Source organism: Nuphar pumila, chromosome 12, assembly GCF_984573655.1.
Source record: "Nuphar pumila chromosome 12, dmNupPumi1.hap1.1, whole genome shotgun sequence".
Taxonomy (NCBI): Eukaryota; Viridiplantae; Streptophyta; class Magnoliopsida; order Nymphaeales; family Nymphaeaceae; genus Nuphar; species Nuphar pumila.
This window is the reverse complement of record NC_143260.1, coordinates 67,462,812-67,534,900: the sequence shown is the minus strand read 5'-3', so window position 1 is coordinate 67,534,900 and position 72,089 is coordinate 67,462,812.

Genomic DNA, 72,089 nt, shown 5'->3' with positions numbered 1-72,089 from the left:
TACTGCATTCTTCAGCCACTACTGGTTGCCTTCACCATGTCATTACTCACCTCTTTATAGTACAACCCTCCCATGAGTATCTGAAATGTTTTCTGCAAATCAGCTGTAGCTTCAGCCATTTTCAGCACGTACCCTTACTACCTTTTAACATCAAGCAGCCATCTGTAATTAGCCCTATTACAAGCTCCAGCCACCCCCTACATTTTCCACTTGTTTTTTTTTTTTTTTGTGTGTATTTGCTTCAGCATCCATATGCATTTAGCCCTTCCATTTAGTAGCCATCACACAACATCCAGTCATTTTATCTTTCCCCTACACTTCTATCCCCTGCTATAGTTCCCAGACCTCACTCACCAATCACACCGTTGCATCAATTTCATCACCTTAAACTACAACAATGCCTAGCATTGTTGTAGCACTCCAGGCATGTGTTTTCATCACCTTTGCTGCTCACCATCTGCAGCTTACAACACCGCTGCCATTGCTTTATGTACATATCTACTGCCCCTGCCTCTATTTTCCTCTGTTTAGCTGATTAGACATTACTTGCCACTTCCTCTCTATATCCCAGCATGATACCATTAACACTACCACACAACTTCACTTGTTATTTTTATCCCCTCTCACTTGTATATCAATTCAATATATATGACTGCTTTACATTAAATAATATATATGTGTTGTGTGTTGTTTAGGTATATACATTCCATCATGCTGTCTTAAGCTTCCATTAGGATATCTCTTGTGATGTATTGTCTCTTGTCTAGGCTAACTCTTGTTTTGCAAGATTTCTTCTTTGATTTAGAAAGCCTTGATATTTTCAGATTCAGTTCAAATAATGTAATAATTAGATATTAATGAGAATTTTATCTTTCCTATCTTAGATAGAATGAATGAACATTGTAAATATCATGAATTACTTGTTTTCATGCATTTTTGCCTTTATTTCTCAAATTCTCATAAATGGCAACACGAATGGCACATGCACCATTTCGTAAGAGGTAATTGATCCTAAGTTGATGATCCACATCAATGGCCATAGTCAGGATGTGGACAAAACTTAGTATTTTTATCTTTTACAAAAATAACAGTGGATCCACTGTAAGACCCGCAATTTTTCAGCTAACTCTGAATAAATTTTTGAGGCATTTTCCAGTGAAAAATAGTGTTTTTACCGTAAAGCGAATCGAACCGATTCCTGCGACCCAAATATACTTAGGATATTCGTATCTTCACGAATATATGCTCAAACGCTCTGGAAGCCATAACTTCCTACTTGAACGAAATCAAAGGATTCCTGCGAGCCAACTTTCTTAGTTATGTCAATACGAAGGGAATGGCGTACTCAGAATTTTTCGGAAAAAAAATGTCGAAAACTCAACTTTTTTGCGGGACCCGTGAAAATATTGGTGGGACCTACAGAAATATTTCTCAGAAAATATTCTAGAATATTCTAGCACCTTCTAGCATCTTCCAGGACCTTTCAGCTCCTTCCAGCACCTTCCATGGAAGGAATTTCTGAAAAGCCAAGGGATAAAAGGGTAAAAGTGAAACTTGGGGCCCAAGTTTCACTTCCTATAAATAGAGGAACCCCCCCTCTCTCTAAAAATTGCCACCCCCCCTCTCTCTCCTCCTTTTCCAAACCTCCCCTACCTAGCCTAGCCCACCTGAGCCCACCTGACCTGGTCTGAGCCTGCCTGACTTAGCCTGAGCCTGCCTGACCTGGTCCTAACCCACCTGACCTAGGTCTGAACCCACCTGACCTAGCTTAAACCCAGTTGACTTGAACCTAGTTGGGTTTGAAGTCAAAGTCAAAGTCCTTTTTGGTCCAGCTTTTTGGTTTGGATTTCTGAACCCAGACTTAGCCTACTTGGGTTAAGTTCGAACCTGCTGAACCCAGTTGACTTGGACCGAACCCAGTTTGGTTCAAACCACTTAGGTCAAGCAACTTGACCTGCTTTACCTCTTTCTCAACTAGGTCGACTTCATCTGACCTAGTCTGACCTCTTGACGGAAGGATCAAAGCTTTTTCAAAGCGTTGGATCATTCGGGAGTCGTTTCTTTCGCAATTTGAAGTAAGTCTGCTTCATTAATCCATCTCTCTCAAGTATTTGATTGTTTGTATATAGCATATACTTTCTGAAGTAGTATCTTGCTTTAGTTCTTGGTTGAGCCCTCTAGGACGCTTCGGTGTTCACGCGCTCGCCTCGTAACTATTGTCAGATATATATATGTTCGAATGCGTAGTATATACGTTGTTCAAAAATAGTATCTCACCCTAGTTCTTGGTTGAGCCCTCTAGGACACTTCGGTGTTCACTCGCTCGCCTCGTAACTATCGTTGGATACAGATCTAGGTGTATATCTGCTGATTCTGCCGACGCGTCCTTTATCGCACAGGCTATGTAATTTACCTTTGTCGTCGCGTCGTATGATGCCATGGCTCCCTGTTTTCTGCACTTCCGATTATACATTTACTTACGCCGTCGCGTCGAACGATGCCAAGGCTCCTGCTTTCTGCAATGTATTTACTTACGCCGTCGTGTTGAATGACACCAAGGCTCCTGTTTTGATATATATGTAGAATATTTCGTTCAGTTACACACCTTGAACAATAGTATATGCATTTCTTTACGCCGCCGCTGTATAAAGCATAGGCTTCTGCTTATACTACATATATGGCGCGTAAATGAGCGTTCAAATGGAGGTCAACTCCAAATCGCCCATGCGATTCTCTGACCGCTCCTCGTTCAAGATTCTGCTTGACGAATGAAGCCCCTATTGGAAAGGCTTCAGTTTTTTGGCAAAATGCTCTTTACGTAAAGACTAAGTCAATTACGTATGGCCTGGCTATGACCCAGGGTTCCTGCAACCTTGATGGATGCAAAGTACGCACAACGGTGCGCATCCATTTCCCCGAATTAAGCATGGCGATTTCTTACCAAAGAGGGGAGATGCCATTGAAATGGTTAAAAGAAACGCACGCTTTCTCCGTAAAAGAGAGGAAGTGCTGCAGAAATTTCTGAAGAAGCTAAGAATAGCTCAGAAAGAACGTCGCAGGATACTTTGACATATAGCAGAATGCTACCCAGTTCATGGTTTGCCTTCTACAACGTAGAAGGGTTTGTCGCACCACTGCCGGTAGAGCAGGGGAGGTGCTGACGAAATGGTTGGCAGAAGAGCTGCCGAAACCAGTTGAACGACATAATGATGTCTGTTGATGGAACGATGCCAGATCGGCTCGTATCACTGTGCCTGCAAGGGCACCTTCTCGTAAGGGCCGTCGAGCCAGAGTAGAGGTTGCGCCTTGACTAGGTTTGGACTCGTTGCGTAAAAATACGCCGAGTAGCCAATCTATTTAGATCGAGTCATATGCATGCTCATTGAGAACGGTTACGCAACCAGACTCGTAAGGGCCGAAGAGCCAGAGTGTGTTGTTTCCACCCAAAGTGGTGTGATGCTCATGGTGGCCGAAGTGCCAAGAGCGGTGTTCTGCATGCATATGAATAAGACTTAAGGTCGCACATGCCCCGCGGTTGAAAATCGTGTTAGGGGTACCCCCTCAGTAATGATTGTGTTGGGGCAGACTGAATGGGGTTGGATACATACTCCCGTAGTGCTAAGGCACGGGCTGCCTAAATGGCATGCAGATTCTGTCCAAGTAATTGTAAGACTGACAGACCCCTTCAGGAATTATGCTCACTGTGGAATGACAATGATGGTACAGCCTTGAGTGACACGTATTTTACTTTGGACCTGATAGAGTCCACGATGACCTCAGTCACTCATGGGTTTTGGGGTCGTGGTTATCCTTAAGATCTAAGGATTGAACCCAACTACTGCAAGTAGAGGATGCATCCGAATATGGGCCTAGTAGGGTTCTCCCAGTTGAAACACACTGCCCTACTATGGATAGGGTCAACAGGCCTCTGGGGTATCTAAAATACATAGAATAATCAACCCCCAGAATGTCGCGTTGATGCCCGGACAATAGCTCTACCTACGTACCAAAGGCGAAAGCGGTTAATTATCAAAACAATGCATTAGTTCTAGGTACAACGATGCTTTGAATGTATGCGTGGATGGCCGTTGTTGAGTCAGTCCTGCATAACCTTTGTGAAGGTGTCATGTTCGGTATACTACTGGACCGACTGGGCAAAGACACGTGTTGTATCCACACGACTAAGCGAAGCTCGAGGAGCTGTCCTTAGATGCGTGAGATACGAATGTGCCAAGTATGAAGACTTGAGCTAGACATCACTTTGAGACCCGAAAGAGGTCATGGCTAAGTCGTGGAGACTTAAGCGGTTATTCAAATCACAGCCCTAAAAAGGCTTGCTCTAAGTCATGAGGACTCGAGCGGATGCTCAACTCATAGCCCTGAGGAGGCTCTTGCGATATACGCTAAGTCTTGGAGGCTTGAGCGTCGTTATTATGAACTGCGACCCTAAGTGGTCATCGTATGTGCTTGATTTGAATGGACGCATGATTGCTTGCTTACCAGACCATCAGTGGTTCTGACCCCGTTTAATGGGAATTTCAGGTGTTGAACCTGCGTGGCGATATGTGGATCAAGGCGGCATCGAGTTCCAGGGTTTCTCTAGACAGAGTTGTACTGCTTCCTTTTATTGAACCTACACTGCTTTTCTAAGCAGTAGTGTTGTAATAAACATGTGGTTTTCGATAAAATGGAACACTTCGGTGGTCAATGAGTTGCTTGGCCACATACCTGCAATGTGCTCGGAGTTTTCTAAAACCGACGACTCATTATCGTCTTATTCCGCTGCTAAAAGCTTTTCTAAAGTTCCGCTGCAAAGAAAAAAAAAAGAAATCCGGGGCGTTACATCCACACTGGATTCTTTTCAAAAATCATCATATTTTTTTTAAATATTTTCTTCTTTTATCAGAATCTAATTTAAAATTAATTCAATATATATACCAATGGCCATAGTCAGGGTATATTGAGAGTTAATTTCATTTTAAATTCTATAAAAGCACCAAAAATGTATTTTATTCTTCACTTGAATTTAAATGTGGTTACTATATAATATATTCAATGACCATAGTGAGGGATATATTATATCTTTCAAACCTCATTCTTAATTAATTTAAAGAATGAAATAGCTCTTCAAAGTCCTATTTCAAAATTATTCAAACTCATTCATCATTTAGGATAGAATTGCATCATATTTTCAAAATTCTTTTTTTCAAAAACCCAAGTGATTTTGAAAATCTCTTCTTCAAATTCCTATTTTAATTTATCAATTCTATCTCATTTCTTAAATCCAAACTTTGAAATCAAATTCAAAGTTTAAATCCAACTTGATTCATTTTCTAAATTCCAAATTCAAGTTTTTAAATTCAAAGTCCAATTTGACTTCGAAATTCATTCTCAAATCAATTTTGAAAATTCCAAAATCCAAAGCTAGATCCTAATCTCAACTTGGATCCGAATTTTCCACTTATAAATCTCTACTTTTTGGATCTCAGACTTCAGATCCAATTCTATTTTAGGATCCAGAATCTAACTTCACTTTGGATCTCAGACTTCAGATTCAAATCTATTCTAGGATCCAGAATCCAATCTCATCTCGGATCTCAGATTTCAGATCCAAAATCCATTCTAGGATCCAGATCCCAATTCCACCTCGGATCTCAGACTTCAGATCCAATTCTATTTTAGGATCCAGAATCCAACTTCACTTTGGATCTCAGACTTCAGATCCAAATCTATTCTAGGATCCATAATCCAATCTCATCTCGGATCTCAGATTTCAGATCCAAAATCCATTCTAGGATCCAGATCTCAATTCCACCTCGGATCTCAGATTTCAAATCCAAAATCCATCTTAGGATTCAAAATCCAATTCCATTTTGGATCTCAGATTTCAGATCCAAATTCCATTCCAAATTTCAGATTCAACTCCACTTTTTGATCTCAGACTTCATATCCAATTTCATTTTAGGATTCAGGATTCAACTCCCACTTTGGATCTCAGACTTCAGATCCAAAATCCATCTTAGGATCCAGAGTCCAACTCTACCTTGGATCTCAGAGTTCAAATCCAAAATCTATCTTAGGATCTAGAGTCCAACTCTATCGTGGATCTCAGATTTCAGATCCTAAGACCCATTTTAAGATCCAAAATCCGTTTTAGGGTTCAGAATTTAATCCCATCTGGGTTGGATCCAATTCTATTCAGGATCCAGAATCCAATCCCATTCCCAATTCTAGATTTCAAATCTAATTCCATTTTTCAGATCTCATCTGAACTTCCTAAAATCCATTTCTATTTTTTTTATATACCATTTGGATTTCTCAAAACCATTATGATTTCGAATTTTAAATTCAATTCCATCTCAAATTTTATCTCTTTTCCTAAAATCTAAATTCAAAGTCCATTTTTGACTTTGAAGCTTCGTTCCTTATTCTTTTACCTCAGCTTTGAATCATTCTTTTCAAATTCAAAGATTTATTCTTCCAAATTCTGATTATTCCGAAAACTTAGAACTTTAAAATCTTAAGTTCTGAGTTAAAAACCATTTCTTCACTCTATCATCGGATTCATCTCAGAAGCACTTGGAAATTTTTCAAAAAAACATCTTTCAAAAAAACATCTTTCAAAAGAGCATACATCTTTGCATTGCACAAGCATGATTCTTTGTGCATTTAGACTTAGGATAAATTCTTAGATAATTTCTTAGCAAAACAAAAGGCATGAATTCGACCGTTGGTTCGATTACCATTGGTAAAGGCGCCAGGAATGGTCGAACCTCGTACCGACGAGCGAATCCTGTCTCCCAGTTTTTCCGCAAAATATCTCAAAACGGAGGTGAGTTATTTTCTCAAATGTTTTCAAATTAAGGTCAAGTGAGACCCCGCAAAAGAGTTCCTCTTTCTCTTCTTTTCTTTTCTTTTCTCTTCTCTTTTTCTTTTCCGTCTTTTATTTTCTCCCCTCAAAAAAGAGGAAATAGAGGTTGGAAAGGGAAAAGAGAAGGAAGAGAGAGAATATTACGAGAGAAAAAATTTTGTGATAATGACACTGGCGCAGTGAGATGCTATTGTAGAATTGGGTGGCAGCAATTGTAATTGCAAATACGGCTATAATGGGGTGCAGAGGTAGCAGTGACAGGGGTGTTGGGAGCCATTGGTTTTGATAACCAGCATATTAGAGGAGTTAAGATCAAAGAAGTCTCCAAAAGGGGATTGAGTTGCTTACAATAGTCTGAATCACACCTTTGTCAAGTGGCCTTGAACAAAATTATGGTACCACTGACATAACAACATAGGTTATAGCAATGCTTACATTGGCTATAGCTACCACTGATGCAACTACATGCTTTGGTCTAGCAGCAATTACTGATATCCTAATGCTGTCAATTAAAAATTCTAGCAATCTTCCTACTGTAGGAGATGGAGATGTAGAAAACTCTGTATGTGCAGGATTGTGGGTTGTAGTTGGCCCTACAATTTCAAACTGGAGCCTAATATCTATGTCAATTGTCAACCATCCTAAAAAAATTTTAGAATGGTTCCTGAAAGGAACAGAAACATGAGAGAGAAATGATTAAAACAGAATTCCTACAGCACCAGCAGTGGCACACATATTAACAATATATATATAGTGATTTATTCCAATGTATTCCTGCAATCAATCAAAGTAGAGAACCTAGATATAACTCAAATAAGAGTCATCTTTTAACCAACTGAAGAAAGATAGAATTGTTTAACACAAAATTCCAAGGAAAAGCTAAACAACAAAAGGCAAGAAGATGGGACTATCCACTGCAAAAATTTTCCTAAAATTTTTAAAGGAAATTTAAATGAGGTAAAAGAAAAGAAAAATTAGTGTTAGATAAAAAAAAAATGGAAAAGATGATGCTGGGCTTCCAGTTTAAAGGCAATTGGGAAAATCTCTGGGCTCTGGGCTCATGACCACGCGTGATGTCAGGAGTGTTTTATAATGATCACTTCATGTATTCAATTACAAGCTATGGGCATCAATTCCTAATAGCACCAGTTGCCTATTTATTGTGTACTACAAACATTTTGTCCTAAAATATCAGCACAAATACCTCAAAGAAAATGAAAGAATGAGTCCAATGTCAATTCTCTACCGGCCTGGGCATAGAAGGAACAAGCTGAAATTTTTTGTAAACACCCCAAATTTTTCTCCTCATTCAGTATTCATCCATTTCATGTGTCATTGCTTCTCATTGCATGAATTCAGCATATCATTTCATTGCATTGCATAGCATTGCATGTCATTACATCTCATTTTCGAGATCCATCACTCCTGTTTTCAAAATATTCAATCCAGATTTGAGTTTTAGAGCTCTTCTTTTAAAAAATCAATTTTAAAACCTGGGTTTTATACAATATTCTGTCATTTTCCAACCCCAAGACCTTGTATTTCGAAATGTTTCTCAGAAAACAATCTGGATTCACTTCAAATTCAAATCTCAACTGATTTCAATTCTCAGATGAGACCCATTTAGGTGGTGTCGCTTCTGAATTCCTTTGTTTATCAAATTTCTCAGAAATCTAGAGTTTTAGTCTGATCAGGATTCTGTCCCAGAGTCTTAGTCCAGTCAGGAGTCTGTTCTAAAGTCTGTTTTACTTCAATTTTCAATCCTTTCTTTTTGTTTTCAAAATTGAGGTCATTTTACAGAGTCCAGTTAGTTCAGGACTCTATTTTAGAGTTCAGTCGAGTTAGGAGTCTAACCCTGACTGTATTTTCCAACTTGTTTTACCAATTTTTGATGAAATCTTTCAAAGACTATTTCATTTGGCTTTTTAAATTTCAAAATCTCAGAGTCCTAAGAGTTCAGGACTCTACCTCGGAGTTCCAGTTCGCTTGAGACCCTATTTTCAAAAATCTTGAATTTCAGTTATTGATTTTAACCCATTTTTAAAGTGATTTTCAGTGTTTATTCCAAAATTTTCAAAATTCGATGTGAGCCCACTCAGTTGGCACCATATCCAGAGGATTTCTGACCCAGTTATAACCCTATGCTATTTCAAAATTTTCAATTTCAAATTTTCTTTCAAAAATCTTTTGAAAATGCTTTCGATTTCAAGCTTTAAAATCATGTTTTTTGAAAAACTCAAGTAGGGCCCACTCGGAGTGGCGCCATATTCGAGTAAGTCAGGGCTAGACTAGGGTTAGTCAGTGTCTTGGTTAGTGTTAGAGGTTTAGAGGAGTCAAAAACCATTTTGAAAACTCCTTTTGAAAGTTACTTTTTAAAACTAGTGTTGTTAAAGGTTTTTAAAGGTGTTTTAAAAACCCAAATGTGAAAAATGCCAAGTGGCATCACATTTGAGGGTTTTTTAGGATAGGCTAGGGGTTAATTAGGGATTATTTAGATAAATTAGGCTAGGGGTAGGAAAGTAACTTCACCAAAAAATTGCCCCCCCCCTTAGAGAGTCCAAAATTTTTAAAACACTTGGTTTTAAACCTAAACAATTTTTATAAATAGAGGAAAAGAGGGGGACGATTTTCATTATTCACCTTCTTCAAATCTTGGAGCTTCTCTGTCCTCTCCAGCCCTTCCTCCATTGCTGCAACTCCAAGGTATTAATTTCTTCTCTTTTTCTTATTTTATTTAATGTTTTTAAGAGTTTAAATCTAGATCTAGGCTTGGACACCCCTCATTATGAAGATTCAACCATGGTTCCACCTCAAGAATCATCAAGAACGGTTCAAGAAGGTGATCTAACACTGTTTTGTGTGTTTTACAGGGATTTTAATCCATTAGAATCAATTTTAGCATGTTCTTTTACATTATTAACCAATAAATCATGCGATTTACCCTTTTAATGGGTTAAATCCATGCTTTTAAAGGTAATATTAAATTTCAGCCATTGATTCCCAAATTTTTATTTATTTCTCTGTTTATTCATGTTTATTTTACGTTTTTCAGCATAGAAATAAATTTTATTTACTGTTTTATGGTTTATTTTATCGTTTTTCATTAGATAATGCATGATTTCTTAAGTTTCTTAGATTTCTGTGTGTTTTAAGTTTAAAACAGTAAAGATAATGTTATTTCGGATTGAAATACCTGCTGTTTATTTTGGATTTTTTATATGTGATGCATGCATACGTGATTGATTTACTATAAAAAAATCAGAGATTTTGGACTTCGGGAACTCTGTCAGAAAAATCAGACATCAAGTCGGGTTTTTAAAACTTGAAAATCGTTGTTAAAATCAAGAAGGTAACTTGTAATGGTGTGAGTTTTCTCATCCGATGTCCAATTTAAGATCTGTAAGGTGACATGGATTCACATTGATTAGATCTAGCTACTGTAAAATTTTGGGATTTTTTGATTACTGATTAATATTTTTTCTCTGTCAGAGAATCTGATTTTCAATTTAAAACTCGTTAGGGATTACCAAAACCCTAATCAGACTTGTGTTATTCATAAATCCCAAACCACAAATCAGATTCATGATCTGTAAAAAGTGAGTACTGTTATTTTTATAATCTCTGTTCACTTCTAAAATTTCAGATATTTTGGAATAGTACTGATATTTATCCCGGAATTCTTAATCTGCAGTGTCTGTTTTAACTCATGTTTGGTTTGCAATATTCAAGTCCGGATTGTCGGAAAGGGATCTCCGTGGTTCGAACTGATTTTTCAGATCTGTAAAAAGTAAAAGTTCTGTTTTCTTGTCTAATTTGCCTCTGTAAAAATTCAGAGATTTCCATGGAGGATTGACTCCTGGTTCGGGTCCTAGACTGAGACCGGCTGGTGAACTAGGTCAAAAATAGTATATTTTAAGGACTTAATGCAATTTTTGGATTAATTCAATGTCAAAAAAATTATTTTTATAATTCCAATCCGACATTAGAGTTATAACAAGTGCAGGTACCAAATTTGATAAATTTTGGAATCTGATTGATGGCTGAATTAAGCAAATTGCAAAATAGGGTACCCGAAGAATCCTGAAATACTGCCAAAATCACAGTTTTTGTGATATTCTTGGATTTTCGTGCATAAGCATGTATTTTTAGGGTTTAATCATGTTCATAATCATATTAGGATGCTTTAGGTTTAATTTGATGCTTATTTGACTTCATTTAGTGCATAAAACCTAAGTTTTACCAAAATATTTTTTGAAAAACCCTGATTTCAAGGCCATAGTCTTGTTATTAGAGGTAATTTGGTCATTTGACCTCAATTTCGAAATCCCTAACCCTAGTTTTCATATTTTTTAGCATGTCATATCATATTTAGCTTAGTTTATTTTCATTTAAATTTCAAAACTTGCATTTTTACCAAATATCTTTCTGAAAACCCTAATTTTAAGGCCATAGTCTTGTTATTAGCGGTATTTTGGTCATTTTGACCTCAATTTCGAAATTTCATATATTATCCTTGTTATTTATTAAATTTGATTTCATATTTTATCATTTTTATTTAAGAGAATCAAGGAAAAGGCTTATATCTAGCAAAATCCAGTAATTTCTAGATATTATTGGATAAACCTAGAAAAAGCCAATATATATTCACTAACAAAGTTTTCTAGTTTTGCAGGTACATTGAAGACTTTAATTTCTGTATTTTCAATTCAATTAGTGATGTAAATTAAATGTAAACTTTGGAATAAGAATTTAAATTCCTGCATAGATTAGGATTTGCATTGCATATAGTTTTAAACTTTGATATATAACTGCTATGTATGCCAATTCATGCACATCTTTGCAAATTCACCATGGTCTACACGAATGGCACATGCACTAGCTCTTATGGAGTTGACAAACTTGGTGGAATTCGTATTTATGGCCATAGTCAGAATACGAATGATACACAGATTTGTAATCTTCGTCTTAGCCACATTCAGCCTATACTCTTAGGCTAACTTCAAAATGCACTACATTTCTCAAAAATACAAAAAGATTTTCTCAATACCTCAAAATCAAGTCTTTCAAATCCATATTCATTCATTTCATTCAATTTGCAAGTTCAAATTCCAAATCAGAAAATCAATTTTCTCAAATTTTCCTAAGTCTTATTCAAAAATCATTTTTCTCAAAATATGGATTTGCCAATGATATTTCAAGTATTTCCCAAGTTCCAAATTCGATTTTCTAAGTTATATTTTCAATTTCAAAAATTTGAATTCAAAGAAATCAAGTTTTCCAAAGCTATTTCACATTTCTCAAAATCGATTTTCACAAAATCCTTATATTTCTTAAGAAATCGATTTTCACTTTCTCAAATACAGTATCTAAACATGATTCATGATTTTCAAAGAGTTTATTTTCCAAATATTTTCCAATATTCAAAGCAAACATCATGTTTTCAAATATGCATTTTCAGAAATTCATAGCACATGCCTGATTCTTTGTGCATTTAGGAAATAGAATATGATTTAGACAAGTTGAGCAAAGCTAAGCACACAACTGATCCTTGGTTCAATTACCCCTGGTAAAGGCGCCAGGAACGGTTGAACCTCGTACCGACAGGCGAGTCCCATTCTTCGAAATTATCCCGCATTTTAAAAAACAGAGGCGAGTTATTTTCAAAATCTTTTTCAAAGGTCAGTTTGACTCGCAAAAGTTAAAAATTTTGCGATGATAACAGGTTTGGCGACCGTGATGGGACTCGTCTTCGCCTGATCAATTGTGTGCTTAACTTAGTTCAAATTGTCAAAATCATGTTCCATGGAATGTCAACTTTTACTTTCTGTTATCATGTGAACCTAGGAACCTATATTTGAACCCAACTGACATGGATTGCATGTAGACTAGGCATGGTTTGGTAGGACCATATTGAGGAGAATTATTCATGCTCACATAGACTAGGTCTAATACAACCCTCCTCAATCTAGGTTTGATTGAAAACAATGTTTGTTTCTTCAAATATTTCAAAATTTCTATCTCTTTAGGACTTAGAGCCTTCTGATTTGATTGCATGTGATCATATTTTCAAAAACCACCCTACCTATATTGTCTCGGTCTTCACGTTGTTGGGCTCTCTTCCAGAACCATAGTTCGGGACAGAGCCTCACAACTGGGCCACCTATTTGGGTGAAAACCCCCTGCCACGTACCAAGGGCCATAGTTCAACGTATCGGCAGGTGCTCAAGGATGTTGGAAAACTTGAACCTAGAACCGAAGAAATTGAATTTATGCCACGTACATCGAGCCTTGGCTCGAGTATATAGGCATAGCATGATTGGACACAGATGATCTGAACCTTAGAGTTAGGATTAAGGTCCTACAGTTATTTCAAAACTTGTGCATCTAGAGTCAGCTTTTAGGGAATGCTGTATGTGCATACTTATTTGTGCATAATGTGTTATAGTCATTTCCTTGTTATTTTCCATATTTTCCCAATTTTTCAAAATACTGGATGATTTTTCAGAAATCCCCAATCCATTTCCATATACTGTTCATGCTTTAAACCTTGGACGATTTTTCAAATGCTTCATTTTTCATCTTATGAAGTGTTCCTTCATATTTCATCAAACCTTGGACGATTTTCCAAATTTCCCTTAATTTCCTTCAAAACTCCAGGTGATTTTTCATCCTTTCTCTCTTCTGGATCTCAAATTTCCTACTTCATTTTATCCTACCTGCATTTTTTCAAAATCTCTATATTTTCCCGTCTTATTCCAATTTTCTGTGTTTTCCAGTCTGATGGCATCCAGTCAGCTTGATTCAGTTTTCCCTGAGGGTCACATCTCCTACGAGGTGCGACAAAGTCTTCTCGAGCATCGAGTCCTCAGCACCGGATCCTTCTTTCCCCAGTGGTACTATTCATGGTTCAAGAACTTCTCTCGTATGTTTCCGGACCACATGGACGATTGTGGGTTAGAACTGGCGTCCGCAGTGGGAAAGCAGACAATCAACGGCAATTTGATTCATGCACTAGCAGAGCAGTGGAATTCGAGCACTTCTACTTTCTGGTTCCCATGGGGAGAAATGACGTTGCTGATAGATGATTTTTCAAAAATTATGGGATTACCCGAGCCAGTAGATCAGCCTGGAGATCCGTTGGAAAAACAGTTCTTAATCAATGTCAAGGGTCTAGACCCTAAAGATGCTTTAGCTCGCATGGCAGGACGCAAGTCTTGACCTTTGATAGAAGAGGATGGAAATGAATATGTGAGCTTGATCGAAATCTATAGACAATATGGGACATTTGTGGAAGTCAGTTCCTTATCCTGAACAGCTCGAGAAAGAATTCAACATGCGATGGTCCTGTGCACTGTGGGACTCACTCTCTTTCCAAACGGATGAAATTACATGGATATCAGGATAGTTTAACTTCTGCAAAGGTGGGGAAGTCGACAGACCAGCCGCCTCTCCATAGCCATGGCCGCACTCGCTTTTCTATACCGAGGGTTGACTCGTTTCACGCTCGGAGAATCTATTCTAGTCGAAGGGTGCACTTATGCATTGCAATCCTGGTTCCTCCGGCATGTGCCAGCCCGAGCCAGTTCATTCAGATATAATGGTGAAAAGCTTCTGCCAGTTGCGCTCTACCGGTTCTTGATCGATAACCTTCAGGAGGAAGAAGTCGTATGGGACTACTTTGATCGTCACGAATCACCACCCAAATACACATACGCTTATGGCAAGCGGTTCAGGCTACTTGGCCCCTTCTTCTGTGCCTACTACCATCCGGAGCGGTGTGTCAGGCAGTTCTCTCACAGACAGAAGTGTGTAGAGATTCATCCACTATCAGGGGTCTTGCCAGAGTTCGATCTCACATCAGATCAGTGGTCCGGAGCATACCATTCTGCCAGACATGGCTGGGATTCTTTTGTTACTCTCACTATTTTTCCTGGTCCTCGAATGTCTTCTGATTATCAGGAGTGGTGGAAAATTGTCTGTCTCCCTCCCCTTTGTTAAGTGTATTATTAAAATCATATTTTCAATAAAATTCCTTTAATCTTCAGTTCATCTTGGTTTGACGACCTCGCCTAGGTAACAAGGCATATTTTTAGTTGTTTATTTTGCAAGGAATAGCAGCGCAATTGTCGTAACTCCAGCAACGACTCAATCCCTAGTAATGGGATATTATTTCAATTGTCTACCAAAATTCTCAACAAATATCTTCCTCCAAACCAAATTTCTTTCAAAAGCCTAAACCATCAATTCTGCTCTGCAGAGAGCGTTAGCAACCTCCAGAGAGTTGTCGTGACATTCAATGGTTCATACAAGGTCCGGAAAGAAAACCACATCAGTTGAAGGCATCACGTACTCAGTCGCGTCAGAAGAGGAAATAGACTCGCGCCGTAGTCAGGGTCAGCAAGCATAGGATGACGTGGATCCCCAGATGTACGTCATGTTCAAGAAAATGATGACGAAGATGCTGGCAGAGCAAACTGAAGCCAGTGCTGAACAGACTCAGATCAAACAGAAGGATAGGGGCCACACGGCCAGGAATGTGAAAATCAGTAAAAAGCAGAATCCTCATGAGGAAATGCCTGATGAGTCAGAATCAGCAGATGATACTGACAAAGAGTATGAAAACAAGCAAGAATTCAAAAGGTCGACTCAGGGGCAGGGGTCGGCCTACAAATCCAAGAATCAGTCTGTTGACGACCCTACGCAGTCACAACTCAAAGATGTGATGAATATGGTTAAGGATCTTCAAGCTCGCGACAAGGGCAAAAGAGTCTTTACAAGTGAAGACTTCTATGATGGACTGGATGAGGATGATGATCTTGAAAATCTCCCCAAGAAATTTATCAAGTTTGACGGTTCAGGTGATCCAAAAGCATATCTCTCCCTATTCTTCGCAGAATGTTCCAGGTTCAAGAGGAACAATTGTGCCTTATTTCTCTGCTTTCCTCGCAGTTTGGAAGGTGTCGCAGCAAAGTGGTACTCAGAGCACATTAATCCGATAGAACTGAAAGAGTTCGACAAAGTGGTCAATTTATTTATTGAGCGCTTTTTATTCAATGCTGAAGCACTCCCGACTTTCAGTCATCTCTGCAGTGTGAGGCAGAACGAAAACGAGAAGGCCAGGGATTTCATTCATAGGTGGAGATCCTCTTGCAACAAGATGCGTGAGCCGATAGCAGAGGGACACGCACTATCTTTAATCCTGAGCAACTTCTCGCAACCCCTAAGGGGACTGATTTCTACATCTCTATCGAAGAGCTTCATAGAACTAACAGAACGAGCCAAATGGCTCGAGTTGAGTATGGAGAACGGATCTTATGAAGGTTTTATGTTTACAAAGAATAACAGTCAACAAGAATCAAAGAAGAAAACCCATTTTACCTACTCTGCCAGTAACAGCAAGAATCAGAACAAAGGAAATGGGAAAAATCACAGTTATGCTTCAGGAGGGTCAAATCCCAACAAAAGTGATCAGAAAGGCAAGTCGATTATTCAATATGATAGGCAGCCACAGCAGACCCTCAAACAGAGATCAAGACCACAGGAAAAGCCAAAGCAGGAAGGATGGAGTTATAACCGCAAGTTTACTCCTCTAGACCAGTCCCTCGAGACAGTATTAGAATATATGCTCGACAGTGATATGATTAAGCTTCCAAGGGTAGCTGACCTGCCAGTGGTTATGGGAAAAATGAAGGACAGATTCTGCAAGTTCCACCGAACTGTGGGACATGATACCGAGAACTGTTTCATTCTCAAAAACATCATACAAGATTATATTGACAAAAATCTGTTGGTAGAAGGGGCTGAAGATGAGAAAATGGGAATTCTAAATCAGCCTTTCTTGTAGCACTCAACAACAATGATATTTGATCATCCCTTTTAGCCACAAGATCATATCCAGCCATGCCCTAGCAGCGATATCAAGGTACAACATCAGGTATTAGTGTTGCTAAAGGCCCAGTCCAGTTCTCAAAAGATGGACCTCGTTTCAGCATTTAGTAAGCTGAAAGTTTCGAGAGAGCCCGCTGGAGTATCTCCAGAGGTAGCCAAAAGAATGCCGTGGTTACCCAAGAGCTTTGTCAAATCTACTTCGGAAAAAGGGAGAACATCAAAAGAAAAGGTCGATACAGTGCAAAGACCAATCACTGCCCTCTCTAATATCCCTATCCTTGAGTTGGCACGTGCCTCTCCTAAGCATCAGCAAGTCCTGGACGATTTACTGTGAAAAATCAAGGTCAAGCCAAGCACCACACCTGAAGACATGGCTCAGATCGTTAATCAGGCCATGACCAATGCTCCCATAACCTTCTCAGATGAGGATCTGCCAAAACCTCACGCATTTCATAACAATGCCCTGTACATTGTAGTGCAAACCCGGGGAATGATTGTACCCCACGTGCTTGTAGATGGAGGCAGTAGCCTCAACATTTGTCCTGAAATGACTGCCAAGGCTCTGGGTATAAAAGAAGAAGAGTATACACCGGATCCGATCACCATTTATGGGTTCGATAATCATGGATAGACAGCAAAGGGAAAGATCTTCTTGGAAATATTTATCAACTACTTTGTTCACACAGTGCTTTTCTATGTCGTCAACGTGCCACCAACGTATAATCTTCTGCTGGGAAGAACATGGATTCATAATGCCAACGCCGTACCATCCACTCTGCATCAGTGCATCAAATGGTCTAAAGGTGGCATAATAACTACTATTTTGGGGGAAGATCTTGAAGAGAGGCTACCTCAGCCTATGATCCCTAGGCCAAGTTATACTGCTGATATCCCCAGCATTAGGAAAAGTGAAGAGGTTGTTCTCAGTGAAAGCCTTGAAATGCTAAAGTTAGAAGCAGCATCAAAGACAAACCACACAGCAGCGATGGTCCAATGGCAAGGACCACATTTCTTTAAGATCGGAGGTCGTCTCGATTACAGTACTTTCAAGGACCATCCTCTTTTCCTGCAGTTTGTTAGAACCAAGAAAGGGTTTGACCTGTTACTGAAGCATGGTTATCAGCCTTTCAAAGGATTGGGCAAGAACGGAGATGGCCGACTAGAGCCAGTGGTCCCTGATCATCATCCGTACAGGGCAGGATTGGGATTCATGGGCAAAAGATCTCACAAAAATACTGTCTTCATTAAAGGGATCCATTAAAAATTTTCTACCATTTGTCTTTTCTATTTCATTCATTTGATTTCTGCAGTTTGCAGGGACAATGTCCCATTTCAGTTCATTTAAAATGTCTTTATTTCATTTCAAGTCTTTAATAAAGTTATCAATTTTCTCGTCTATCTGGATGTCATCCTTCTCTTATTCCTCTGCAATTTGTCTTCAAAATTCATTGTTCTTATCTTTTTTATTCTCATGCAATTTATGTCATAGTGAATGAACTTTTTCTAAAATCTATTTCTTTTCAAAATTTCAGAATGTCTTCTCAACCGATAAAAAGATTAGTCATCAATCCTATCGAAACTGGCAAAGATACATTGGGTCCGGGCAAAAGCAGAGGACAGTAAGGTCATAAAGCAGTCAGAAGAAATGGCAGAATTTGATTCGTCGCTTTCAGAGTTGCCAGAATTTGCAGCGATTCAGAAACAAGATGAACCATCGACCCTAGTCCAGGATCCGACTGAGGACATCAATATTGGTTCAGAAGATAGTCCAAAAATTCTCAAAATCGGCACTAGCCTAAGTACAGATGAGAAGGAAAGGCTCATCGACTTTCTCAAGCAGTACCAAGAAGTATTCGCATGGACTTATGAAGATATGACAGGTTTAGATCCTAAATTGGTGGAACATCGACTCGTTCTGAAGCCTGATGCGAAACCTGTTAAGCAAAAGTTAAGAAAAATAGATCCTCGAATCGAGCAATAGGTCAAGGAAGGACTTGAGGACTTGCTTAAAGCAGGATTCATTTGAGCAATAGATTATCTGGACTGGTTGGCGAATATCGTTGCAGTTCCCAAGAAAAATGGCAAAGTGCGAATTTGTATTGACTTTCGCGATCTCAATAAAGCTACTCCGAAGGATGACTATCCACTCCCAAATATTGATCTCCTAGTTGATAGCATGGCTGGGCATGCCATGTTCTCCTTCATGGATGGATACTCCGAATATAATCAGATCAAGTTGGCCGCTCGTGACCAATCCAAAACATCCTTCACTACGCCATGGGGCACTTTCTGTTATACAGTCATGCCGTTTGGGCTCAAGAATGCTGGGGCAACCTATCAGCGTGCAATGACTGCCATTTTCCATGATCAGATGCACAAGACTATGGATGCATACGTTGATGACATCCTGGTCAAATCCAAAGAATAAGAAGATCATATTGATGCTTTAAGTCAAGTCTTCAAGCGACTCATTCTTTACAAAATGAGACTCAATCCTCAGAAATGTGTCTTCGGGGTTGAATCAGGCAAATTGCTAGGCTTCTTGGTCAGCAAAAAGGGGATAAAAATGGATCCCGCTAAAGCAAAGGCCATCATTGACATGCCACCTCCAACTACTCTTAAGGAATTGCGTAGTCTTCAGGGACATATGCAATTAATTCGGAGATTCATATCCAACCTTGCCATGAGATGTGAACCTTTCAATCACCTACTCAGAAAAGGAGTGAAATTTGAATGGGGACCAGAGTGTCAGCAATCGTTTGAACGTATCAAAAAATATCTTCTTAATCCGCCCGTTCTGAAGCCACCAGAATTGGGAAAGCCTCTTTTGCTATATGTTTCAGTTAACCAAGCCGCTTGTGGCGGATTCTTGGCACAATATGAGGAAAGCAGTTTGATTGAACATGCCATCTATTATGTAAGCAAGACTTTCATTGATTACGAGAAGAAATATTCTCAGATAGAGAAGACATGCCTAGCATTGGTATGGATGTGTCAGAAGTTGAGACATTACTTGTTAGCATCAGAAGTCAAGATTCTCTCAAAACTTAATCCTCTCAAGTATATTCTCGAATAACCATTTCTCAGTGGACAGATTGCTAAGTGGAAAGTCCTGTTAATGCAGTGTGATCTGGGGTATGTTTCTCAGCAATCTATCAAAGGTCAAGCAATTGCGGACCAATTGGCAGATTTTCCTTTGGCAGAAGATGTTAAAATTGAGGATAGTTTTCCCGATGAACGGATCTGTAATGTCCAACAATCCCCAGTTTGGAATCTATTTTTTGATGGATCCAAGAACATGGTCGGCATAGGGATCGAAATCTTGCTGATCACACCAGAGAAAGAGATGATCCCCTTTTCTCTGAAACTGGATTTTCAATGTACCCATAATATGGCTGAGTATGAAGCTTTAATACAAGGTATGAGAATTTTGCAAGACTTCAATGTTAAGAGGGTACACGCTTTCGGCGATTCATTGCTCGTAGTCAGCCAAGTCAAAGTTGAATGGCAGGTAAAAGATCAGAAGTTTCTCCCTTACCAAAAGATCATTTTAGCCTTTATCAACAATTTCGATGAATTTTAGCTTTTCCATATCAAAAGAGAGTTTAATCAAATAGCTGATGGTTTGGCCAGCTTGGGCTCCATTATTTCTTTCAGAAATGGAGAGTCTTGTCGCTCTTTTGAAATCGGTAGACTTGACCAACATGCCTTCGTTTCGGTAATGCAAATCAACCAGGAGGAACAGAAAAAGAAGCCTTGGTACCAAGATATTAAAAACTTTATTGAAACTGGTGAGCTTCCACCAGAACTATCAAAGAAGGAGAAAAAAGCAATCCAGCATATGTCTGCCCGCTATTTTATTCTTTCCAATGTTCTTTATCGTCGTGGGTTCAGTTCTGAGTATTCCAGGTGCTTAGACGAAAAAGAAGCCAAAGAAATCATGCGAGAAACGCATGAAGGTATTTGCGGTGGTCATGTCGGCTACCAAACCCTTGTTAAACAAATCATTCGGGTAGGATACTATTGGAGAACCATGCAGCAGAACTGCTATCGTTTTGTGAAGAAGTGCGTTCAGTGTCAGATGCACGCACCTTCCATTCATGCGCCAGCCACGTACTTGCAATCAATCGTGTCTCCATGGCCATTTTCTATGTGGGCCTTCGACGTTGTAGGACCCATCACTCCTTCAGCTTCCAATGGTCATAAATATTTTCTTGCCGCAACAGAGTATTTCACCAAATGGGTTGAAGTCGTCACTCTGCGTACAGTGGAAGGTCGACATATAGTCTCGTTCATTCATAAGAACATTCTTTGTCGTTTCGGTATACCGCACGACATCGTGTCAGATAATGGTACTCATTTCAAGAATGAGAGAATGAAGATCTTTTGTTCAAAATTCAGAATTCATCATCATTTTTCAGCTCCTTATTATCCACAAGGAAATGGTCTGGCAGAAGCAACCAACAAGAGTTTGATTCGCATCTTGGAAAGAACCGTTGAGACGGGTCGTGATTGGCACGAGAAAATTCATGATGCACTTTGGGCATATCGAACTACCATTCGAACCCCAACCAATGCAACTCCTTCAGAACTTGTTTATGGTACTGAGGTGGTGTTACCTCTTCATGTCCAGAAGCCCGCCCTTAAGTTCGCATCTCTTTTAGAGCTACCACTCGATCAGTATTAGCAACAGAGATTGGTACAGTTAAATTTACTCGATGAGAAAAGACTCAAAACAGCAGAGCATGCTCAGTCTTATCGTCAGAGGATAGCAAGACAATATGCCAAGTCAATCATCGAAAGGAGATTCCAAGTTAATGACTTGGTCCTTAGATCAATGGCTCATCTCAAGCATCGTCCACGTGGTAAATGGTCACCAAACTGGGAAGGTCCCTACGTGGTGAAAGAAGCGTTGCCCCGTAATTCATATCGTCTGATTAATGCAGACGGGGTAGAACTATCTGACCCCATTAATGCTCGACATTTGAAGAAATTCTATACCTAGAAAATCTCTATTCTATCTTTCGTATTCTTCAAAAATTCCCTTCAATAAATGATCAATTATTCTTTTATTGAAATATCTCTCTTCCTCAGAATATACTGGGGCATTCTTGTTATAAAGTTGCCTTTTATTCAAAACAACCTGTGTGGAGGCAGGATCTAATAAATCTCTCATTATGCACGCATGTGCACTCAGTTGCATCCTTTGCATTTGCATTCATCTGCATCCATTTTACATTAAGCCTTATCACCCATTCAGGATAAGGGATAAATCCTGAGACCCCGGCAAGTCGTCCAAGTCATCGTCAATTGATGACCCTTCAAAATCCAGTGCTCGTACTGGTAACCTTTTTAAAAATCCAGTGCTCGTACTGGTAATCTTTTAAAACCCAGTGCTCGTGCTGGTAACCTTTCAAAATCCAGTGCTCGTACTGGTAATCTTTTAAAACCCAGTGCCCGTACTGGTGACTTTTTTTGAAAATCCAGTGCTCATACTGGTAACCTTTTAAAACTCAGTGCTCGTACTGGCAAACCTTTTAAAATCCAGTGCTCGTACTGGTATTCTTCCAAAATCCGGTGCTCGTGCTAATACTTTTCTAAATCCTGTTGAAACTCTTTTGGTTTTCTTCCTAGTCAATGTTTCCAAACACAAAACATATTGGTCTAGTTTTCTTTCCTTCAAATGTCTTGAATTGGTCTAGAAGATCCGAGTTCTGACTCGAATTTTCTTTCAAATCCAATTCAGAATTGGTCTAAAAAATCCGAGTTCCGACTCGAATTTTCTTCCAAATCCAATTCATCTAGTTTTCTTTTCTTCAAATGTCTTGAATTGGTCTAGAAGATCCGAGTTTCGACTCGAATTTTCTTCCAAATGCAATTCAAAATTGGTCTAGAAAATCAGAGTTCCGACTCGAATTTTCTTTCAAATCCAATTCGCTTAGCTTTCCTTTAAAAGTTCGAACTTCTACTCAAACTTTCCTGTAAATTTGGCAATTGGTCTAGAAGATCCGAGTTCCGACTCGAATTCTCTTTCAAAATCCAATTCATCTAGTTTTCTTTCCTTCAAATGTCTTGAATTGGTCTAGAAGATCCGAGTTCCGACTCGAATTTTCTTCCAAATGCAATTCAGAATTGGTCTAGAAAATTAGAGTTCCGACTCGAATTTTCTTTCAAATCCAATTCGCTTAGCTTTCCTTTAAAAGTTCGAACTTCTACTCAAACTTTCCTGCAAATTTGGCAATTGGTCTAGAAGATCCGAGTTCCGACTCGAATTCTCTTTCAAAATCCAATTCATCTAGTCTTTCCTTGAAGATTTGAATTCCGATTCAAAGCTTCCGATCAAACCTAGTTTTCCACTGGTCCGATTAAATCCAATTTTCAAATTGGTTCTTTTATGAAATCCAACATCGTCTTGATTGCTTTACCAAATCTTGTATTTGTATTAATGATCTTTCAAAATCCAATGCTCGTACTGGTAACCTTTTAAAATCCAGTGCTCGTACTGGTAGTCTTTTAAAATTCAGTGCTCGTATTGGTAATCTTTCAAAATCCAGTACTCGTACTGGCAGTCTTTTAAAAAATCCAGTGCTCGTACTGGTATCCTTCAAAAATCGAGGGTTTGTACTTGTAATCCTTTAAAATTCAGCGCTCATACTGGTATTTCTATCAAAGTTCGGTCTTCATACTGGTCACAACATAAATCTCATATTGGGGTTCAAACTCAATGTTAATCTTCAAACCTGTGAACCAAATAATCTGTATCAGACCCTTGGGTCGTTCCATTCTGTTAATCTGACATTCGGGTTGCCGATTTTGTCAGACCTCTAGTCATTAGTGTTATCAAGCAGTTCTTTGAGTTATCGAAATCTATCAAAATCAATTGTCAAGTACTTCTCTTGCGAGGAACTCTTTTTCCAGGGAGAGTTCGAGGGAGCTCGTTTCTTTTCGCATGTCTTTATTGTTCGTTCGTTGAACCCCTTTTTCTAGGGAGAGTTTGAAGGGACTCGTGCTTCATGAACATTTTGCAAAATAATCTTTATTGTCACGCAAAGAACCCTTTTTCCAGGGAGAGTTTCGACGAAAGCTCATCCTCCTTGTAATCTTAAATGTCTTTTGTTAGGCCACCCCCGTCATCGAGGACCCTTTTTCCAGGGAGAGTGTGATGGACTCGCTCCTCTATGATATCCTTCCAATCTTTGTTAGCGGCCCCCTTTCTATAAGAGAAGCCTAGAAATAGGGAGTTTTGACGAAAGCTTAATTTCTCTTCGAAAGTTCGTTTTGCAAACGCCTCCTCTTCAGGGAAGAGAGGAGTATCTTTTTATTACCCGTTCAGGTAAGGGTCAAGCCTGAGTCTCTCCTTTGGGAAAAGGAGAGGAGAATCTAGCCACGGATGTGTCATTTAGATCTCAAGTGATTTCTTTCACCAAGGATTCCAAGAATATTTTGCCAATTTGTTATGAAAAATAGTTGTTGATCTCAAAATCTTTATTGCATAAAATTGTACCTCGAAATACCTTCAGTATTACTTCCGAAAGGACAAAGTTTTCGCGAAAAAGGATTCAAAGTTCAAAATCTTTCTATTGGCCAACCAAGAGGATGAAGAATAAATCCGCGATATGGCCAACAAAGAAAATTCAATGTTGTTGCAAAGCCAGAAGTGATTGATATTGATCGCAGTCAATGACATTTTTAAAGATCATTCTTGGAAAATAAGCAGTCGAAATATCCTGAGTGATACAGAAAAATCCACTCAACCTTCATATCTCCTCAATCACCTAAGCTGCAATTAACTATCTGCAAAGGGGATCTCTCAATTGTCGTCAAGATGAAGACGAATTATGCGAGTCGACCCCTGGGGCCAAAGAAGATTTGGATCATCTCCAAGATGACGGAGTTTGTGATGGATCCTTCAAGGGAAAGTCCAGATCACCGTCGAGATGAAGGCGAGTGTGATGGACCTACCGACAAACCCTAAAAGATATTTAATTTCTGCTATCATCAAGAGATTCCCAACCAATAAGCCAATAATCGTCAAGATAATCCCTGAGAGAAAAGAAGGATCGGAACATCTCTGAGATGAAGGAGTTTGTGACGTACCCTTCCCAAAAAGAGAGAAAAGTCAGGACATCTCCAAAATGAAGGATGATGTAATTCCCAAAAAATCCAAGAGAGCTCCAATTCTGTCAAAAAGAGAGTGCAGAAAGATCATCATGAGAAAAGAATCCCAGGATATCAGACTGCCGAATCTATCAAGAATCTTCTTTAATTTTAAGAAATTCTTTTATCAATATCCTTTCACCAATAGCTCTTGCAATATCAAGAATATATTCTTTTCCTCCCATCTCAAGGAAATTGATAGCTTCCTTGAGAGAAAGTCAATGGCAATGATATTTGAATTCGAATCTTGATTCTACAGAGTTAAGCCCAGTCAGAGGTAATACTTCATGTAGACAAGAGGGAATATTTTTCATATATATGTTTATCATTCTTGAATTAACCACAATTTTTATCTTATTGGCAATCTTTTTAAGTTATCCCGACATGAAGTGAGAGCTTGATGTCTATTTTGATGTATTCAGGCGTTGCTGTTATCCCTTTTAGGATCGGATGATGGGAGTCATCCAAGATCCTTCCCCTTCTTGTTTTAATTTGAGTGTCTGGGCTCTCAGATTAGCACACTTCCCTCTGTTCCCCACTATCCCACCATAGACAGTCCCCGTTCAGGGTAAGGGTTAAACCTGAATTTTTCTGCAAAAGGTCATCTGTCTTAAACGCCATACAGTCTCAGCAATGAGATGCCCAAGATCAATCCCTTTTCAAGCTTTAGGGAAACCCCCTTTCTTCCTTTTGCAAACCCCTCTCGGATTTGTTGTGCAAAATTCGAAGGTCTCATCATGGTTTCTTTATTCGAGGACTCTGTTTATCGTCCCCTTTCAGGTTAAGGGTTAAGATTGAGCCTCATTTTTCCATGAGGTATCGTCCCATTTCAGGTTAAGGGTTAAGCCTGAGCCTCGTTTTTCCACGAGGTATCGTCCCCTTTCAGGTTAAGGGTCAAGCCTGAGCCTCATTTTTCCATGAGGTATCGTCCCATTTCAGGTTAAGGGTTAAGCCTGAACCTCGTGTTTCCACGAGGTATCGTCTCCTTTCAGGTTAAGGGTTAAGCCTGAACCTCGTTTTTCCACGAGGTATCGTCCCCGATGAGGTCAAGGGGTAAAACCTGAGCCTCATTCTGATGAGGTATCTCATTTGTCGTCCCATCCAGGTTAAGGGCTAAGCTTCAGCCTCATTTCAATGAGGTGAATATTCTTCTTTATTCTTTATGCTATATCTACCACCATCATTTGAACTAATTCTTTCATACCCAGTCAAATTTATCTAACTGGGGCATTTTTATAGTCTGAATTTTGTGTGTTTTTCTTTGCCACTAAGCTCGGCCTCTAACCGGCTTAGCAGCAAAGAGGGGCATCTGTAAACACCCCAAATTTTCCTCCTCATTCAGTATTCATCCATTTTATATGTCATTGCTTCTCATTGCATGAATTCAGCATATCATTTCATTGCATTGCATAGCATTGCATGTCATTACATCTCATTTTCGAGATCCAGCACTCCTGTTTTCAAAATATTCAATCCAGATTTGAGTTTTAGAGCTCTTCTTTCAAAAAATCAATTTTAAAACCTAGGTTTTATTCAATATTTTGTCATTTTCCAACCCCAGGACCTTGTATTTCGAAATGTTTTCTCATAAAACAATCTGGATTCACTTCAAATTCAAATCTCAACTGATTTCAATTCTCAGATGAGACCCATTTAGGTGGTGTCGATTCTGAATTCCTTTGTTTATCAAATTTCTCAGAAATCTAGAGTTTTAGTCTGATCAGGACTCTGTCCCAGAGTCTTAGTCCAATCAGGAGTCTGTTCTAAAGTCTGTTTTACTTCAATTTTCAATCCTTTCCGTTTGTTTTCAAAATTTAGGTCATTTTACAGAGTCCAGTTAGTTCAGGACTCTATTTTAGAGTTCGGTCGAGTTAGGAGTCTAACCCTGATTGTATTTTCCAACTTGTTTTACCAATTTTTGATGAAATCTTTCAAAGACTATTTCATTTGGCTTTTTAAATTTCAAAATCTTAGAGTCCTAAGAGTTCAGGACTCTACCTCGGAGTTTCAGTTCGCTTGAGACCCTATTTTAAAAAATCTTGAATTTCAGTTATTGATTTTAACCCATTTTAAAAGTGATTTTCAGTGTTTATTCCAAAATTTTCAAAATTCGATGTGAGCCCACTCAGTTGGCACCATATCCAGAGGAGTTCTGACCCAGTTAGAACCCTATGCTATTTCAACATTTTCAATTTCAAATTTTCTTTCAAAAAACTTTTGAAAATGCTTTCAATTTCAAGCTTTAAAATCATCTTTTTTGAAAAACTCAAGTAGGGCCCACTCGGGGTGGCGCCATATTCGAGTAAGTCAGGGCTAGACTAGGGTTAGTCAGTGTCTTGGTTAGTGTTAGAGGAGTCAAAAACCATTTTGAAAACTCCTTTTGAAAGTTAGTTTTTAAAACTAGTGTTTTTAAAGGTTTTTAAAGGTGTTTTAAAAACCCAAATGTGAAAAATGCCAAGTGGCATCACATTTGAGGGTTTTTTAGGATAGGCTAGGGGTTAATTAAGGATTATTTAGATAAATTAGGCTAGGGGTAGGAAAGTAACTTCACCAAAAAATCGCCCCCCCCCCCCCCCCCATTAGAGAGTCCAAAATTTTTAAAACACTTGGTTTTAAACCTAAACAATTTTTATAAATAGAGGAAAAGAGGGGGACGATTTTCATTATTCACCTTCTTCAAATCTTGGAGCTTCTCTCTCCTCTCTAGCCCTTCCTCCATTGCTGCAACTCCAAGGTATTAATTTCTTCTCTTTTTCTTATTTTATTTAATGTTTTTAAGAGTTTAAATCTAGATCTAGGCTTGGACGCCCCTCATTATGAAGATTCAACCATGGTTCCACCTCAAGAACCATCAAGAACGGTCCAAGAAGGTGATATAACACTATTTTGTGTGTTTTACAGTGATTTTAATCCATTAGAATCAATTTTAGCATGTTTTTTTACATTATTAACCAATAAATCATGTGATTTACCCTTTTAATGGGTTAAATCCATGCTTTTAAAGGTAAGATTAAATTCCAACCATTGATTCTTGAATTTTTATTTATTTTTTTGTTTATTCATGTTTATTTTACGTTTTCCAGCATAGAAATAAATTTTATTTACTGTTTTATGGTTTATTTTATCGTTTTTCATTAGATAATGCATGATTTCTTAAGTTTCTTAGATTTCTGTGTGTTTTAAGTTTAAAACAGTAAAGATAATGTTATTTCGGATTGAAATACCTGCTGTTTATTTCGGATTTTGTTATATGTGATGCATGCATACGTGATTGATTTACTATAAAAAAATCAGAGATTTTGGACTTCGGGAACCCGATCAGAAAAATCAGACATCAAGTCGGGTTTTTAAAACTTGAAAATCGTTGTTAAAATCAAGAAGGTAACTTGTAATGGTGTGAGTTTTCTCATCCGATGTCCGATTTAAAATCTGTAAAGTGCCATGGATTTACATTGATTGGATCTAGCTATTGTGAAATTTTGGGATTTTTTGATTACTGATTAATATTTTTCCTCTGTTAGAGAATCTGATTTTCAATTTAAAACTCGTTAGGGATTACCAAAACCCTAATCAGACTTGTGTTATTCATAAATCCCAAACCACAAATTCGATTCATGATCTGTAAAAGGTGAGTATTGTTATTATTATAATCTATGTTCACTTCGAAAATCTCAGATATTTTGAAATAGTACTGGTATTTATCCCGGAATTTTTAATCTGCAGTGTCTGTTTTAACTGATGTTTGGTTTGCAATATTCAAGTCCGGATTGTCGGAAGGGGATCTCCTTGGTTCGAACTGATTTTTCAGATCTGTAAAAAGTAAAAGTTCTGTTTTTCTGTCTAATTTGCCTCTGTAAAAATTCAGAGATTTCCATGGAGGATTGACCCCTGGTTCGGGTCCTAGACTGAGACCGGCTGGTGAACTAGGTCAAAAATAGTATATTTTAAGGACTTAATGCAATTTTTGGATTAATTCAATGTCAAAAAAAAATAATTATAATTCCAATCCGACATTAGGGTTATAACAAGTGCAGGTACCAAATTTGATAAATTTTGGAATCTGATTGATGGCTGAATTAAGCAAATTGCAAAATAGGGTACCCGAAGAATCCTGAAATACTGCCAAAATCACAGTTTTTGTGATATTCTTGGATTTTCGTGCATAAGCATGTATTTTTAGGGTTTAATCATGTTCATAATCATATTAGGATGCTTTAGGTTTAATTTGATGCTTATTTGACTTCATTTAGTGCATAAAACCTAAGTTTTACCAAAATATTTTCTGAAAAACCCTGATTTCAAGGCCATGGTCTTGTTATTAGGGGTAATTTGGTCATTTGACCTCAATTTCGAAATCCCTAACCCTAATTTTCATATTTTTAGCATGTCATATCATATTTAGCTTAGTTTATTTTCATTTAAATTTCAAAACTTGCATTTTTACCAAATATCTTTCTGAAAACCCTAATTTCAAGGCCATAGTCTTGTTATTAGGGGTATTTTGGTCATTTTGACCTCAATTTCGAAATTTCATATATTATCCTTGTTATTTATTCAATTTGATTTCATATTTTATCATTTTTATTTAAGAGAATCAAGGAAAAGGCTTATATCTAGCAAAATCCAGTAATTTCTAGATATTATTGGATAAACCAAGAAAAGCCAATATATATTCACTAACAAAGTTTTCTAGTTTTGCAGGTACATTGAAGACTTTAATTTCTGTATTTTCAATTCAATTAGTGATGTAAATTAAATGTAAACTTTGGAATAAGAATTTAAATTCCTGCATAGATTAGGATTTGCATTGCATATAGTTTTAAACTTGCATATATAACTGCTATGTATGCCAATTCATGCACATCTTTGCAAATTCACCATGGTCTACACAAATGGCACATGCACTAGCTCTTATGGAGTTGACAAACTTGGTGGAATTCGTATTTATGGCCATAGTCAGAATACGAATGATACCCAGATTTGTAATCTTCGTCTTAGCCACATTCAGCCTACACTCTTAGGCTAACTTCAAAATGCACTGCATTTCTCAAAAATACAAAAAGATTTTCTCAATACCTCAAAATAAAGTCTTTCAAATCCATATTCATTCATTTCATTCAATTTTCAAGTTCAAATTCCAAATCAGAAAATCAATTTTCTCAAATTTTCCTAAGTCTTATTCAAAAATCATTTTTCTCAAAATATGGATTTGCCAATGATATTTCAAGTATTTCCCAAGTTCCAAATTCGATTTTCTAAGTTATATTTTCAATTTCAAAAATTTGAATTCAAAGAAATCAAGTTTTCCAAAGCTATTTCACATTTCTCAAAATCGTTTTTCACAAAATCCTTATATTTCTTAAGAAATCGATTTTCACTTTCTCAAATACAGTATCTCAACATGATTCATGATTTTCAAAGAGTTTATTTTCCAATATTCAAAGCAAACATCATGTTTTCAAATATGCATTTTCAGAAATTCATAGCACATGCCTGATTCTTTGTGCATTTAGGAAATAGAATATGATTTAGACAAGTTGAGCAAAGCTAAGCACACAACTGATCCTTGGTTCAATTACCCCTGGTAAAGGCGCCAGTAACGGTTCAACCTCGTACTGACAGGCGAGTCCCATTCTTCGGAATTATCCTGCATTTTAAAAAACGGAGGCGAGTTATTTTCAAAATCTTTTTCAAAGGTCAGTTTGACTCGCAAAAGTTAAAAATTTTGCGATGGTAACATTTTCTCATTCAACCCATTCATCAGATTAAAATTGCCAAACTATCTGATGCTAAACAAAGCTAAGTTTGGATTTCTATAGTCCTTAAATCCCAACATCCATTAAAACTCCTCTCGAACGATGTGAACACCCCAAAATTTTCAAAGTTTTGTAAAAATGTCCTTTTTTTTGCCCCTGGCTCTATCTTCTGAGAAAACCCAAGCTAAATTTCAGTCATTCTTCAGATTTTCTGGATTGAATCCCACATTGATATACTCAAACTCGATTTCGGGTCCAAACCCAGTGTTTTAAACCCAAATCTGAGCCCGTTGTCCGATTTTCAAATTAAAATTACAAAAATATTAAAAATGGTTTTAAAAGGCTCGGGCAGCTCATTCGGCATCCTCTAGGATCCACAACCCTATGTTTCTCAATTCGAGGTTAAAACCTCAAATATTTCCTAAAAATCCGGATATAAACCCATTTTCTAAAGGAATTTTCCCAAAAGATCGCTTTGAGTTCTGAGAAAAACTCCCTTTTGTAAATATTTTGCAAAAATACAAAAAATTAGTTTAAATCTTTTTCTTCTCGTAAAACTTTAGGATTTTATTCTAAAAATGCAAAAAAAATGAAAAAATAACACAAAAACCAAAAGAATTTTTGGGAAAATATGGAGCTCCAACCTGCTTTGAAGCTTGTTTTTGCTAAAAACTCCTCTTTAAAACCACTTTTTGAAAAGTCATTGTAAAGGGACCCTCTTTTTGAAAAAGAGAAAAGCTTGCAACGGCCGCGGGTTCGCGAGCTTCCCTTCTCCACCCTCGATCGTCTAGGAGCTCCCCTCCTCCATTCACCCTCAACGAACCTCCACCCTCTGGAGTCTTCCACTCTTCCTTTAAGAAGAGCCCTCCAGGTTCATTCTGGGGATCGGATTTTTTTTGGCATCCATCCATTATCGACATCGACTCGCACTCCCTCTACTTTCTCTCAGCCAATCAACTTTCGAAGTTTTGCCAGATCAACCGAAGACAGGAGGCGCCTATCTTTCTTCAACCAGAACACAACATCCCGGTAAGAGCCTGTCCCTCCTCTTCCTTGTTATCTTTAGTTTCTTGGGATTTTCGATTTTATTTCATTAAAGCATCTATGGTAGCAGCGGATTGCTTATAGCAATATGTCTCTACCTCTATGCAACATCAATTGGAATCCTCCAATTCCCATATTTGATTTCTTTTTTTCAATTTATCCTGATTTCAACGCATACCTTAGTTTTCCAATTTGCATTTGTTCCCTGTTTTGAGTTGTTTCTCTCTTGCTTTCATTTTCTTTTCGACTCCTTTTGGTGTTCTGTTTTAGTTGTCTTGATATCTGCTGTAATCCTTGTTATTGTCCCTATTTACTTCAATGCTTGTTTGATTTTTGCTTTTGATTCCTCTTTTTTTTTCTTTTTTTCTTTTTTTTGTTGATTTATTCCCAATATCGACTCATGCTGAGTTCATTCATTTTTTTACCCTGCGTTAATCATCTTGGAGTTACAAAGAACCCTCAGGATCAGTTTGTTTTAGCAGGATAGAGAGATAGATGTTTTAAAATGGTTTTGTATTGGCCGACAACTTATATATCACAGGATTTCACCTAAAATCGACCAAACATGCAGCCTGTCTTGATAGTTTCAGGTGTTTGGCCAAAAGCAGACTTGTAGGGTTGGTCATCTTGATATCAAAATGGAAGTGATATTTCATTTTGCAGCAAATATCTTGGGTAACATTTCATTGCAGAGCATTTTTTTTTCTTTCTTTTTAATGTTTACACACGTTCATTGTTGTGCACTCACAGTCACGCTCCACTCCCTATATTTTACTTTGTTGTAGCATCACCAGCCATCTATGTACCACAATTCGCCGCATGTTATTTCATTCTTGGCGTAGTGCATATTACTTTCATTTCCACTTTCACACCCTCTTGCATTGTTGCTACTTGGTATCTAGCATTTTTCTTTGTTGTCACTTCACGTCTATGTAAACACCCCAAATTTTCACTCACCTCCCCTACATCTCCACCAAGCATCAACATCCAGCCTCTGAAATCGCTGGAGGGCAAAATGGTCATTTTCTAAGCCGGACCTTGCAAAAGTACAAATTTCATCTGCAACTCTCAAAATTTCTCTAATTTTAACTCAGATGTTCAAAATTTTATGCCTGACAGGAGACAAACATCTCCAAGTCTTGATTCAAGATTGCATTTCATAAGACATGACATTGCATATCATTGCATGAGCATTTCAAATCACTGCACTGCACAGCATGTCATTTCGAGGTCCAGAACTCTTGATTTCAAAATTTTCAATCCAGATTAGAATTTCAACTCTTTTCAAAATTGATTTCAAAACCCTGGGTCTTCAAAATTATCAGTTCTTCCCATTTTACCCCCAGGGCTCTGAATTTTAAAATATTTCCTCAGGAAAATGATCTGGATAGTTTTAATATGGATTTCAGCCACCTTATCTCAGATTTTGCCCTTTTGACAATTTCAAATATCTTCCTTTTACAAAATTGCCCTACAGGGGCCAACTCTTTCCAAAAATTTCTGTTTTACCAATTAGTCCAAATTTTTATGAAAATTCCAAAAAGAGGTTGTTGTTTTATCCTTATTTCAATAAAGAAGCAATGTGGGACCCACACTGAGGTGGTGTCACACAAGCTTTCCTTTTGAAAAATTTGAATTTTGAAAAACCCAAAAATATAGGAGCCTTGTCCCCCGGATTGGTGCCACTTGTCCTTTCTCTCTCCTCCCATTTCCACGCCAAGTGTCAGTGTGGGGCTACTTTCAGAAGCCGCCACATGTCATCCCAATTATCTGCCATGTATCACCCTACCCATCCTGCGCCATGTGTCATTCCCAAGATTACCAGGAGATGCCAAGTGTCGTAGGTTGTCCTGTCTAGAAAAAGTGGAGTTTGTCTCCTCTGAGGTGGCGCCACTTGAAGTGTGTCTCCTGCAGGGGACACGTGTCAACCCCTCCTTCATTCTAGAAAAGTAGCCTGACACATGTCTCTTCCTACTTTTCTCAGAAAAGTAGGAGACATGTGTCACTCCTAAATTCCTACAAAAAAGGTAGGCTTGTCTCCTCTGAGGTGGCACCATCTGGGGTATCTCCTGCAGAGGACACGTGGCAAGCCCTCATTGCCTCAGAAAAAGGCAAGTGCCATGTGTCATTTTCTGCTTTCTTTAGAAAAGCTAGAATTCAAATATTCAAAAATCCCCATAGGTGGCGAAAATCAAGAACTCCTACCTTTTTCATCCTGTCTGAGATGGCGCCACATGGCTTGGCCCTCCTTCTCTCCCTTCTGCCACGTGTCATTCTCTGCTTCTTTCAGAAAAAGTAGAGGACACATGTCTTCTCCCTACCTCTTTCAGAAAAGTAGGAGACACATGTCACTCCTGGCTTTCTTCAGAAAAAGCAAACCATTCAAAATTCAAACAAGGCACTAGGTGGCGAAAATCCTGAGCTCTGATTTTTCCAGATGGCCTGAGATGGCGCCACATGTCCTTTCCCTCCTTTTTCTCCCTCTTGCCACATGGCATTGTAGGAGCCACCCTGAGGTGGCGCCACATGTCCATCCTCCATTCCTCCAGGGCCAACCTCCATTTGAATTTCAAACTTCCCCCTGAGGTGGCGCCATTTGAGAAAGTCTCTCCAGACAGCTGACACTTGTCCGCCACATGTCCAGATCTCCTTTCTCCAGAAAAGGTAGAATTCAAATTCCTCTGAGGTGGCGCCTTCTGAGCTCACTGCTCTGACCTTCTGACATGTGTCAAACACCTTTTGAGGTGGCACCATTCCAGGACTCCACTTGGCTCCATTTTTTATTTTTTATTTTATTTTTAATAAAGGTAGCCCACCATGAGGTGGCGCCACCTGAGGACTCCCTACAAAAGGTGAGTTTGAATTTCAAATTCCAAAAGAGCACCCTCTGAGGTGGCGCCTTCTGGGAGTTCCCTGCAGAGAGAATCAAGCAAACTTTTGAAAAATTCCAAATTCCCCCTGCTGAGGTGTCTCACCCACAAAATTTCCATTTTTTATTTTTCTCAAAAAATCAAAATAGCCTTTTGAGGTGGCGCCACCTGAGGGCTCCCTGCAGAAGACGAATTCGAATTTCAAACCTTTCAGATGACACCCCCTGAGATGGCGCCACATGGAGGGCTCAGATCCAGCCTGTTTGAATTTCAAAAAATTTTCAGAAAATCTATAAAAACAAGGCTCCATGTCCAGCATAAGAGATCATTTTTTTTTTAGCTCTGGTGAACTTGGAAAATCCGACCTAGCCTTCCTAGAATCAGATTTTGAACCTTGGAAATCGTGCCCCCTTTGGCTCATTGAAGAAGGTGGAGTAGAGCTCGTGCTGTGGCCAATCTGATTCCAACAGAGGTCGATTTTTGTGAACCATCTGAAGCCCGGAGCGAAGAACGAAGGAAGCTCGTGATAGCTGCCCATTTCAAGAGCTCCTACGCTGCGTAACGAAACAAGGTGCACTTATTTTCTCATTGATTGGATTCCATAATTTGAATCGGGAGTCGTTTGAAGAAAGAGCTCATCCGAGGGATGGATTGAGCTATTCTCATAAAACGACATACATAAAAATGTTTCATTATGCTTCCTTGATGATTTTTAACATGCATGTAGTTAGCTAGATTTAATTTGCATTTTATTTCATTCATTTAGCATATTTTATGAATTAATTAGGATTAATTTAGCCTTTATTTCAATTCTGCTTATTTTCAGTAGGTCTCTGTTTTTGTCAGTCAGTCCACACGTCATTTCATGCATTTGTTTTTTATTAAAAATCCCAAAAAAATCACTTAATTTGCCTATAGGTGTCCCTAAAATTTTTCCAAAAATACGGAGCCATTTGAATTTGTTTACTACGGTAAACATTCAAAATGGCAAGTCGGGTTTTGTTACCCGGGATACGTTTTGAAAATCATTTGCCGACTTATAAAATCGAGATATCCCTCATGGGAGATCCGATTTTCAATCAGAAAGATGTTATGAACTCGGGAGAATGTCTAGTTTTTAATATGATTTTCTCAGATTTTTCTGATTTTTTGTTAATGTCTGAAAAAAATCCGAGATGTCGGTACACGTGTCAGAGCCTAATTTGGGCCTCTGAGATCTTGGATCGACTTAGGGCTATCATTTCTCTTTGTGTGTTGCTCCAAATCCGAAACTGTAAAAAGTGAAAGTGGTGTACGAGATGTCCTATGTTTGAATCTAAAAGCATGTAATTTTTAAAACAGTGTTGACCCCTGCTTCGGATTTTTCTTGTCATCCTTTTGTTTTGCTACATTTGTCTGTTCTGTTAGTTTAGGCAGAAATAGTTATATTTTTATCTGTGTTTCCGTTGATCAAATGCCGAAGTCATAAACATGAACGTTGTTCATGTAGATGTCGTGCATAACTCTGATTAATTTCATAAATGTCCATGGCCGTTTGGTATTTCTTTAGCATTTTTCATCAGATTAGTATGATTTTTACCTCTGTCAGAACTAAATCTCTGTTATTGAACTCCCCATGGCTCAAATCCAGAGGCTATAAATACCAAAAATGTTCCATTTCGGGTCTTTTAGCAGTCTGCAAAATATCAGAAGTTTCCATGGTGTAAATATTGCATTATCATATTAGGCATTGCATTTGGTTCGGATCCATAGGCAAAATCCATCATTTTTAGGACTTTCCTTGAATTTTAGCATTTAAATCATATCATTTCGTGATTTTTAGCATTCTAGGTTGTTTATCAGAGTAAGTAGATGCTTCATACCGAATTTGGTGCAATTTGGAATCCATTTGAGGTTCGGATCATCCATAATACCAAAACAGGGTCCCGCAGGACCCAGATCCAAGCGAAAAACAAGCGAAATTCGTTATTTTGGATAAATTGCAAAATGCCAAATTCTGATTTTACAGTCTTAATGTGTCTAGCAGCATGTCATCATATCTCTTACTGCATTTTATCATCATTTGATTCAATTTGAATTTCAAAATCTCAATTTTACCAAGTTTTCCTTTTAAAAACCCTGATTTTAAAGGTATAACTTTATAATTAGGGGTATTTTGGTCATTTTGACCCCAATTCCGAATTTCAAACTATTTTCTACTGAATTTCCTTCATTTACATCATTTCAAATATCAAGGAAGCATGAGAATAGGGTTTATATCCAATTAAATCCAATAATTTCATAATATTATTGGAAAATCTTGGAAAAACCCACATATTTGAGCTAACCCAATTTCAAGTTTGGCAGGAACAATCAAAAGAGGGAGCTGAAGTCTGCAAATTTCTTTTATTTCCTTTATTTAGTGATGTAATAATTTTGGAATAAGAGAGTTAATTTTCTGCTTAGACTAGGATGCATATCATATAGTTTGAATTTATGCAAATATCCTGCTTATGTGATACATACATCTTATTTCAAAAGCACTATGGATGTTCACGAATGGCGCGTGCACCAACTCTTAGGGAGTTGATGGACTCGGTGGAATCCATATTTACGGCCCTAGTCGGAATATGGACGAGACCCAGATCCATCATCTTTCTACTAGTCACATTGAGCCTACACTCTTAGGCTATCTTAAAATGCACATCATATTTCTGAAGTTTTCAAAATCATGTGCATCAAATCAACTAAGTTCCGAACATATTCATGGCCACAGTCAGAATATGTAAAGGATTTATTTGGACTTAATGCACATTTTCCAACCAATTTCTCAGAAAATCTTCTCAAAGTGCATTCATTCACTCATGTCATTTGCATCATAAAATCATTGATTTTCTCAAGATTTTCTCAAGAAAACTTCATTCCCAAGAAATCGATTTCTCAAGAAATTCTAAGGATTTTTCAAAATCGGTTTTCCAAAGACAAGTTTTTCCACAGTTTTCCCAGGAAAATGATATTTTCTTAAGATATTCAAAAGAGTTTTCCAATCTTTCTTCAAGATCCAAAATCGATTTCCAAGTATTTAAAAAGGTAAAATTCCCAGGATTTCGATTCCCCAAGTTTTGAATTTCCTTCTCCAATGAGTTTTCCTATAAATTTTCCATCATTTTCCTAAGAAAACTCTCAAAGTCCAAGTTTTCCTAAGAAGTGTTTCCCTTTTCAAAAAGGTTCATCTTTTCTCAAGAATCACTTCCATTTTCCCAAGATTTTCAACTATTTCTGAATTTTCCACATCTTTATAAGCTTTCTCATGTTTTCAAAAACCCCTTTTTTATCCGAGTTTCCTGAGAAATTGACCTTTTTCTTGAGAGATTCTTTCCAACTCCAAATGTTTTTCTAAGCATACACCATGTTTTCCAACTGGCATTTTCCAAAATCTCATAGCACATGCCTGAATTCTCTATGCATTTAGGATAGAACATAACTTTGATAATTTCGCTAAGTCAAGCATAGTTTTGGTCCTTGGTTCGATTACCCCTGTTAAAGGCGGCAGGAACGGTCGAACCTCGTACCGACAGGTCGAGCCCCATCCCATGGATTTTCCCGCAATTTTAAAAAACGGAGGCGAGTATTTCAAAACAATTTCCAAAATCCGATCAAAGTTTGAAGCGCGAAAGCGTTTCCCTCTTTCTCTTCCGCAAGGAAGGGAAGACGGGGGAAAAATTTCGCGACGATAACAGGTTTGGCGACCGTGATGGGACCTGTCCTCGTCTGATCAAAGTAATGCTTGACTTAGTTCAATTATCAAAATTATGTTCATAAAATGTCAGCTCTTTACCTTTTGCCATCATGTGAGCCTAGGAGCCTAGATTCTGACCTAGCTGACATTGATTGCATATAGCTTAGGCATGGTTTGGTAGGACCATATTGAGGAGAAATTTTCATGCTCACATAGACTTAGGTCTAAATACAACTCTCCTCAATTTAGGATCTGAATGCAAACAATATATGCTTCTTCAAAGTTTTCAAAAGTCTATCTCTCTAGGATTTAGAGCCCTCTATTTCTTGCATGTGATCATTTTTTCAAAACCTCAATTACCTATCATTACCCGGTCTTCACGTTGCTGGGCTCTCTTCCAGAACCATATTTCGGGACAGAGCCTCACAACTGGGCCAACTATTTGGGTTAACACCCCCCTACCACGTACCGCGGGCCACAGTCCGAAGTATATCGGTAGGCGCTCAAGGATGTTGGAAAACCTTACCTTAGAACCGGAGTTGAAATTCTATGCCACGTACCTCGGATTTCGATTCGGGTATATCGGCATAACTGGATTGGACAAAGATGATCTGAACCTAGAGTTAGGATTAGGGTCCTACAGCTGTTTTCAAATTGATGCATCTAGAGTCAGCCTTTTAGGGAGTGCTGAATGTGCATAAATGTTTGTGCAGGATGTGATTGTATGTGTATGATTTCCTTAATTTCTTATATTTCCCAATGTTTTCCAACTTCTTAGGCCTTTTTCAAAACATCTTTATTTTTCACAAGATGTTTTCTCAAACCCTGGATGATTTTCACAAATATCCAATTTCTTTCAAAACTCCAGGCGATTTTTTTTATTCTACCTTTCTACTGGATCTCGAATTTCTAGCTGCATTTTCATCCTGCCTGCAAAATTTTTCAAAATTTCTCACATTTTTCTAAGTCTCATTCTGAGTCTTTCTCTGTTTTCAGTTCAATGGCATCCAGTCAAGTCGATCCTATCTTTCCTGAAGGTCACATCTCCTTCGAGGTGCGACAAGGTCGTCCTGAACATCGAGCCCTTAGCACCGGAACTTTCATTCCCCGGTGGTATTATTCCTGGCTAAAGAGCTTTTCCCGAATGTTCCCGGACCATTTGAGCGAGTGCGGATTAGAGCTGGCATCAGCAGTCGGAAAACAGACCATCAATGGCAACCTGATCCATGCAATGGCGGAGCGATGGAATCCTCGAACGTGTACCTTCTGGTTCCCGTGGGGAGAGATGACTGTTTTAATGGATGAATTTTCAGAAATCATGGGGTTGCCAGAACCAGCCGGTCAACCAGAAGACCCCTTAGAGCATCAATTCCTTATCAATGTCAAGGGTTTGGACCCCCGAGACTCCTTAGCTCGTATGACAGGCCGCCGATCTTGGCCCCTGATCCAGTTAGAAGGAGATGAATATGTTGACCTACTTGAGTTGTACCGCCAGTACGGGACCTTCGTCGAAGTCAGCACGCTTTCAAGAACAGCCAAAGAAAAGATTCAGAATGCAATGGTTCTATGCACTGTAGGACTGTCCCTTTTCCCAGATGGACAGAATTACATGGACATCAGAATAATACAACTTATGAGAAGATGGGGAAGTCGGCAAACCAATCGCCTCTCTATAGCCATGGCAGCGCTCGCCTTCCTTTATCGAGGTCTGACTCGATTCTCACTTGGAGAGTCCATTTTAGTTAAAGGATGCATCTACGCACTTTAGTCCTGGTTTTTCCAACACGTTCCAGCCCGAGTAAGCTCTTTCAGATACAATGGTCAAGAACTCCTTCCAGTGGCGCAGTACCGGTCTATGATCAACAACATTCAAGAGGATGACGTTGTTTGGGACTATTTTGATCGGCAGCTGTCTCCTCCCAGATATACCTACACTTATGGCAAGCGGTTCAAGTTGCTGGGACCATTCTTCTGCACTTACTACCAACCAGAGAGATGTGTTCGGCAATTCTCCCAGAGGCAGCAGTATGTCGAAGCCCGACTGTTATCAGGAGTTATGGCAGAGTTTGATCTCACTTCCGCACAATGGTCCGGGGCATATCATTCTGCCCGCTACGGCTGGGATTCCTTTGTCTCTCTCAAAATCTTTCCAGGTCCTAGAGTGTCTGCCGACTATCGTGAATGGTGGCAAATTGTTTGTCCCCCACCTCTTTGTCAAGATCAATAAAAACTTATTTTTCTCATTTTAATAAAATTCTCTTTCCTTCTATTGTGGTTTGACGACCTCGCCTAGGTAACAAGGCATATTTTCGTTGTTTATTTCTTTTGCAGAAGGAATGGCAACACAATTGTCGTGATTCCCACGACGACTCAGTCCCTAGTAATGGGACATCTTTTTCAAATTGTCTACCATATTTTCAGCAAATATTTCTTCCAAAAGCTAATTCCTTCAAAATCTAATCAGGTCTTTGCCCTGCAGAGAGCATCCATATCATTTGATGGTTGAGACAAGATCAGGCAAAAGAACCACGGCATCCCAGTACTCGTCAGCCTCGGAAGAAGAGATGAGTTCCCCTCGATCTGAGAAGAGTCGAGAGCAGCAGCAAGAAGACGATGGCATAGACCCTCAAATGTATGCCATGTTCAGAAAAATGATGAACAAAATGATGAATGAGCAGCCCGGGACCAGCTCAGAAAGGAACCCATTCAGAGAAAAGTTCCATGGTCACAGGGGTAAGAAGGCTCCCAAGAAGCAGATCCAGCCAGAAGAGATTTCAGATGAATCTGATTCCACTGAAAACACAGATGAAGAATATGAGGTGCCTCCGATATTTCAGAAGCGGGGCCAAAGCAAAAGCCGCAGATCAAAGAGCAGAGATAAAGAAGAGCCTTTGCAAGCACAATTCAGGGAAATGGCCAGAGTGGTCAAGGATCTGCAAGCCCGCGACAAAGGCAAGAAAGTCTTCACCAGTGAGGACTTTTATGACGGCTTAGAAGGGGATGATGATCTGGAGAATCGCCCCCGAAAATTCATCAAATTCGATGGTTCTGGCGACCCAAAAGCTCATCTCGCCACTTTCTTTGCTGAATGCTCTCGGTTTAAGAGGGATAACCGAGCATTGATTCTATGCTTCCCCCGCAGCTTGGAAGGAGTTGCCGCCAAGTGGTATGCTGAGCATATCAACCCCATCGAGCTCAAGGAGTTCGATAAAGTTGTAAATCTCTTTATTGAACGCTTCTTGTTCAACACAGAGGCGCTTCCCACATTAAGTCATCTCTGCAATTTGAGGCAGAACGAGAATGAAAAAGCACGGGACTTCATTCACAGATGGAGATCAGCCTGTAATAAGATGAGAGATCCTATCTCGGAAAGGCATGCATTGTCCCTAATCCTCAACAATTTTTTGCAGCCATTAAGAGGATTGATCTGTACAGCACCGTCCAGGACCTTCATTGAGCTGACTGAACGAGCCGAATGGCTCGAGCTGAGTGTGAAAAATGGAGTCTATGAAGGCTTCACCTTTTCCAAGAACAACTCCCATGGTGAGCAGAAAAAGAAAGCTCACTTCACTTATTCTGCCAACAACAACAGCAAAGGCCGAAATCAACACAAAGGGGAGAAGAAGGATTACTGCTATGGCTCCGGCAGTTCAAACAACAAGGATCAGAAAGCAAAGCCTGCTCCTCAGTACAGCAAGCCTCCTCAGCAGGATCAAGGGCCAAAACTGCGTGAGAAGACCAAACATGAAGGATGGAGTTACGACAGAAAGTTTACTCTCCTTGACCAATCACTCGAGGACGTGCTCGAGTACATGCTATCGAAAGAGATGGTCAAATTACCCAGATTGGCCGATCCCCCTGTGCCCATGGGGAAATGGAAAGATCAGTTTTGCAAGTTCCACAGGACAGTGGGACACAACACCGAGAACTGCTTTGTTCTCAAAAACATCGTGCAAGATCTCATTGAAAAGAATTTATTGGTAGAAGGAGAAGAAGAAGAAAAAATGGACATTCTCAATCACCCCTTCCCTTCACACACCACAGCGGTAGTGTCTGCACAACCATTTCTGCCGCATGAACATATCAAGCCATGTTCTGCGCAAGATCTTCAAGTTCAGCATCAGGTAACGGTGCTACGACAAGCAGCTCCATATTCTAAGAAGATGGACTTAATTTCAGCATTCGGTAAAATGAAAGTTGCGGAAGCACCTATGAAGTCAGTTCCCAAATCAAAAAGAACTCCTGACTTCTTCAAGCAAATCGTTAGACCCAGGATGGAGAATTCAAGTCAGAAGCCTCTGACTGCTTTATCCAATGTCTCCATCCTTGACTTGGCGAAGAATTCCAGCAAGCACCGACAAGTACTGGATGATCTGCTCAGGAAAATCAAAGTTAAGCCCAGTACCACTCCTGAAGACATGGCACAGATTGTGAACTCTGCCATGACCAATGCACCAATCACCTTTTCGGATGAGGACCTTCCAAAGCCTCATTCCTTTCATAATAATGCCTTATATATTGTCGTTCGAGTCAGAGGAATGACGGTTCCCCATGTGCTGGTCGATGGAGGTAGTAGCCTCAACATATGCCCTGAAATGACCGCAAAGGCATTAGGGATCAAGGATGAAGAATATATTCCAGACCCCATCACTATCTATGGGTTTGACAATCATGGTCAAACGGCCAAGGGCAAGATATTCCTGGAGGTGTTTATTAATTATTCAGTGCATTCAGTACTTTTTCATGTGGTTAACGTACCACTAACCTACAACTTGCTGCTCGGAAGGACATGGATTCACAACGCTAATGCAGTGCCTTCTACCCTCCATCAATGCGTGAAGTGGTCAAAAGGTGGAATGATTACCACAATACTGGGAAAAGACCCAGAAGAAAGGCTCCCGCAGCCCATGATTCCCCGGCCATCATTCAATGCAGATATTCCCAGCATCAGGGAAAGTGAAGAGATCAACCTCGGGGAGAATCGAGAAATAATTCAGGCACCATCAGAGCCATCTCTGCACACAGTAGCCACGACACGATGGAAAGGTCCTCAATTCTTCAAGGTTGGAGGTCGAATCGACTACAGCACCATTAAGGATCATCCCTTGTTTCCTCAATTCATGAAGTCAAGAAAGGGATTTGATTTACTCCTGAAGCATGGCTATCAACCCTTCAAGGGACTCGGCAAGAATGAAGATGGCCGCATCGAGCCAATGATCCAGAAACATCGTCCCCACAGGGCAGGATTGGGGTTCTCCGGAGGAAGCTCATCAAGGAAGATTGTTTTTGTCAAAGGGGCACAATGAAGACCATTTGTTATTTCCTTTCTATTCTTTTCCAAATAAATGTCTCATTTTACCAATGTCATTGATCAATTCAATCAATAAAATTCAAAGTTTCTTTGTCTATCCGGATGCCATCTACTCCCTTTTTGTCTGTCTCATCATTTTATAATTCAATGCCATTTTATGTATGGTTCTCTTCAAATGATTGCTTGTCTTACTATAGGCCAATTTGTCTGAACCAAATTTCTTCTCCAAAATTTCAGAATGACTTCTCGGACAATCAAGAAGCTGGTTCTCAATCCCAAGGCCTTTCAGAAGCCGACAACAATTCACAGAATCAAAGCAAGCACCGAAAATGACAAGAATGCAAAGCAGTCAGATGATTGTGCAGAATATGATCAGTCTCTTCAGGAATTACCGGAGTTCGCCGTAGTTCAGAAGCAGGACGAACCATCTCCTCTAGTACAAGATCCAACTGAAGGTGTCAATATCGGTTCAGAGGAAGATCCAAAAATTCTCGAGATCGGAACCAGTCTGAGTCCGAAAGAAAAGAAAAGGCTTACAGATTTTCTCAAGCGGCATGAAGAAGTGTTCGCATGGACGTATGAAGACATGCCAGGCTTAGACCCCAAATTAGTCGAACACCGTCTTGTCTTAAAGCCGGATGCTAAGCCAGTCAAGCAGAAGCTGAGAAAAATGGATCCCAGAATAGAACAACAAGTCAAGGAAGGACTTGAAGATCTGCTCAAAGCAGGATTTATCCGAGCTATTGACTACCCGGATTGGTTAGCCAATATCGTCGTTGTCCCAAAGAAAAGTGGCAAAGTAAGGATCTGCATAGACTTCAGAGACCTCAATAAGGCAACTCCGAAGGATGACTATCCACTTCCAAGCATCGATCTTCTAGTCGATAGCACGGCAGGACATGCCATGTTCTCTTTCATGAACGGATATTCCGGCTACAATTAGATTAAGTTGGCCGCCCGCGACCAATCAAAAACTTGTTTTACTACGCCTTGGGGCACTTTCTGCTATACGGTTATGCCTTTTGGGCTCAAGAATGCTGGAGCAACGTATCAACGGGCAATGGCTGTCATCTTTCATGATCAAATGCGCAAAATCATGGATGCGTATGTTGATGATATTCTTGTGAAATCTAAAGAGGAAGAAGATCACCTCCAAGCACTTGATCAAGTCTTTAAAAGACTTATTCTTTACAAGTTAAGGCTTAACCCGCAAAAGTGTGTCTTTGGAGTCGAATAAGGCAAACTGTTGGGTTTTCTGGTAAGCAAAAAGGGAATTGAAATTGACCCAGCCAAAGCAAAGGCTATCATTGATATGCCTCCCCTGAAGAATCTCAAAGAACTGCGTAGCCTTCAAGGACGTATGCAGTCAATCCGGCGATTCATTTCCAATTTGGCGATGAGATGCGAGCCCTTCAACCACTTACTCAGAAAAGGAGTTAAGTTCGAATGGGGACCAGAGTGCCAGCAATCGTTCGATCGAATCAAGAAGTATCTTCTTAATCCTCTCATCCTAAAGCCGCCAGAATTGGGAAAACCTCTTCTGTTATACATCTCAGTCAATCAAGTCGCATGCGGCGGATTCTTGGCACAATACAAAGAAGGCAGCCTGATAGAGCACGCCATTTATTACGTGAGTAAGACTTTCATAGATTATGAAAAGAGATACTCTCAAATAGAGAAGACCTGCCTAGCTCTGGTATGGATGTGTCAGAAGCTAAGACACTACCTGTTGGCATCAGAGGTCAAAATCCTGTCTAAACTCAATCCTCTCAAGTATATCTTAGAGCAACCTTTTCTCAGCGGACGAGTCACAAAATGGCAAGTCTTACTGATGCAGTATGACTTAGAATACATCTCGCAACAATCAATCAAAGGCCAAGCAATTGCAGATCAATTGGCGGATTTTCCCCTGGCCGAAGAAGTGAAAGCCGAAGATGACTTTCCTGATGAGCAAATTTGCAATACCCAGCAATTTCCAGTCTGGAATTTATTTTTCGATGGTTCAAAGAATATGGCTGGAATAGGCATTGGAATTTTATTAATCACTCCAGAAAAGGAAATGATTCCATTTTCTCTCAAGCTAGACTTTTAATGCACTCACAACATGGCTGAATATGAAGCCCTGATTCAAGGTCTAAAGATTCTACTAGACTTCAATGTTAAGAGAGTGCATGCCTATGGCGACTCATTACTTGTTGTCAATCAAGTTCGAGCCGAATGGCAAGTCAAAGATCAGAAGCTATTTCCCTATCAGAAAATTGTTTCAGCTCTTATCAGCAAGTTTGAAGAATTCCAGCTCTTCCATATCAAGAGAGATTTCAATCAAGTGGCCGATAGCCTAGCCAGTTTAGGCTCCATTATGGCGTTCAAGAATGGAGAATCTTGTCGCTCTTTTGAAATTGGCAGACTTGACCAACCTGCCTTCATTCCAGCGGAACAGGTAAACCAGGCTGAGCAAGGGAAGAAGCCTTGGTATTACAACATCAAAACTTTCATAGAAACTGGCGAATTTCCTCCAGAACTCTCAAAGAAAGAGCAACGAGCAATCCAGCGTATGTCTACTCGATACTTCATTCTGGCAAATGTCCTCTATCGTCGTGGATTCAGTTCAGAGTATTCCAGATGTTTAGATGAAGACGAAGCCAAAGAAGTCGTGCGAGAAGCACACGAAGGCATCTGTGGTGGTCACGTTGGCTACCAAACCCTTGTCAAGCAAATCATAAGAGCAGGGTACTACTGGAAGACTATGCAACAAGACTGTTGTCATTATGTGAAGAAGTGTGTGCAATGTCAAATACATGCACCTTCTATCCATGCACCGGCAACTTATTTACAGTCTGTTGTCTCTCCATGGCCATTCTCCATGTGGGCCTTCGATGTCGTAGGTCCCATCACTCCTTCAGCTTCAAATGGCCATAAATATTTCCTTGCTGCAACAGAATATTTCACCAAGTGGGTAGAAGCCATCACTCTTCGCACAGTTGAAGGCCGACATGTGGTCTCTTTTATTCACAAGAACATCCTTTGCCGTTTCGGCATCCCGCATGACATTGTGTCAGACAATGGCAGTCATTTCAAGAATGAAAAGATGAAGACATTCTGCTCAAAATTCAAGATCTATCACCATTTTTCCGCTCCATATTATCCTCAAGGGAATGGTCAGGCAGAGGCCACCAACAAGATTTTAATTCGTATCTTGGAGCGAACTGTGGAAACAGGCCGTGACTGGCATGAGAAGATCCACGATGCACTATGGGCCTATCGGACCACCATTCGTACACCAACGAATGCTACTCCATCAGAACTGGTCTATGGAACAAAAGTAGTATTGCCGCTACATGTTCAGAAGCCCGCTTTGAAATTTGCTTCACTTCTGCAATTACCTCTTGATCAATACCAGCAGCAGCGACTAGTGCAGCTAGACTTACTCGACGAGAAAAGGCTAAAAGCAGCAGAGCATGCTTAATCCTATAGCCAGAGAGTAGCCAGGCAATATGCGAAATCTATCATCGAAAGAAGATTCAAAGTCAATGTTTTAGTACTTCGATCCACAGCTTATCTCAAGCATCGTCCTCGCGGCAAGTGGTCGCCAAATTGGGAAGGTCCCTATGTTGTCAAAGAAGCATTACCCCGCAACTCATATCGGCTCATCAATGCCGATGGAGTAGAATTTCCAGATCCTATTAATGCTCGACACTTGAAAAAGTTTTATACTTGAAACATTTATCCTTCTCTTGTAATCCTTCCTGTTTCCTTCAAATAATGATCCAACTTTCTTTCCCAGTTACACTGGGGCATTTTAAAATTTTGTTCTATATGCAGGCAGGATAAACAAATTCCTCATTTCATGCACATGTGCATTCATATGCATCAACTCATATTCATTTGTATTCAATTGCATTAATAACAATCCGGTCGGTATTGGGGATCTCAACAAACTGTCCCATCACAATTCCTAATGATCCAAAGATCATCGCCAATACTGAACCAAAACCCAGCGCTCGAACTGGTATTATTTCAAAATCCAGTACTCAAACTGGCACATTTTTAAAATCCCAAATTTTCAGAAAACCGAGTTCCGACTCGAGGTTTTTATTCAAGTCATTTTCCTTTGTTGATCCGGGTTCCGACTCGTGATCTCTCTACCTTATTCAAGCCTTGACTCGAACTCTCCATTTTCCTCTGTTGATTCAGGTTCCGACTTGTGATCTCTCTACTTTACTCGAGCCTTGACTCGATGTAACGCCCCAGGGTTTTAAAATCTTTAAAAATGCAGATTTTTTTTTTTTTTTAAACAGCGGAAATAATTTTTGATTTTCGGTTTCCTAAACCTCAGGCACGTCACATTCCAATTAACAACAAAAACAACAATAATTTATATCAACATTATATACATAGTCTTTTCATAAGGTTCAAAAATGAAAAACATTTAGGATTAAATTTAAAATAAATCCTAAATTAATCTCAGGATCTTGGGAATCTGGATTCTTCGATGCCACACTTGTCCAACATCCATTGTAAGATTTTCTATTCCATATTTGAACCTGAAATCCCCATAAAACAGGGTTAGACTTATGATAGCCAAGTAAGTCATTAATCAAAACCATACAATTCAAATATTAAGCATGATTTCAATAATTTACAAATCAAAATGCATTTATTCAAGAACAATTATGCAAAATAAGGCAATTAAAAACAATTTAAAATAATGCATAATCTCAGATCAAATTCTGTGAAAGAAAGAGGTCATTGTTTCGATATTAACGCCCTCCTGGTACGGTGGAGAGTACTCTGATCTCAAACTAAGTATTCCGGGGGTATATTATTCTATTGTGGATTACCCGGATACCTGAGTGAAACGGGCTCCCATGCGAGCGGTCAACGACCGGGAAGATTCTCAGCAATGGCGAGCAAACAAGGAGAGTTGGATGCATCCACTGGCATGCGGCAGCCTTGAGACCCGTTGTCTCGACCTCCTCAACCCGAGTGACAGGAGGTCCAGGGAATCTATCGCTCCCAACAATTATCATCTTCACAATGTCACTCCTGGTTGTACCACTACCCCTTCCAGGGTGGGCTAAACCTAGATGGGCTTGAAGGATTCTTTTATAGGACTTTTCATCTTTTCAAAAACTAGGCTCAATAGCCAAATCATTCCTTTCAAATAAACACGGTTCATATGTATCCAGCCCATCCAGAATTTTGCTCTATCACAACGAGCATTCGCCTGTGAAGGCGAGAATTAAGTTTGTGTAGACATGACTCATGCAGCAATAAAATCTTTCAAAAATCAACATGCTATACAAAATTCTTCTATTTATCAATATCATCAATGTCTTAACCATAGTATTCGATTTAAAATCATAAGATTTGAAATTGAAATATGCAGATATTGAAATATGCATTTGATCATAAATCAAATTTAGATAATCATGCATGAATCAAAAACATGAATCAAAAGCATGTCTAATATAAAATTATAAGATTTTGATAGAATAACTTACTTGGATTTCGATAGGATAAAGCGCTCGTGCTTTGATTTAATCTGATAGAATTCATTATATTAGTTAATATTTTTATATCAAATTTTGAGTAGTATTTGCCCTATGATTTAAAGAAGTATCTTTTGAAGAAATTATTAAAAATCTAAAAAAAAATTTATTTGTAATTGACTTTAAAACTTTTATAAGAATTTTCACAGAGTTTCCTCTGTAATAACTCAAATGTTCGAAAAAAGGTTTGAACTTGAATTCGAGTTGTAAGAATTCGAACATGACTTTGCGTCACAAATATTTTTATAAAGGTTTTTCAAAAATTTTGATTTAAATATTTAAAAGGATTTTTGAAAAATTTTAACAAAATTTCTTTTATAAAAATCAATTTTTTTCTGAAATAATTATAAAAATTTTGATATATCTTCTACTAAAAATTTCTAAACTATCTGAAAAGCTTTTGCCAAAATTCTGATTAAAAAAATTAATCTTTAGAAATTATTTAAAAATTTGGTCAGAATTACTGCTATACTAATTCTACTTTTTTCAAAAATCTTTAAATCATTTTGACAGAACTCCTGCTATAAAAAACTTAATTTTTCAAAAGTCTTTTATAAAATTTTGCCAGAACTACTGCTAAAGTAGTTTGGAATACTTAAAAATATTTAGAAAAATTTGAACAGAACTTCCCTTGCGTAGAGGCTGGGTTGGATTAAATTTTGACAAAATTGTCAAAATTTAAATCCACACAAAGTAGAATTGGGGTTTAGAAGGAGAATTTGAATTCAGATGATGGTTCTTGAATACTAACCTTGTTTAGTTGATTTGAGCAGCGCTTCCGCTATCCAAATCTGACTTTTCTGCTAAGTTTAGCAGAACTCCTGCAGGTAGTGCTTCTGAGGCTGTTTCTGATCTGACGGAGCTTCTTGCAGAAGAACGGACTTTGCTAAAAGAAAGAGGAAAAGGGCTAGAAGAGGTTTCTCAGAAAAAATCTGAGATTCTACGGAGGTTTTGGTTTAAAAGTTAGAGAGAGAAAATCAAAGGTAGAGAGAGAAAGTAGGAGAGAGAGAGCTTAGAGAGAGAAGGGAGGGTTTTGAACTTGAGTAGAGAGAGAGGGGGTGAGGAGTATTTATAGGAGAGAGAAGGGAGGTCGCCCCCCCCTTGTGGGGCCCACTTTGGTGACATTTGTCACCAAAGTAAATAAAAAATTAATTTTTGAATGACACTTGTCATTCTTCTGACAAGTGTCAAAGAGAGAGAGAGGCTTAGTGTCACCTCCTCACTGAGGAGTGACACTTGTCCTCCCATGGTTTTGGAAAACCATGGCCTGTCCATGGTTTTGGGCCAGTGGTTTTTCTAAAACCATGGTCTGAGATTAAAATATTATAAATTAATATATTTTATTCAATTTGCTACTTTTTAATACCCAAGTTAACCTTGGCTCAATTCCATCTTTCAGAAATGCCATAGGAGATTTAGAATTACTTGAGTGTCCTTCTGTAGTTCAATAAATTACATAGCCTGCCATTGAAAATGGTAAATTACCATTTTCGTCCCTGACAATTTTATTAATTCCCTGAAAATATCCTAAAAGAAAGATTACTATTTTGACCTTATATAGTTGGGTATTTTACCGAAAAATGCCACTGAATTGGCAAATTACTAAGCTACCCTTTGACAATTTGATTAATGACTAGAATGTCCCTGAATTCTGATTTTTGAACAAGCCTCAACAAAATTTTATCAGGATTTTAAATATATATTCAGATCTTTACTTTGAACAATACTAACCATAAAAATAAGGGTTTTAACACTATAATTCACATTCAGAATAAATAAAAATTAAAACTTGAATTTTCTTCAGAATTTATAAATCATTAAAAATTTTGGGTATTACATTCTACCCCCCTAAAAGAAAAAATTTCGTCCTCGAAATTTATGTACAATTTAAACAAACAATTTTGGATACTTCTCTCTGATGCTGTTTTCAGGTTCCCAAGTACATTCTTCAATTTCGTGATGCTGCCATCTGACTTTAACCAGAGGAATAATCTTTGTTTTCAAAATTTGATCTCTTCTATCCATAATTTCTATAGGCTTTTCCTCAACAGTCATGTCTTCTCGAATTGCTATATCTTGATGCTGGATAATATGAGATGGATCATAAACATATTTTCGCAGCATTGAAACATGAAATACATTATGAATCTGTGCATACTGAGGAGGCAATTCGATTCTATAAGCAGTTTCACCGATTCGTTCTAGAATCTTAAAAGGTCCTACAAATCTAGGACTTAACTTTCCCTTCTTTCCAAATCTGAACACACTTTTGGTTGGAGATACTTTGACGAAGACCATATCATCAACTTCAAAAGCGAGTTCTTTCCGTCTTTGATCAGCATATCCTTTTTGTCGGCTCTGGGCAGCGCGTAGTCTGTCTCGGATCAAATTTACTTGCTGAGTATAATGTTGTAGTATCATTGGTGACTCTAACTTTCGTTCACCAATTTCATTCCAATAGAGTGGCGATCGACAAGGTCTTCCATATAAAGCTTCGTATGGCGCCATTCCAATACTGGTATGATAACTATTATTATAAGCGAATTCAGCTAGCATAATATGAATATCCCAATCTCCTTTCCATTCTAGCATACAGGCGCGTAACATATCTTCCAGAGTTTGAATAGTACGCTCTGATTGTCCATCAGTTTGGGGATGAAATGCAGAACTGAACTTTAACTTTGTTCCCAAAGCCTGCTGAAGTTGGTTCCAGAATTGAGAAGTAAACCTGGGATCACGATCAGAGATAATTGAAAATGGTATTCCATGTAGTCTTACAATCTCTTGAATGTATAAATCTGCCAAACTTTCCAAAGATTGACTTATACGAATAGGTAGAAAGTGAGCTGATTTAGTTAATCGGTCAATAATAACCCAAATTGCATCGTGCTGTTTTCGAGTTTTTGGTAAACCCACTATGAAATCCATAGTAATTTCTTCCCATTTCCATTGTGGAATTTCAATTTGTTGCATCATTCCACCTGGCTTCTGATGTTCTGCCTTAACTTGTTGGCAAATCAAACACTTTGAAACATAATTTGCCACATCTCTCTTCATACCAGTCCACCAGTACTTTCTTTGCAAATCTTTGAACATCTTTGTACTTCCTGGGTGGATAGTATACTTGCTTTTATGGGCTTCTTCAAGGATTTCATTTCTCAATTCAGGGTTATTTGGTACCCATATTCGATCATTCATCAAAATACTCCCATCTTCTTTAAGTCGAAAAGAAACATCATCTTCCTGTTGGGCTCGAGCTAAAAATTCTTCATGTTGAGAATCCTTACTTTGTTCAGAAATAATTCGGATGAGGATTTCTGGTCGAACAATTAAGTTTGATAATAAAATCCTTCCTGTATTAGTTGCAAAGGGTTTCCAATTAATGAAATCTTCAATAAGTTTCCATTCTTTGTCTATGAGACTTGCCAAAGTGTCTCTAGTTTTGCGACTAAGAGCATCAGCTACAATATTCGCCTTTCCAGGATGATAAGAAAGTGTGAACTCATAGTCTTTAATAAATTCTAGCCAACGTCGCTGTCTCATATTCAATTCTTTCTGCGAGAACAAATATTTGAGGCTCTTGTGATCACTGAATACTTCAAATTGTTCTCCATATAAATAATGTCTCCAGATCTTTAGTGCAAAAACAACTGCCGCAAGTTCTAAGTCATGGGTTGGATAATTCTTCTCATGATTTTTCAACTGTCTTGATGCATAAGCAATAACTTTTCCGTGTTGCATCAATACACAACCTAGACCAGTATCAGAAGCATCTGCATATACCTCAAATCCACCATGTCCCGAGGGTAAAGTAAGCACTGGAGATGTAGTGAGCTTTTCTTTCAAAATTTGGAAACTTTCTTCACATTTAATGTCCCAATCAAATTTAACACCTTTCTTCAGAAGTCTAGTCATTGGTGATGCTATACGGGAAAAATCTTGAATAAATCTTCGGTAGTATCCAGCAAGTCCAAGAAAACTTCGAATATCTGTAATATTCTTAGGTTGTTTCCATTCTAATACTGCTTCCACTTTAGCAGGATCTACTGAGATTCCATCTTTTGAAATTACATGACCCAAAAACATAACTTTTTCCAGCCAAAATTCGCACTTAGAAAATTTGGCATATAACTGATTTTTCCTCAAAGTATCCAAAATAATCCTTAAATGTTCCTGGTGTTGTTCCTTATTTTCAGAATAAATTAAAATATCATCAATAAAAATAATCACAAATGTATCTACAAACGGTCTGAACACACGGTTCATAAGATCCATAAAGGCTGCTGGTGCATTTGTAAGTCCAAAAGGCATGACAGTGAATTCATAATGTCCATACCTTGTCCGAAAGGCTGTCTTAGAAATGTCTTCTTCCTTGATTCTAAGTTGATGATATCCAGATCTAAGATCAATCTTTGAAAATACCTTAGCCTTCTGTAATTGATCAAATAAATCTTCAATTCGTGGCAACGGATATTTATTCTTTATGGTAACTTAATTAAGAAGTCTGTAATCTATACATAATCTTAATGACCCATCTTTCTTCTTTACAAATAATACTGGTGCACCCCAGGGAGACATACTTGGTCTAATAAATCCCAACTCCATTAATTCCAATAATTGTTTTTTTAATTCTGTGAGTTCTGCTGGAGCCATCCTATAAGGAGCTTTAGAAATTGGTGCAGTTCCTGGCATTAACTCAATACCGAATTTTATCTCTCTATGTGGAGGAAGTCCTGGTAATTCATCAGGAAAAACATCTGAAAATTCATGAACAATATCCAGACTTTCAAGAGAAATTTCTGCTGGCCTGGCAAGAGTAATGCTGACTAGAAAGGCTGTACATCCATTCCTCAAATATTTTTGGGCCTTTAAAGAAGAAATAACTCGATTTTTAGGAGTAGAATTGGATAATCTAAATTCTACCTTAGGAATACCTGGTTGAGAAAAAGTAACTTTTCCTTCCTGACAAAATATTCTTGCATGATGTTGATGTAACCAATCCATACCCAATATAATATCAAAATCTGACATGTCTAATAGAATTGGGTCAGCAGGTAAATTCTGTCCTTCAATATATACTTCTAGATTCGGCAAGTATAACCCACAAAAAGATTTACATCCTACTGGGTTGACCACTTCCAGAGCACAGTTCAAAGACTTGATAGGCATATTAAGTAAAGTAGTAAACTTCTTGGAAATAAAAGAATGAGTTGAACCGCAATCAAATAGAGTAAAAGCAGCATGTCCAGCTATAGATAAAGTACCTTGAATCAGGTCACCCTTAGGTAGTTGATCAACATTGGCGGTATAAACGCGACCTGGTACTTTTTTATTCTGCGGTCGTTGTTGTTGTTGTTGCTGCTGTTGTTGTTGTTGCTGGTACGGATACTGGGGTTGTTGCTGAGGGCGAGGTCTAATAAGGCCTCGAGCATGTTCATCCATTTCCTTTTTATAGCAGTCTTTAATGAAATGGCCAGACTTACCACAATATAAACAACCACCAGTTGTTCGGGGGCAGGGTTGTCCTGGATGGGATCGATAGCAATTCTGACACGATCTAGCTGGTAGTTGTGTAGCTGGTAATTGTGGTTGATTGACTTGAAACTGCTGTCGTGGCCTCTTTGCTGGAGGGATGAACCTTCTTCCTTCAAAATTTCTTTTAGGCCAACTCCTTTGGCCTCTGAATTGAGAAACCGTTCTGCCAGATTGATTCTTCTGTATTTCTTCCCAATCTTCTTATATCAATGTAGCTATTTCCACCGCCTTGTCTAAAGTTTCTGGCCTACTAGTGAGGACTTTGGTTTGTAGAACTGGTTTCAATCCTCTAGTAAATTTCATTGCCCTCTCGTCTTCCGTATTATAGACATTTGGACAATACTTCTCTAAATTTCTGAATTTAGTAATGTATTCAGATAAAGAGAGTCCTCCTTGTAGTAATTCAAGGAATTCCCTCATTTTACGGCTTCTTTCATGCTTGGGGAAATATGCAGCATAGAAAACTTCAACAAATTGCTCCCAAGTAACGGATCCATTGCTAAATTTAATTTCTAAGGTGGATGCCCACCATCTTTCTGCATCTCCTTTTAATCTGTATGCTGCATAGTTCACCTTACGATCTTCAGGTACGGTCAGAACACGAAAAATCTTTTCTATTTCTCGGATCCAAACCTCAGCAGCTTCTGGATCCATCTTTCCTGAAAATGTAGGTGGATCTAATTTGAGAAACTTCTCATAAGATACTTCATTATGGTTTTGATAGGATTTTGAAGATGTAGCTGAGTCTTGCCTATTCTGATTCTGATTTCTTATAACAGCTGCCAAATTATTTAATATTTCCATAATGAATTCTTGTTGACCATTCTGCTCCTTGGGTTGCTTCTTTGATGTTTGACGAGGCATCCTTGATAAATAATGATCAGACTTAGATTAAAGTAGAAAGAACATTTATTCATATGAACATATATATACATCAAAACCCATATTTACAAGAATTTACATATTTAACAAAAGTAAACAAAAGATATCCTATGGAAGCTTGAGGAATTTTCCCAAATAATTCCTCTTGTTTCAAATCCGCTCTGGTGGATGAGAAGGCCCTGCAATATTTGGATCTATATTATAAACTTGTTTATCTGGATTTCCTAAATATAAGCTAAGGTCATCTGTAGGTTCCCTTGGGGTATATATAGGATCAGGAGGTTGGAGTGAAAATACAAAGTCCAAAGGAGTTAAAGTGGGTGCAGGAGCAGGTATTATGGTTGAGTCGGATGAAATGACAATAGGTTCCATTGGAGGAGGAGGAGCAAGAATATCCACACGGGATTGTTGATCTGGTAGGTTTTCAGCGGCTTGCTGTCTTTTAATGCAACCCGTCTTCACTTGGCATTCTTTTTCTATATGCCCAACTTCTCCACAAAATAAACATTCTTCCAATTCCAGTGGGCAAGGTTGTGATAAATGGGTCTGTAAACACCTATGACATTTTTCTAAGTTTTCTTTTTCTTTTGTAAGACTTAGAACTTGATTTTCTAAATTATCCACCAGCCGTTTTTGTACTGTCTGTGATTCTTCTAGCTTTTGAACATCCTTGACAAGTTCTTTAATGATATTGACCAGATCTTGAGGAGTCATCTATAAGAAGAATAATGATTTAACAATAATAATAAAATAAAAATCTAAAGTACATACAGTGTAATGTATGAACAAGGTGGATCTCGAACCAGATTTCCCAAAACTCTGCTCTGATACCAACTGTAACGCCCCGGGGTTTTAAAACCTTTAAAAATGCAGATTTTTTTTTTTTTTTAAACAGCGGAAATAATTTTTGATTTTCGGTTTCCTAAACCTCAGGCACGTCACATTCCAATTAACAACAAAAACAACAATAATTTATATCAACATTATATACATAGTCTTTTCATAAGGTTCAAAAATGAAAAACATTTAGGATTAAATTTAAAATAAATCCTAAATTAATCTCAGGATCTTGGGAATCTGGATTCTTCGATGCCACACTTGTCCAACATCCATTGTAAGATTTTCTATTCCATATTTGAACCTGAAATCCCCATAAAACAGGGTTAGACTTATGATAGCCAAGTAAGTCATTAATCAAAACCATACAATTCAAATATTAAGCATGATTTCAATAATTTACAAATCAAAATGCATTTATTCAAGAACAATTATGCAAAATAAGGCAATTAAAAACAATTTAAAATAATGCATAATCTCAGATCAAATTCTGTGAAAGAAAGAGGTCATTGTTTCGATATTAACGCCCTCCTGGTACGGTGGAGAGTACTCTGATCTCAAACTAAGTATTCCGGGGGTATATTATTCTATTGTGGATTACCCGGATACCTGAGTGAAACGGGCTCCCATGCGAGCGGTCAACGACCGGGAAGATTCTCAGCAATGGCGAGCAAACAAGGAGAGTTGGATGCATCCACTGGCATGCGGCAGCCTTGAGACCCGTTGTCTCGACCTCCTCAACCCGAGTGACAGGAGGTCCAGGGAATCTATCGCTCCCAACAATTATCATCTTCACAATGTCACTCCTGGTTGTACCACTACCCCTTCCAGGGTGGGCTAAACCTAGATGGGCTTGAAGGATTCTTTTATAGGACTTTTCATCTTTTCAAAAACTAGGCTCAATAGCCAAATCATTCCTTTCAAATAAACACGGTTCATATGTATCCAGCCCATCCAGAATTTTGCTCTATCACAACGAGCATTCGCCTGTGAAGGCGAGAATTAAGTTTGTGTAGACATGACTCATGCAGCAATAAAATCTTTCAAAAATCAACATGCTATACAAAATTCTTCTATTTATCAATATCATCAATGTCTTAACCATAGTATTCGATTTAAAATCATAAGATTTGAAATTGAAATATGCAGATATTGAAATATGCATTTGATCATAAATCAAATTTAGATAATCATGCATGAATCAAAAACATGAATCAAAAGCATGTCTAATATAAAATTATAAGATTTTGATAGAATAACTTACTTGGATTTCGATAGGATAAAGCGCTCGTGCTTTGATTTAATCTGATAGAATTCATTATATTAGTTAATATTTTTATATCAAATTTTGAGTAGTATTTGCCCTATGATTTAAAGAAGTATCTTTTGAAGAAATTATTAAAAATCTAAAAAAAAATTTATTTGTAATTGACTTTAAAACTTTTATAAGAATTTTCACAGAGTTTCCTCTGTAATAACTCAAATGTTCGAAAAAAGGTTTGAACTTGAATTCGAGTTGTAAGAATTCGAACATGACTTTGCGTCACAAATATTTTTATAAAGGTTTTTCAAAAATTTTGATTTAAATATTTAAAAGGATTTTTGAAAAATTTTAACAAAATTTCTTTTATAAAAATCAATTTTTTTCTGAAATAATTATAAAAATTTTGATATATCTTCTACTAAAAATTTCTAAACTATCTGAAAAGCTTTTGCCAAAATTCTGATTAAAAAAATTAATCTTTAGAAATTATTTAAAAATTTGGTCAGAATTACTGCTATACTAATTCTACTTTTTTCAAAAATCTTTAAATCATTTTGACAGAACTCCTGCTATAAAAAACTTAATTTTTCAAAAGTCTTTTATAAAATTTTGCCAGAACTACTGCTAAAGTAGTTTGGAATACTTAAAAATATTTAGAAAAATTTGAACAGAACTTCCCTTGCGTAGAGGCTGGGTTGGATTAAATTTTGACAAAATTGTCAAAATTTAAATCCACACAAAGTAGAATTGGGGTTTAGAAGGAGAATTTGAATTCAGATGATGGTTCTTGAATACTAACCTTGTTTAGTTGATTTGAGCAGCGCTTCCGCTATCCAAATCTGACTTTTCTGCTAAGTTTAGCAGAACTCCTGCAGGTAGTGCTTCTGAGGCTGTTTCTGATCTGACGGAGCTTCTTGCAGAAGAACGGACTTTGCTAAAAGAAAGAGGAAAAGGGCTAGAAGAGGTTTCTCAGAAAAAATCTGAGATTCTACGGAGGTTTTGGTTTAAAAGTTAGAGAGAGAAAATCAAAGGTAGAGAGAGAAAGTAGGAGAGAGAGAGCTTAGAGAGAGAAGGGAGGGTTTTGAACTTGAGTAGAGAGAGAGGGGGTGAGGAGTATTTATAGGAGAGAGAAGGGAGGTCGCCCCCCCCTTGTGGGGCCCACTTTGGTGACATTTGTCACCAAAGTAAATAAAAAATTAATTTTTGAATGACACTTGTCATTCTTCTGACAAGTGTCAAAGAGAGAGAGAGGCTTAGTGTCACCTCCTCACTGAGGAGTGACACTTGTCCTCCCATGGTTTTGGAAAACCATGGCCTGTCCATGGTTTTGGGCCAGTGGTTTTTCTAAAACCATGGTCTGAGATTAAAATATTATAAATTAATATATTTTATTCAATTTGCTACTTTTTAATACCCAAGTTAACCTTGGCTCAATTCCATCTTTCAGAAATGCCATAGGAGATTTAGAATTACTTGAGTGTCCTTCTGTAGTTCAATAAATTACATAGCCTGCCATTGAAAATGGTAAATTACCATTTTCGTCCCTGACAATTTTATTAATTCCCTGAAAATATCCTAAAAGAAAGATTACTATTTTGACCTTATATAGTTGGGTATTTTACCGAAAAATGCCACTGAATTGGCAAATTACTAAGCTACCCTTTGACAATTTGATTAATGACTAGAATGTCCCTGAATTCTGATTTTTGAACAAGCCTCAACAAAATTTTATCAGGATTTTAAATATATATTCAGATCTTTACTTTGAACAATACTAACCATAAAAATAAGGGTTTTAACACTATAATTCACATTCAGAATAAATAAAAATTAAAACTTGAATTTTCTTCAGAATTTATAAATCATTAAAAATTTTGGGTATTACATTCTACCCCCCTAAAAGAAAAAATTTCGTCCTCGAAATTTATGTACAATTTAAACAAACAATTTTGGATACTTCTCTCTGATGCTGTTTTCAGGTTCCCAAGTACATTCTTCAATTTCGTGATGCTGCCATCTGACTTTAACCAGAGGAATAATCTTTGTTTTCAAAATTTGATCTCTTCTATCCATAATTTCTATAGGCTTTTCCTCAACAGTCATGTCTTCTCGAATTGCTATATCTTGATGCTGGATAATATGAGATGGATCATAAACATATTTTCGCAGCATTGAAACATGAAATACATTATGAATCTGTGCATACTGAGGAGGCAATTCGATTCTATAAGCAGTTTCACCGATTCGTTCTAGAATCTTAAAAGGTCCTACAAATCTAGGACTTAACTTTCCCTTCTTTCCAAATCTGAACACACTTTTGGTTGGAGATACTTTGACGAAGACCATATCATCAACTTCAAAAGCGAGTTCTTTCCGTCTTTGATCAGCATATCCTTTTTGTCGGCTCTGGGCAGCGCGTAGTCTGTCTCGGATCAAATTTACTTGCTGAGTATAATGTTGTAGTATCATTGGTGACTCTAACTTTCGTTCACCAATTTCATTCCAATAGAGTGGCGATCGACAAGGTCTTCCATATAAAGCTTCGTATGGCGCCATTCCAATACTGGTATGATAACTATTATTATAAGCGAATTCAGCTAGCATAATATGAATATCCCAATCTCCTTTCCATTCTAGCATACAGGCGCGTAACATATCTTCCAGAGTTTGAATAGTACGCTCTGATTGTCCATCAGTTTGGGGATGAAATGCAGAACTGAACTTTAACTTTGTTCCCAAAGCCTGCTGAAGTTGGTTCCAGAATTGAGAAGTAAACCTGGGATCACGATCAGAGATAATTGAAAATGGTATTCCATGTAGTCTTACAATCTCTTGAATGTATAAATCTGCCAAACTTTCCAAAGATTGACTTATACGAATAGGTAGAAAGTGAGCTGATTTAGTTAATCGGTCAATAATAACCCAAATTGCATCGTGCTGTTTTCGAGTTTTTGGTAAACCCACTATGAAATCCATAGTAATTTCTTCCCATTTCCATTGTGGAATTTCAATTTGTTGCATCATTCCACCTGGCTTCTGATGTTCTGCCTTAACTTGTTGGCAAATCAAACACTTTGAAACATAATTTGCCACATCTCTCTTCATACCAGTCCACCAGTACTTTCTTTGCAAATCTTTGAACATCTTTGTACTTCCTGGGTGGATAGTATACTTGCTTTTATGGGCTTCTTCAAGGATTTCATTTCTCAATTCAGGGTTATTTGGTACCCATATTCGATCATTCATCAAAATACTCCCATCTTCTTTAAGTCGAAAAGAAACATCATCTTCCTGTTGGGCTCGAGCTAAAAATTCTTCATGTTGAGAATCCTTACTTTGTTCAGAAATAATTCGGATGAGGATTTCTGGTCGAACAATTAAGTTTGATAATAAAATCCTTCCTGTATTAGTTGCAAAGGGTTTCCAATTAATGAAATCTTCAATAAGTTTCCATTCTTTGTCTATGAGACTTGCCAAAGTGTCTCTAGTTTTGCGACTAAGAGCATCAGCTACAATATTCGCCTTTCCAGGATGATAAGAAAGTGTGAACTCATAGTCTTTAATAAATTCTAACCAACGTCGCTGTCTCATATTCAATTCTTTCTGCGAGAACAAATATTTGAGGCTCTTGTGATCACTGAATACTTCAAATTGTTCTCCATATAAATAATGTCTCCAGATCTTTAGTGCAAAAACAACTGCCGCAAGTTCTAAGTCATGGGTTGGATAATTCTTCTCATGATTTTTCAACTGTCTTGATGCATAAGCAATAACTTTTCCGTGTTGCATCAATACACAACCTAGACCAGTATCAGAAGCATCTGCATATACCTCAAATCCACCATGTCCCGAGGGTAAAGTAAGCACTGGAGATGTAGTGAGCTTTTCTTTCAAAATTTGGAAACTTTCTTCACATTTAATGTCCCAATCAAATTTAACACCTTTCTTCAGAAGTCTAGTCATTGGTGATGCTATACGGGAAAAATCTTGAATAAATCTTCGGTAGTATCCAGCAAGTCCAAGAAAACTTCGAATATCTGTAATATTCTTAGGTTGTTTCCATTCTAATACTGCTTCCACTTTAGCAGGATCTACTGAGATTCCATCTTTTGAAATTACATGACCCAAAAACATAACTTTTTCCAGCCAAAATTCGCACTTAGAAAATTTGGCATATAACTGATTTTTCCTCAAAGTATCCAAAATAATCCTTAAATGTTCCTGGTGTTGTTCCTTATTTTCAGAATAAATTAAAATATCATCAATAAAAATAATCACAAATGTATCTACAAACGGTCTGAACACACGGTTCATAAGATCCATAAAGGCTGCTGGTGCATTTGTAAGTCCAAAAGGCATGACAGTGAATTCATAATGTCCATACCTTGTCCGAAAGGCTGTCTTAGAAATGTCTTCTTCCTTGATTCTAAGTTGATGATATCCAGATCTAAGATCAATCTTTGAAAATACCTTAGCCTTCTGTAATTGATCAAATAAATCTTCAATTCGTGGCAACGGATATTTATTCTTTATGGTAACTTAATTAAGAAGTCTGTAATCTATACATAATCTTAATGACCCATCTTTCTTCTTTACAAATAATACTGGTGCACCCCAGGGAGACATACTTGGTCTAATAAATCCCAACTCCATTAATTCCAATAATTGTTTTTTTAATTCTGTGAGTTCTGCTGGAGCCATCCTATAAGGAGCTTTAGAAATTGGTGCAGTTCCTGGCATTAACTCAATACCGAATTTTATCTCTCTATGTGGAGGAAGTCCTGGTAATTCATCAGGAAAAACATCTGAAAATTCATGAACAATATCCAGACTTTCAAGAGAAATTTCTGCTGGCCTGGCAAGAGTAATGCTGACTAGAAAGGCTGTACATCCATTCCTCAAATATTTTTGGGCCTTTAAAGAAGAAATAACTCGATTTTTAGGAGTAGAATTGGATAATCTAAATTCTACCTTAGGAATACCTGGTTGAGAAAAAGTAACTTTTCCTTCCTGACAAAATATTCTTGCATGATGTTGATGTAACCAATCCATACCCAATATAATATCAAAATCTGACATGTCTAATAGAATTGGGTCAGCAGGTAAATTCTGTCCTTCAATATATACTTCTAGATTCGGCAAGTATAACCCACAAAAAGATTTACATCCTACTGGGTTGACCACTTCCAGAGCACAGTTCAAAGACTTGATAGGCATATTAAGTAAAGTAGTAAACTTCTTGGAAATAAAAGAATGAGTTGAACCGCAATCAAATAGAGTAAAAGCAGCATGTCCAGCTATAGATAAAGTACCTTGAATCAGGTCACCCTTAGGTAGTTGATCAACATTGGCGGTATAAACGCGACCTGGTACTTTTTTATTCTGCGGTCGTTGTTGTTGTTGTTGCTGCTGTTGTTGTTGTTGCTGGTACGGATACTGGGGTTGTTGCTGAGGGCGAGGTCTAATAAGGCCTCGAGCATGTTCATCCATTTCCTTTTTATAGCAGTCTTTAATGAAATGGCCAGACTTACCACAATATAAACAACCACCAGTTGTTCGGGGGCAGGGTTGTCCTGGATGGGATCGATAGCAATTCTGACACGATCTAGCTGGTAGTTGTGTAGCTGGTAATTGTGGTTGATTGACTTGAAACTGCTGTCGTGGCCTCTTTGCTGGAGGGATGAACCTTCTTCCTTCAAAATTTCTTTTAGGCCAACTCCTTTGGCCTCTGAATTGAGAAACCGTTCTGCCAGATTGATTCTTCTGTATTTCTTCCCAATCTTCTTATATCAATGTAGCTATTTCCACCGCCTTGTCTAAAGTTTCTGGCCTACTAGTGAGGACTTTGGTTTGTAGAACTGGTTTCAATCCTCTAGTAAATTTCATTGCCCTCTCGTCTTCCGTATTATAGACATTTGGACAATACTTCTCTAAATTTCTGAATTTAGTAATGTATTCAGATAAAGAGAGTCCTCCTTGTAGTAATTCAAGGAATTCCCTCATTTTACGGCTTCTTTCATGCTTGGGGAAATATGCAGCATAGAAAACTTCAACAAATTGCTCCCAAGTAACGGATCCATTGCTAAATTTAATTTCTAAGGTGGATGCCCACCATCTTTCTGCATCTCCTTTTAATCTGTATGCTGCATAGTTCACCTTACGATCTTCAGGTACGGTCAGAACACGAAAAATCTTTTCTATTTCTCGGATCCAAACCTCAGCAGCTTCTGGATCCATCTTTCCTGAAAATGTAGGTGGATCTAATTTGAGAAACTTCTCATAAGATACTTCATTATGGTTTTGATAGGATTTTGAAGATGTAGCTGAGTCTTGCCTATTCTGATTCTGATTTCTTATAACAGCTGCCAAATTATTTAATGTTTCCATAATGAATTCTTGTTGACCATTCTGCTCCTTGGGTTGCTTCTTTGATGTTTGACGAGGCATCCTTGATAAATAATGATCAGACTTAGATTAAAGTAGAAAGAACATTTATTCATATGAACATATATATACATCAAAACCCATATTTACAAGAATTTACATATTTAACAAAAGTAAACAAAAGATATCCTATGGAAGCTTGAGGAATTTTCCCAAATAATTCCTCTTGTTTCAAATCCGCTCTGGTGGATGAGAAGGCCCTGCAATATTTGGATCTATATTATAAACTTGTTTATCTGGATTTCCTAAATATAAGCTAAGGTCATCTGTAGGTTCCCTTGGGGTATATATAGGATCAGGAGGTTGGAGTGAAAATACAAAGTCCAAAGGAGTTAAAGTGGGTGCAGGAGCAGGTATTATGGTTGAGTCGGATGAAATGACAATAGGTTCCATTGGAGGAGGAGGAGCAAGAATATCCACACGGGATTGTTGATCTGGTAGGTTTTCAGCGGCTTGCTGTCTTTTAATGCAACCCGTCTTCACTTGGCATTCTTTTTCTATATGCCCAACTTCTCCACAAAATAAACATTCTTCCAATTCCAGTGGGCAAGGTTGTGATAAATGGGTCTGTAAACACCTATGACATTTTTCTAAGTTTTCTTTTTCTTTTGTAAGACTTAGAACTTGATTTTCTAAATTATCCACCAGCCGTTTTTGTACTGTCTGTGATTCTTCTAGCTTTTGAACATCCTTGACAAGTTCTTTAATGATATTGACCAGATCTTGAGGAGTCATCTATAAGAAGAATAATGATTTAACAATAATAATAAAATAAAAATCTAAAGTACATACAGTGTAATGTATGAACAAGGTGGATCTCGAACCAGATTTCCCAAAACTCTGCTCTGATACCAACTGTAACGCCCCGGGGTTTTAAAACCTTTAAAAATGCAGATTTTTTTTTTTTTTTTTTTTTAAACAGCGGAAATAATTTTTGATTTTCGGTTTCCTAAACCTCAGGCACGTCACATTCCAATTAACAACAAAAACAACAATAATTTATATCAACATTATATACATAGTCTTTTCACAAGGTTCAAAAATGAAAAACATTTAGGATTAAATTTAAAATAAATCCTAAATTAATCTCAGGATCTTGGGAATCTGGATTCTTCGATGCCACACTTGTCCAACATCCATTGTAAGATTTCCTATTCCATATTTGAACCTGAAATCCCCATAAAACAGGGTTAGACTTATGATAGCCAAGTAAGTCATTAATCAAAACCATACAATTCAAATATTAAGCATGATTTCAATAATTTACAAATCAAAATGCATTTATTCAAGAACAATTATGCAAAATAAGGCAATTAAAAACAATTTAAAATAATGCATAATCTCAGATCAAATTCTGTGAAAGAAAGAGGTCATTGTTTCGATATTAACGCCCTCTTGGTACGGTGGAGAGTACTCCGATCTCAAACTAAGTATTCCGGGGGTATATTATTCTATTGTGGATTACCCGGATACCTGAGTGAAACGGGCTCCCATGCGAGCGGTCAACGACCGGGAAGATTCTCAGCAATGGCGAGCAAACAAGGAGAGTTGGATGCATCCACTGGCATGCGGCAGCCTTGAGACCCGTTGTCTCGACCTCCTCAACCCGAGTGACAGGAGGTCCAGGGAATCTATCGCTCCCAACAATTATCATCTTCACAATGTCACTCCTGGTTGTACCACTACCCCTTCCAGGGTGGGCTAAACCTAGATGGGCTTGAAGGATTCTTTTATAGGACTTTTCATCTTTTCAAAAACTAGGCTCAATAGCCAAATCATTCCTTTCAAATAAACACGGTTCATATGTATCCAGCCCATCCAGAATTTTGCTCTATCACAACGAGCATTCGCCTGTGAAGGCGAGAATTAAGTTTGTGTAGACATGACTCATGCAGCAATAAAATCTTTCAAAAATCAACATGCTATACAAAATTCTTCTATTTATCAATATCATCAATGTCTTAACCATAGTATTCGATTTAAAATCATAAGATTTGAAATTAAAATATGCAGATATTGAAATATGCATTTGATCATAAATCAAATTTAGATAATCATGCATGAATCAAAAACATGAATCAAAAGCATGTCTAATATAAAATTATAAGATTTTGATAGAATAACTTACTTGGATTTCGATAGGATAAAGCGCTCGTGCTTTGATTTAATCTGATAGAATTCATTATATTAGTTAATATTTTTATATCAAATTTTGAGTAGTATTTGCCCTATGATTTAAAGAAGTATCTTTTGAAGAAATTATTAAAAATCTAAAAAAAAATTTATTTGTAATTGACTTTAAAACTTTTATAAGAATTTTCACAGAGTTTCCTCTGTAATAACTCAAATGTTCGAAAAAAGGTTTGAACTTGAATTCGAGTTGTAAGAATTCGAACATGACTTTGCGTCACAAATATTTTTATAAAGGTTTTTCAAAAATTTTGATTTAAATATTTAAAAGGATTTTTGAAAAATTTTAACAAAATTTCTTTTATAAAAATCAATTTTTTTCTGAAATAATTATAAAAATTTTGATATATCTTCTACTAAAAATTTCTAAACTATCTGAAAAGCTTTTGCCAAAATTCTGATTAAAAAAATTAATCTTTAGAAATTATTTAAAAATTTGGTCAGAATTACTGCTATACTAATTCTACTTTTTTCAAAAATCTTTAAATCATTTTGACAGAACTCCTGCTATAAAAAACTTAATTTTTCAAAAGTCTTTTATAAAATTTTGCCAGAACTACTGCTAAAGTAGTTTGGAATACTTAAAAATATTTAGAAAAATTTGAACAGAACTTCCCTTGCGTAGAGGCTGGGTTGGATTAAATTTTGACAAAATTGTCAAAATTTAAATCCACACAAAGTAGAATTGGGGTTTAGAAGGAGAATTTGAATTCAGAAGATGGTTCTTGAATACTAACCTTGTTTAGTTGATTTGAGCAGCGCTTCCGCTATCCAAATCTGACTTTTCTGCTAAGTTTAGCAGAACTCCTGCAGGTAGTGCTTCTGAGGCTGTTTCTGATCTGACGGAGCTTCTTGCAGAAGAACGGACTTTGCTAAAAGAAAGAGGAAAAGGGCTAGAAGAGGTTTCTCAGAAAAAATCTGAGATTCTACGGAGGTTTTGGTTTAAAAGTTAGAGAGAGAAAATCAAAGGTAGAGAGAGAAAGTAGGAGAGAGAGAGCTTAGAGAGAGAAGGGAGGGTTTTGAACTTGAGTAGAGAGAGAGGGGGTGAGGGGTATTTATAGGAGAGAGAAGGGAGGTCGCCCCCCCCTTGTGGGGCCCACTTTGGTGACATTTGTCACCAAAGTAAATAAAAAATTAATTTTTGAATGACACTTGTCATTCTTCTGACAAGTGTCAAAGAGAGAGAGAGGCTTAGTGTCACCTCCTCACTGAGGAGTGACACTTGTCCTCCCATGGTTTTGGAAAACCATGGCCTGTCCATGGTTTTGGGCCAGTGGTTTTTCTAAAACCATGGTCTGAGATTAAAATATTATAAATTAATATATTTTATTCAATTTGCTACTTTTTAATACCCAAGTTAACCTTGGCTCAATTCCATCTTTCAGAAATGCCATAGGAGATTTAGAATTACTTGAGTGTCCTTCTGTAGTTCAATAAATTACATAGCCTGCCATTGAAAATGGTAAATTACCATTTTCGTCCCTGACAATTTTATTAATTCCCTGAAAATATCCTAAAAGAAAGATTACTATTTTGACCTTATATAGTTGGGTATTTTACCGAAAAATGCCACTGAATTGGCAAATTACTAAGCTACCCTTTGACAATTTGATTAATGACTAGAATGTCCCTGAATTCTGATTTTTGAACAAGCCTCAACAAAATTTTATCAGGATTTTAAATATATATTCAGATCTTTACTTTGAACAATACTAACCATAAAAATAAGGGTTTTAACACTATAATTCACATTCAGAATAAATAAAAATTAAAACTTGAATTTTCTTCAGAATTTATAAATCATTAAAAATTTTGGGTATTACACTCGAACTCTCCATTTTCCTTTGTTGATCCGGGTTCCGACTCGTGATCTCTCTAACTTATTCGAGCCTTGACTCGAACAAATCATTTTCCTTTGTTGATCCGGGTTCCGACTCGAGATCTCTTCGAGCTTGTCATTCTCTTTTATTGATCCGGGTTCCGACTCGTGATCTCATTACCTTACTCGAACCCTGAATCGAGTTCTTCATTTTCTTTTGTTGATCCGGGTTCCGACTCGAGATCTCTTTATCTTATCCAAGCTCTAATTCGAGTCCTTCATTTTCCTTTGTTGATTCGGGTTCCGACTCGTGATCTCATTATCTTATTTGAGCTCTGATTCGAGCCTTCCATTTTCCTCTGTTGATTCAGGTTCCGACTCGCGATCTCTATATTTTATTCAAGCTCTGACTCGAACTCATCATTCTCCTTTATTGATCCAAGTCATTTCGATCATCAGGGTCTGTCAATTGCTCAAATTTGATATTTTGCCTTCCAAATTCCAATTTAAATCCTCAAATCAGGCAATTCTCCAATTTTGACCTCTGGGTCACCCGATTTCCAATTCTCAATTTCAATTACCAATTTCCAATTCTCGACCTGCGGGTCAATCAATTTCCAATTTTCGACCTTCGGGTCAATCAATTTCCAATTCTCGACCCTCGGGTCTATCAATTTCCAATTCTCGACCTTCGGGTCAACCAATTTCCAATTTTCGACCTTCGGGTCAATCAATTTTCAAATTTCGACCTTCGGGTCAATCAATTTCCAAACTTTGACCTTCATTTCTCAATTTCGACCTTTAGGTCACTCAATTCTCAATTTCGACTTTCGAGTCACACAATTTTGACCTTTTTGGTCAAATCAATTCTCAATTTTGACCTTCGGGTCACACAATTTCGACCTTTCGGTCAACCAATTCTCAATTTCGACCTTTTTGGTCAAATCAATTCTCAATTTTGACCTTCGGGTCACACAATTTCGACCTTTCGGTCAACCAATTCTCAATTTCGACCTTTTTGGTCAAATCAATTCTCAATTTCGACCATCAGGTCATCCAATTTCGACCTTCGGGTCATTCAATTTTCAGCAACCAATTTTCCAATTTTCAATTTCGACCTTCGGGTCAATCAATCTCAATATCTAATTTCAATCATTTTCTCTTGCGAGAGACCCTTTTAGGGAGAGTTCGAGGGAGCTCGTTCTTTTCGCATGCTATCCAATTCGTTCACTCAGCCCCTTTTCAGGGAGAGTTTGAAGGGACTCGCGTCTTTGTGAACCGTTTGCAAAACAATTTCCAATTTCACACAAGAAACCCTTTTTAAGGGAGAGGCTCGACGGAGACTCGCTTTTCTTGTGACCCCCCAATTTCATACTAGGCCATTTTTTGCAGGGAGAGTGTGATGGACTCGTTCCTTTCATGACCCAATTTTCAGACCTCACTATTATCGGCCCCTTTCCATAAGAGAAGCCTAATATTAGGGAGCTTTGACGAAAGCTCAATTTCTCTTCGAAAGTTCGTTTTGCAAACACCTCCTCTTCAGGGAAGAGAGGAGTATTTCCCATTTCCCATTCAGGTAAGGGCTAAGCATGAGTCTCCCTTTTTGGGGAAAAAGAGAGGAGAATTTTCGTCACGGATGTATTGAGCCAGATTTCAAATACTCATTTTCACCAAGGATTTCAAGAAAATTTTGTCAAATTTGTCAATCAATTGTTGATTTCAGAAATTTTTATTGCACTAATCTCTATCTCAATTTACCTTCAGCATCACTTCCAAAAGAGTGAAGCTTTTACGAAAAGAGATTCAAACTTCAAAATTTTTCTATTGGCCAACCAAAAGGATGAAGGATAAGTCCTCGATATGGCCAGAAAAGAAGATTCAATGTTATCGAAAAGTCGTGATCGATATTGATCGCAGTCAATGGCGCATCTTTAAAGGCTATCCTTGTAAAGACGAGGCAGTGGAAATATCCTGAGTGCTAGAAAAGAGAGAATTCACCCAAACCCTGTCTCCTCAAAATCACCTAAGCTGCAATTGAGTATCCGCAAAAGGGATCTCTCACCTGTCGTCAAGATGAAGGCGAATTAGGCGAGCAGACCCCCGGGGCCAAAGAAGATTCGAAACATCTCCAAGATGACGGGGTTTGTGACGGATCCTTCCAGGGAAAGTCCAAAGCACTGTCGAGATGAAGGCAGATGCGATGAACCTCTCGACAATCCCTAAAAGATATTTAATTTCAGCTATCAGCCAAAGATCTCCAAACCCATCGTCCAAGAAGGATCGAAACATCTCCAAGTTGAAGGAGTTTGTGACGTACCCTTCCCAAAAAGAAAGAAAGAGAGGAAAAAGAAAGAGAGAAAAAGTCAGAACATCTCCAAAATAAAGGAGAATGTAGCAAAAAAAAACCCAGAGAGCCAAAAGAGCGCAGAAAGATTATCAAGAGAGAAGCTCTCAGGATATCAAACTGCCAAATTTATCAAGAATCCTCTTTAAATTTGTGAAATTCTATTATCAATACTCTTTCATCAATTGCTTTCATAACATCAAATTTTCTTTCCTACTCATATCAAGGAAATTGATAACTTCCTTGAAGAAGGTCAATTGTAAACAATTTGGGTTTTCAAGTCTCGATTCTACAAAGTGAACCTTGTGTGGAGGTAATGCTTTGGGTAGAAAAGAAAGAATATCTTTGCAACAATGTGCAACATTTTCAAAAACTATGAATCAACAACAAAATTCCCAACATGTTGACAATATTTTCTAGCTATCTTGACGTGAAGTGAGAGCTTGATGTCCCTTTTTGATACATCCTGACACCAATTTTAAATCCCTCCTAAGGACTTGATTCCTTCCCTTCTTTGAGAGCATGAACTCTCAGATTTGCACACTTCCCTGTGTCCCCACTGTCCCACCATAGACAGTCCCATTTCGGTTCGAGGTCGAACCACCAATTCTCGCAAAAGGCAATTTCAAAAGCTGATCTTAGTCTCAGCAACGAGACGCCCAAAATCAATCCCTCTTCAAGCTTTAGGGACCCCATTTTCCTTCCTTTTGCAAAACCCCTGTCGGATTTACTGTGCAAAATCCGAAGGTTCCATCATGGTCTCTTCCTTCGAGGATTCCATTCCATTTTCCGCCCGATCAGGATAAGGGTACAAACCTGAGCCTCATTTGATGAGGTATTTCATTTTCCGCCCGATCAGGATAAGGGTACAAACCTGAGCCTCAATCAAAGAGGTATTTCATCTTCCGCCCGATCAGGATAAGGGTACAAACTTGAGCCTCATTTGATGAGGTATTTCATTTTCCACCCGATCAGGATAAGGGTATAAACCTGAGCCTCAATCAAAGAGGTATTTCATTTTCTGCCCGATCAGGCTAAGGGTACAAACCTGAATCTCATGTCATAAGATATTCCATCCCCAATCAGGTCAAGGGTTAAAACCTGAGCTTCGTTCCATGCGAGGTATTTCTGTCCCATCCAGGTTAAGGGCGTAAACCTGAACTTCGCTCTCATAGAGCAAATCTTTCCTCTTTATTCTTCGCTTCATATCTACCATCTTCCTCGGGCTAATTTCTTCACACCCAGTCAGATCCTTCTAACTGGAGCATTTTTTTATGTATAGCCCAAATTTGGTGTGTTTTTCTTTGCCACTAAGCTCGGCCATGAGCCGGCTTAGTAGCAAAGAGGGGCATCTGTAAACACCCCAAATTTTCACTCACCTCTCCTACATCTCCACCAAGCATCAACATCTAGCCTCTAAAATCGCTGGAGGGCAAAATGGTCATTTTCTAAGCCGGACCTTGCAAAAGTCCAAATTTCATCTGCAACTCTCAAAATTTCTCTAATTTTAACTCAGATGTTCAAAATTTTATGCCTGACAGGAGACAGACATCTCCAAGTCTTGATTCAAGATTGCATTTCATAAGACATGACATTGCATATCATTG